Source organism: Triticum aestivum, chromosome 1D, assembly GCF_018294505.1.
Source record: "Triticum aestivum cultivar Chinese Spring chromosome 1D, IWGSC CS RefSeq v2.1, whole genome shotgun sequence".
Lineage (NCBI taxonomy): Eukaryota > Viridiplantae > Streptophyta > Magnoliopsida > Poales > Poaceae > Triticum > Triticum aestivum.
This window is the reverse complement of record NC_057796.1, coordinates 30,471,240-30,543,157: the sequence shown is the minus strand read 5'-3', so window position 1 is coordinate 30,543,157 and position 71,918 is coordinate 30,471,240. Positions and strand designations below refer to the sequence as shown.

The following is a 71,918-nucleotide window of genomic DNA, read 5'->3' as shown; positions in this document are numbered from 1 at the left end:
AGAACACATCAGGGGGAGCTGGCACCTGCCACGAGGGTCCAGGGCGCGCCCACCCCCTGCCTCGTGGGCCCATGGTGGCTCCCCTCCACTTATTCCTGCACCCACACACTTCTTCTTCCTCCCAAAAAAATCACCAACCAGCTCAAGCACGAGTTCTAGCTCATTTTGTTGTGATTTTCGATCTCCTTGCTCAAAGCACCTCTCACAAAACTGCTTTGGGGGATTGTTCCTTGGTATGTGACTCCTCCAATGGTCCAATTAGTTTTTGTTCTAGTACTTTATTCATTGCAATTTTTTGCTGCCTAGGTGACCATGTTCTTGAGCTTGCATGTCAAATTTATATTGTTCCAAGTAGTTCTAATGCATGATATAGTCTCTAGGCACTTGTGGTACTAGTTGCTATCAATTTAATTGAGCTTGGTTCACTTTTATTTGAAGTTACTAAAAGTTTCAGAAATTTTCAGAAAATGATGAAGAGATTTTTGAGGGGCTCATCGAGCCGAAGCTCAAAGGAAAAGCAAAGTGAAGAAGAAGAGAGGCCCAAATATAATCTGCCTCGCACCACGGAGGTTCGGCCGTGTGAATGGCCTTGCGATGATTTCTTAAGAGCAGCCGGGATTTATGATGATTTTTATGAGTTGGCTGAGAATGCATGCCTCACCGACTTCCTCCGCGACCAACGCGAACAGTATCTCTTAGTCACCAATACCTTTGTGCAAATGTTTTCATTTCCATTCTAGGAGGACACCAACTACGGTGGATTTTTATTTATATGATGAGTATAAGGAGATGACCCTTCGTGAATTCTGTGAGGTTTGCAAGTTACCTTTTCCGGGTTTCACAGAGGAACCACATCGCAATGATGTGGAGGGGTTTATTGATACAATTGCTGTAGGGGAAACAAGGAAGGTCTCTGACGCACGAATCACTAGCATACACTTTCTTGTTCTATGTTACTTTGCTATATTTGCTAGTAGGTGCTTAATTGGTCGCGGAAACTGTGGAAACCTGAGTGTCCCTGATATTATTATTTTGTGCCATGCCTTGTTTCGTGATGACACATTTAGTATGGGCGCTATTGTTGCAAAGCAGTTAAATCTTAACCGTACTAAGGGCCCCCATCTTGGGAGGCATCTTCGCCTCGCGCCTCGCTGCATACTATAACATACCTATTAGGCACTATGAGAAAGAAGAAAAATTGCTGCCTACTGTTTTTCTAGATTATAAGAGTATGGTAGCGCATGATTTTGTTGTTAAGAATAGGGAAAGGGCGCTTAAATACAAACTGTTATTTGATAAGAATCATCTTGAGACTATTACCTTGCCTGCTCCTTCCTTGTTTGATTTATCTACAGGCGAGTACCTTGTTCTGTTGAAGGCCATTCACGCCTACCGGAACCCTACATCAGCTACAGAGCTAGAGCCGGAACCACAATTTGATCCTCCACGACAGTCTGATTACCAGTGGGATCCAGAGGTGATTGCACACCAGTGGCAGTCCGACGCTTCTTCACAATACGACCCCAATTATAACTATGGATATCCACCAGGCCAGCCGTGGCAATAGACCAACTTAGGCCAAAAGCCTAAGCTTGGGGGAGTACGTATTTCTCACCGACATTACATTTATGTTCACACACTCATTGCTAGATGTTGGTGCTCATACTCTTTCATTGTACTATCCATGCTAGTTTATTTTCCTTTTTATGCTTTCTTCTTGTGTGTTTGAAAAACCTTAAGAAAACTAAAAAAATAGTTGTAGCTTTTAGCTAGTTTACTTTTCATGCTGTAGTAGTAGTAATTAAAAGAAAACCCAAAAAGATTTCCCGTTCTTCGTTTGCTTGTTGGGAGCTTTCCCGTGTAAATAGTTTTATTTCTTTTCTTTTCTTTGGGGGTCGATAGGAGAAGACCATGATGAAATTGAAGTGGCTCTTATATGCATTGTTGTTGATTTAACAAGGAGCCCATATTGCCTTGTCTTCTCCTATTTATTGAATGCTTGCATATTCCAGCTTAGTCCAATGCACGTGCATTATTATTATTATTATTCACATCGTTCGGTCATGCAAGTGAAAGGCAATTATGACGATATATGATGGACTGATTGAGATGAGAAAAGCTGGTATGAACTCGACCTCTCTTGTTTTTGTAAATATGATTAGTTCATCGTTCCTGATTCAGCCTATTATGAATAAACATGTTTGCAATGACAATTAGAGATTATAGTTGCTTATGCCATGCTTAATTAGCTAGGAGTTTATAATGGTTTATCTTGCGTGCCAACATGCTATTAAAATGGTTGTGATGTGGTATGATAGGGTGGTATCCTCCTTTGAATGATTCGAGTGACTTGACTTGGCACATGTTCACACATGTAGTTGAAACAAAATCAACATAGCCTTCATGATATTTATGTTCATGGTGGATTATATCCTACTCATGCTTGCACTCAATGTTTATTAATTTTAATGCGTGTTCATGACTGTTGTCGCTCTCTAGTTGGTCGCTTCCCAGTCTTTTGCTAGCCTTCACTTGTACTAAGCGGGAATACTGCTTGTGCATCCAATCCCTTAAACCCAAAAGTTATTTCATATGAGTCGACTATACCTTCCTATATGCGGTATCTACCTGCCTTTCCAAGTAAATTTGTATGTGCCAAACTCTAAACCTTCAAATGAAATTATGTTTTGTCTGCTCGAATAGCTCATGTATCAACTAGGGTTGTCCATATCTTCCTAGGCGGGTTACTCTCAAGAGGAGTGGACTCCGCTCCTCACTCACGTGAAAATGGCTGGTCACCGGGATGCCCAGTCCCATGCTTTATGCAAACCAAATCAAAATAATTGCAAACAAAACTCCCCCGGGACTCTCGTTAGTTGGAAGCACTCGTTGTTTCGAGCAAGCCATGGATTGATGCTTGTTGGTGGAGGGGGAGTATAAACTTTACCATTCTGTTTGGGAACCACCTATAATGTGTGTAGCATGGAAGATATCGCCATCTCTCGGTTGTTATGTTGACAATGAAAGTATGCCGCTCAAAATATTATTTATCTCTATTTCAAAATCGAGCTCTGGCACCTCTACAAATCCCTGCTTCCCTCTGCGAAGGGCCTATCTATTTACTTTTATGCTGAGTCATCACCCTCTTATTAAAAAGCACCAGCTGGAGAGCACCGCTGTCATTTGCATTCATTACTGTTAATTTATATTGGGTATGACTATGATCGGATCTCTTTTACCATGAATTACAATGTCTAGTCAGTCCTTGATCTTTAAAGGTGCTCTGCATTTATGTTTTACGGTCTCAGAAAGGGCTAGCAAGATACCATCTTGTTATATCATATCATGATTGTTTTGAGAAAGTGTTGTCATCCGAGATTTATTATTATTGCTCGCTAGTTGATTATGCCATTGACATGAGTAAACATGAGACCTAAGAGTTATTGTGAATATGGTTAGTTCATAATCTTTGCTGAAAACTTGAATGCTGGCTTTACATATTTACAACAACAAGAGCAAACAGAGTTTGTAAAAGTTTTTCTTTATCACTTTCAGTTTATCAACTGAATTGCTTGACGACAAGCAAAGGTTTAATCTTGGGGGAGTTGATACGTCTCCATCGTATCTTTCCAAACACTTTTGCCCTTGTTTTGGACTATAACTTGCATGATTTGAATGGAACTAACCCGGACTGACGCTGTTTTCGGCAGAATTGCCATGGTGTTATTTTTGTGCAGAAACAAAAGTTCTCGGAATGACCTGAAAATCAACGGAGATTATTTTTGGAAAATATAAGAAATACTGGCGAAAGAATCAAGGCCAGAGGGCCCACACCCTTTCCACGAGGGTGGGGGCGCACCCCCTGCCTCGTGGGCCCCCTGGAGCTCCACCGACCTCAACTCCAACTCTATATATTCGTGTTCGGGGAGAAAAAAATCAGAGAGAAAGATTCATCGCGTTTTACGATACGGAGCCGCCGCCAAGCCCTAATCTCTGTCGGGAGGGCTGATCTGGAGTCCGTTTGGGGCCCGGAGAGGGGAATACGTCGCCATCGTCATCATCAACCATCCTCCATCACCAATTTCATGATGCTCACTGCCGTGCGTGAGTAATTCCATTGTAGGCTTGCTGGACGGTGATGGGTTGGATGAGATTTATCATGTAATCGAGTTAGTTTTGTTAGGGTTTGATCCCTAGTATCCACTATGTTCTGAGATTGATGTTGCTATGACTTTGCTATGCTTAATGCTTGTCACTAGGGCCCGAGTGCCATGATTTCAGATCTGAACCTATTATGTTTTCATGAATATATGTGAGTTCTTGATCCTATCTTGCAAGTCTATAGTCACCTGATATGTGTTATGATCCGGCAACCCCGAAGTGACAATAATCGGGACCACTCCCGGTGATGACCGTAGTTTGAGGAGTTCATGTATTCACTATGTGTTAATGCTTTGGTCCGGTACTCTATTAAAAGGAGGCCTTAATATCCCTTATTTTCCAATAGGACCCCGCTGCCACGGGAGGGTAGGACAAAAGATGGCATGCAAGTTCTTTTCCATAAGCACGTATGACTATATTCAGAATACATGCCTACATTACATTGATGAATTGGAGCTAGTTCTGTGTCACCCTATGTTATAACTGTTGCATGAATAATCGCATCCGGCATAATTCTCCATCACCGATCCAATGCCTACGAGCTTTTCACATATTGTTCTTAGCTTATTTACTTTTCCGTTGCTACTGTTACAATCACTACAAAACCCAAAAATATTACTTTTGCTACCGTTACCATTACTTCCATACTACTTTGCTACTAAATACTTTGCTGCAGATACTAAGTTATCCAGGTGTGGTTGAATTGACAACTCAACTGCTAATACTTGAGAATATTCTTTGGCTCCCCTTGTGTCGAATCAATAAATTTGGGTTGAATACTCTACCCTCGAAAACTGTTGTGATCCCCTATACTTGTGGGTTATCAATGTTCCATCTCCTGTAAAAGGATTAGCTTGCAGTTTCTCTATCATACCCGAAGGAATTTCAAAGTAAACATTTTCAGTAGGTTCAGTAGGTTGAGGAGCAACTCTTTGCTCTACTGGTCGGGGTGAAGATACCCCGAACAAGCCCCTCAAAGGATTATGTTCCATAGTAACAAGTGACAGTAAATTTCAGCACACTATATAAATTTTTCCTTACCAAGATCCACCTACCAAAGGTGCTTCACTGCCCGGCAATGGCGCCAGAAAAGAGTCTTGATGACCCACAAGTATAGGGGATCTATCATAGTCCTTTCGATAAGTAAGAGTGTCGAACCCAACGAGGAGCAGAAGGAAATGACAAGCGGTTTTCAGTAAGGTATTCTCTGCAAGCACTGAAATTATCGGTAACAGATAGTTTTGTGGATAATTTGTAACGGGTAACAAGTAATGAAAGTAAATAAGGTGCAGCAAGATGGCCCAATCCTTTTCCTAGCAAAGGACAAGTCTGGACAAACTCTTATATAGAGAAAAGCGCTCCCGAGGACACATGGGAATTATCGTCAAGCTAGATTTCATCACGCTCAAATGATTCGCGTTCGTTACTTTGATAATTTGGTATGTGGGTGGACCGGTGCTTGGGTGCTGCCCTCTCTTGGACAAGCATCCCACTTATGATTAACCCCTATTGCAAGCATCCGCAACTACAAAAGAAGTATTAAGGTAAACCTAACCATAGCATGAAACATATGGATCCAAATCAGCCCCTTACGAAGCAACTCATAAACTAGGTTTAAGTTTCTGTCACTCTAGCAACCCATCATCTACTTATTACTTCCCAATGCCTTCCTCTAGGCCCAAACAATGGTGAAGTGTCATGTAGTCGATGTTCACATAACACCACTAGAGGAAAGACAACATAGATCTCATCAAAATATCGAACGAATACCAAATTCACATGACTAATTATAGCAAGACTTCTCCCATGTCCTCAGGAACAAACGTGACTACTCAAAAATCATATTCATGTTCATAATCAGAGGTATATTAATATGCATAAAGGATCTGAACATATGATTTTCCACCAAATAAACCAACTAGCATCAACTACAAGGAGTAATCAACACTACTAGCAACCCACAGGCACCAATCTGAGGCTTTGGGACAAAGATTGGATACAAGAGATGAACTAGGGTTTTAGAGGAGATGGTGCTGGTGAAGATGTTAATGGAGATTGACCCCCTCCCGATGAGAGGATCGTTGGTGATGACGATGGCGATGATTTCCCCCTCCCGGAGGGAAGTTTCCCCGGCAGAACAGCTCCGCCGGAGCCCTAGATTGATTCCGCCAAGGTTCCGCCTCGTGGCGGTGGTGTTTCTTCCCGAAAGCTTTCTTGTGATTTTTTCCAGGGTAAAAGACTTCATATAGCAGAAGATGGGCATCGGAGGCCTGCCAGGGGGCCCACAAGACAGGGGGCGCGCCCAGGGGGGTAGGGCGCGCCCCCCACCCTCGTGGCTAGGGTGTGGGCCCCCTCGGGTGGATTCTTTCGCGAGTATTTTTTATTAATTCCAAAACGTGTCTCCATGAAGTTTCAGGACTTTTGGAGCTGTGCAGAATAGGTCTCTAATATTTGCTCCTTTTCCAGCCCAGAATTTCCAGCTCCCGGCATTCCCCCTCTTCATGTAAACCTTGTAAAATAAGAGAGAATATGCATAAGTATTGTGACATAATGTGTAATAACAGCCCATAATGCAATAAATATCGATATAAAAGCATGATGCAAAATGGACGTATCAAAGAGCTGGTCAACCACTCGGCGACTTATCAGAATCTTTTGTGATTTCTTCCGTATTACACGAAGGACCGTTATCTAGTCACCTATGTAACGCAAACCGTATTTGGATAACCGCGTACATACCAGGGGCTATTTGTAGACCCACCGTAAAACTCCTATGGCTAAGTGAAGGTGTTAAAGCCCTATAGTCCGATTGCCTAGTTTGCCGCACTGACACCTCCGTTCTGGACCAAGACGTTGTGTCAAGAGTGATTAGGTGCTATTTCGAACACCCCCGTATTATATGCGAGGGGGCTGAAGCCGACGACTAGCAAACTTTCAGGTTATAATAAACGGCCGCACAGGAGGAAATAAATGGCAAAGGTATATAACACAGCCTTAATGTATCATAATATTGTTTTCACAGTTCTGGTACATTTATTCAAATATAATATTCTTCGAGCACTGACCCTCTATCAAGCGGGCGGCCTCTAGGACGTCCTCCAAATAATGCTCCGGCGTGCGATGGTCCTTGCCTCCAGGCGGACCCTTGGTTGCAACATCGATGGCCTTCATCTTTGCCCAATACGTCTTGAGGTGGGCGAAGGCCATCCGAGCACCTTCTATGCACATCGACCGCTTGACGGCGTCAATACGCGACACTGCATCGACAAGCCGCTGCACCAAACTGAAATAGCTGTTCGGAACGGGTTCAGCTGGCCATAGCCGAACCATGACGTCCTTCGTGGCGGCTCCGGACATCTTGTGTAAGTCGGCCCACTGGGCCATCTATTCGTTCAGCAGCGCCGGACGCCTTGCCACGTTGAATTGCGACCAAAAAAGCCTCTCCGCAGCACGTCCTTCCTGTGTTTGGAAGAACTGCGCCGCGTCGGAAACACTCTTAGGCATATCTAAGAACGCGTCTGGAGAACTCCACATTTGGTTAAGCAGAGCATACTTCGGGTTGCCGAACTTAGTCTGTAAAAGAAAGGGCTTACCAGCCACTATCTCCCCAGCCTGTCGGATCTCCTCCCGAGCCACTCTGGATTCGGATCACACTTCTTTCGCCTCTAGTAAGGCCTTGTCGAGTTTGGCTGCCTTGGTTCTATTATCTTCCTCGAGAGATTCGCACCTGGCAGTGGCATCTTTCACCTCCCGCTCCATGGTAGATATTCTCTCCTGGCACCGGTGCTGAGCGGCCTGTTCGGCCTTTAAATCCGCAGCCGCCTTCTTGGCAGCCGCAACGCTCACTCTGGCCTGCTCCTTGGCCCGGGCAAGTTCAGCCCGAAGGGTCTCAACCGCGGCAGGACCATCTACAGTTATGCACGTCACAGTATATGATTTTCAGCCCCGTGCTCATACTAGTATACATGCATAAACAAGCTGCCCCACCACATACCTTGTGCCTCGTCGAGCCGCCTGTTAATAAGAGTGATGTCCTCATCCGCTAACTCAAGTTTTTGCTATAGATCTGCAACTTCCGTAGCTTGGGCGATCGCCATGGACGTAACAGCCTGTGTAAGAAATAATTAGGTTACTCCCTGAGCATATCTTTTTGATCCTCTGATCGCCTCCCTCTGGAAGCCGACCAGAGCCTCAGGGGCTACCATCTGTACACGGGTGCACTATGCATGTGAAAATAGTTAAGCTATTACATTGCGTACCTCGAAGCCTCTCAGCAGGCCCATGAAAGCTTCATTCAATCCGCTTCTCGTAGACAGAACCCTTTCAACTACCGTACCCATTAAGGTACGATGTTCCTCTGGGATGGACACACTTTGTAATGTGCTCATCAGAGTATCTGGCACAGCCGGATTCCTGGAGGCTGCTGCGGGAGTATGCATTCCCTTCAAAGGGATACATCGGCTTGACCTTAGAGTCGTCTTCGGCTGTAAGCCGGATAGTTCGGGGCCCTTATTGCTGGCCCCCGTAGGGGCTGCGCCCCCTGGACCCTTGACGATCGAAGTACCACCCTCGGGCGTTGTTTTCATCGTCCCCCACGCCACTTGATGGTCAGGGAGATTCTCCGAGATGACACCTCGAAGTCGTCTGCCCTGAGAGGTGAGGAAGCATGAGAAGGCGTCTCGCTTTCCATCATCCCCGGAGTTAAGTCCCCTGATGAGGAGGACTGTCGGCGCGGACTGTGGGCCAAACTGCAAGTACACGATCTAAATGTTACCCCTGCAACCCGAAAAGAATGGGATATGTCTAGAGCATCCTTGTGCACTTACGATTCGGCAAGGGGCTTGTCCCTGGAGAGGTGCCTTGCGACGACATCGGCTTCGGAACCCGAACCATATGGTGGGGCTACCTTCCCTCTCTTGGGTGCTTCCACCTCCAAGTCTTCGGATGCAGTCCTTTTCCTCCCATGAAGGGAAGGGATATCACCTTCTCCCTCCCCTTCGTCTGTTGAAGAGGGAGCTTCAGTCTCCCCGGACATAGTGTACGGCCTACCTATAGAGTGGAGGCCGCTTTTGGCCTCTTCACTCTTCTTCTTGTCCTCTGGCGTTGGTACTTGATACGGCGCCGGGACCAACATCCTCGTCAACACAGGATCAGCCGAATCTTCGGGAAGTGGAGCAGAACACCTAATTCGTTCTGCCTTCTTTATCCAACCCTGGCCAATGAAAGAGCTCTTAGCACATTGCTATGGGATAATCAACCGAGTTGCGGTGAGAAATTGGGTGCTTACCGGGGTATCCGGATGGTTGTAGTCGAGACCGATGTTGTCGGATCACGGGTTCCGGCAAAACCCTAAAGGTTCGAACACTGGGGTGCGCGCGAAGATCTCCCCCCTACCGATCCACGTCCTAGCTTCGTTAAGATCTCAAGGACTAACTCAACGAACTCGCAACACAAGGGACACAAGATTTATACTGGTTCGGGCCACCGTTGTGGTGTAATACCCTACTCCGGTGTGGTGGTGGTGGATTGCCTCTTGGGCTGAAGATGAACAGTACAAGGGGAAGAACAGCCTCCTGAGGAGAGGTGTCCTTGTGCTTGGTGGTGGCTCTGTTCGAGATGAGATTCCCATGCCTCCTTTGGTGGTGGCTAGTCCTATTTATATAGGCCCTGGTCCTCTCCCCAAATATTGAGTGGGAAGGGAGCCAACAATGACCAATTTGAAAGGGGACAGCTAGTACAGCTTATCCTGACAAAAGTAGTCTTCGCCTGCAAAAGGCTCTGGTGGTGACGCCGCCTTGGGCTCCATGGTGACCTCCGTCTTGCCGTCCTGCTGGTCTTGGTCTCGTTGCACCGATATGGAAACCTTTGCTTGATGCCTCGGTACTCCACGCCTACGCTTGCCTCCCTACCACCAAAGAGGAAACAAGGACACTGTGCGCGCTGGCGCCCGCCTGGTCTCGACCGTCATGGCTCATGTCACGAGAACCTCGTGAGGTTTGCCTTGCCTTGATCTCTCCGCCCCTCGCGAGCCAATCTGGTGAGGCCGCACCCGAGGAGGTCTTGTGTCGTCCGCCTCGCGAGGCTTGGCCCCTCGCGAGGGTCTTGAGTGCTTGTTGGTGAAGATGGGTCGTACATGCCCGCTCGCCGAGCCACGCTGTGGGCCGCAGGCAGGCAAGTCTAGGGACCCCCGTTCCCAGAACGCCGACAGTAGCCCCCGGGCCCAAGGCACGCTCTGGCTTGGCTTCGAGGCGAAGCCAAAGGTCAAGTGTGGAGCGCCGCGGGCCCCAATAGCCTGCGGCCTTGGTCGACGCGTGGCAGTTGATTGGACGTGGGCGTCTCCGCTTCCCCACGCTGCCTCGGCAACTGCCCGACTTGATAAGTCTCTGCGACATGCAAGGAAAAATCATCATTACCTGTGATCATGGGGGGCGCTGGTTGGCCTTCTCCTGCTATAAATGGGAGGGGGCGGAGCCCCCGTCGCCCATCTCTTCTCATTCCGCTTGCTTCTCCCTCTTTGCTCCATCACCGTCACCAATGGCGCCCATCCGAAGGTTTTCTGCTCCGGAGAAAGGAAAAGCTCCCCTCGACAGGCCAGTGCCGCTCCCGCCGAAGAAGAGGCCGGCCCACCGCCGCGACGAGGCGACGATGCAGGTGGTGACGAGGCCTTGGTGCGAGCGGCCTCCTCCCGGGTATCCGCTACCCCTGTTCGCCCAAGCCGGGGGCTCAGGAGGGAGAGGTGATGAGCGTCGGCGCGCGCGCCGTGGCCATGGTCACCGTGTCGCAGTGGCGCGCGTCGCCGCCCCTGGAGTCCATGCCACGAACTCCTCGCGCGAGCTCGTGCTGTGGGCGGCGATGCCCCCGAGCACTTGGATCCGCTTCCCTTCAATCTTCTCTGCTGAGATGCCGCCGAGGGGGCCCCTTGAGCTTTGGCTGCAGCACGCCGACTGCGACACGCCGGCGACTGGAGTGGAGGTTGAGGCCGTCTCCTCAGGGAAGATCTTCATGACCCGAGGCTGGGGCGAGGTCGCCCGAGTGTGCCGTGCGGAGGGCGCCCTCACGATCCACTTCGTGTAGGACGGCGCCTCCACACTGTTCTTCAAGGCCTTCGACGCGGAAGGCCACCGACTGGAGTGCTGCCCCAAGTGGGGCCAGCAGGCCGGTGCCGCAGCGGGGGCAGGGCCTGCCGCCCGCGTCGCCAGCGGCTCCTCCGGAAGCCGCAGCGACACTTGGGAGTCCAGCGATTCTCCCGAGCTCTATGAGACCCGGAGACGAGCGATGACTGCTACGTGCCCCCAAGTTCTCGCCGAGCCCGGGGCAGGGCTGCAGCATCTGGCCACCGCCGCCAATGATCTGGATGAGGTTGGCGCCGGCCTCTGATGGCCCACTATTGATGATGGTGTCGTCCACAGGGGCACGCGTAGTTAGGAGTCCCTAAGTTCTTGTCTTTTGTTTCCTGCGAGGAATCAAGAAATGCCCCGTGGGTGTGTGTAAAGGTTTTGTAATGTCTCTTGTCAACGGCGTCTTTATTATGAACTGGCGCGAGCGCGAGTCCTGCTTCAGCTCGGTCTCCCTTTCCGACCTCGCGACGACTTGGTGCTCTACGCTGACAGGTCCCGGTCCCCAGGCAGGCTGCAGCCGTTGCTGGTATGCCAGGTCGCGTGTCGTGGTCAAGGCCAAGAGGTGAGCGGCCCGAGGTCCAGTTAAAGTTCCTGAGGCGCGATGCTTAGGAGGTCCCCTTTAGAGCTCAAGCAGCCGTCGAGAGGTAAGAAAGGGGGTGACGTTGCTGCAGCAGGGCTGCGGTTAGTATGGTTCTTAGTCCTTAGCGGTTCAGCCAACCCGGGCTCGGGACTTATCTTGACGGTCCGGAGTCGATTCTTCGTGATGCGCCAGACTCGTGCGTAGGCATTCGAAGCATAGCTAGCCAGGCCCATGCGAGTCTCCCCCTCCTCTACGCTCTCCTTCGTGCTCTACGTCCTTAGGTCCCGGCCCCCGAGCGAGCTCAGCCGCCACTGGTATGTCAGGTCACGTGCCGTGGTCAAGGCCAGGGGTGAGGGCTGGAGAGCCAGTAAGAGCTCCTGAGGCGCGATGCTCAGGAGCCCCCCTTTTAACGCGCAAGCGGATTGCATGGGAGAGGAGGAAGCTCGTGGTCCCGCCTGCAGTCATCTTCAGGAGATTCCTGCAAGCCAGCACAAGGAGAGACACAGTTTGCCATTACGGTTGCTGGCCTGCCGTTGGTTGCTCCGCGAGGGGATAAAGGTACTGAGGGCCTGCTGAGGTGACGTGCGTGGGGCGTGCCACGAGCCAGAGCTCGACCACTCAGGTTTGTCGACGTGCTGGGACGGACCCGAGCACATGCGTCGTGCCAGCGTGAGTAGCCCCCGTGGCGAGTGAGAATCAAGCGGGTGATAGTCATAGGTAGATTAAGTATGAAAAGAAAACTGGCTTAAGTAAATGCAGGGAAGATACATGCCATTGGGTCAGGCCCGAGCGGCTTGGGGATGATGCAGCCCGAGGGGCGCCCCCAGCAAGGTAAGCTAAAGACATGAAAAGGGATACATGCCACAGGGACAGACCCATGTGGCCTGTGAATGATGCAGCCCGGGGGGTGCTCCCAGCTAAATAAACTTGGAAAATGTCACCTGATTCTGTCGATGGAGGAGAGTCGGGGCAGCTGAAGGTACGCGACGAAGGGGTCGCTCCTCATGAGCCACCGGGGCCCTGAGCCCCTGAGCCTCAGGGAGGCTCTGGGGGTCCAGGCGGTTCCTTGAGGACCGTCTCCATCTCCTCCAGGACGGCATGGTGCCTGGCCTCCTGAGTTGCCAGGGCGCACCGCGGGTTGCGCTGGTAGGCAGACGCCACGCTCGGCAGGCCAAAAGGCATGCGAACGTAGCTGTGCGGTCGGCCCTCGCAGCGTCCCACGCGCGAAGGCCAGAAGGGCTCCTGAGACGCGGCTCTGTTGAGCCCTGGGACGTCGAAGCAGACGCGCAGCCCGGCATGCTCGCCTAGATGGGAGGCTGTGCCAGGTGGACGGCGATCGCCGCGCATGGCCCTCGCATCTTGCAGCTCCTGGGTGGTCCTGGTAATGAACTCCTGAGCGCTGGGCGCTCCTCGTCTTGTGTCCTCCTGAGGGTGACGTGCCACAAAGCACGCCTCCAGATGGTGCACGAGCGCCTCTCTCGTGATGTTGGCAAGGTCTGAGGCCCTCCAGAAGAGAGCCCCAGGGCCCTGCCTGAGAAGGGCGCCGGGCGCGCTTTCCTATGCGATGGAGGGAGGCGCCCCAGGCACGGACGCCGATCCGGTCATGGCGCTGCTTGAGGCGCCGCTTGCCTGAGGCCCCGTGCGGAGCAACTGCTTCTTCTTCTTGGGGGTGGCCTCAGGAGGGCGCTCGCCCTTGCTGCCGGGGTCGTTGATTGCAGCAGCTTGGAAGGCACGCTCGAGGGAGCACACCGCATCTCTTTCTTTGCACGGGACCGTGATGATTCCACCACTTCCTGGCATCTTGAGGACATTGTAGCCGTGATGGGTCACCGCCATGAACTTGGGGGCTGGGTACCCAAGGATCGCATTGTATGGCAGACGGATGTGGGCGACGTCGAAGTCGATGAGCTCGGTGCGGTAGTTGTCGCGCTGTCCGAAGGTGACGGGGAGGCGGACCTGCCCGATCGGGGTAGTGGAGCCATCGGTCATTCCTGAGAAAGGCTTGGTGGGCTGAAGCTGATCATACGACACTTGGAGGTTGTCGAACGTGTCGACGGACAGGACGTTGAGCCCTGCGCCGCCATCGATGAGAGTCTTGGTAACTTGCACGTTGCTGATGACTGGTGAACAAAGCATCGGGAGGGCGCCGGCAGTGGCCGCGCACTTGAGCTGATCTGCCGAGCTGAACGTGATGGCGCACTTGGACCATCTGAGCGGGCGCGTGGCCTCGAGTTTGGGGAGGACTGCATTCACTTCGCGAGCAAACTGTTTGAAGATACGCTGTGAGGCTGGGGCTTGAGCTCCGCCCAAGATGCAGGCGATAGCACGCGGCTCCTGAAAGCCCCCAACCCCCTCGTCTTGATGGTGGTCATCATTCCTTCTTGGTGGTGGCGGTAGTGGAGGAAGACCGGCATTTCCCTGAGGACGATCCTCACGAGGCTGATCCCTCCAGGCGCCCTCGCGAGGCTGATCCTGCCAGTGGTCCTCACGAGGCCGGTCGCGCCATTCCTAACGAGGGCCACTGTCATCCCAGCGTCCGCCACCACGTCCTCCTCCTCGGCCGTAGCCCCGGTCGTTGCGCTCGGGGCGTCGACCGAAGCGTCCTTCTCGAATGGCTCTGAGCTCTTGGTAGTCGCTGGTGTTGTGGCTATGCAGGTTATGGAAGGCGCAGAACGGTCGGCCGCTCTTGGATGACTCGGGCTGATCTCTGCCGCGCTTGGTGTCTGGCTCCGCCGTGAGCACGACTGCTCCCTTGCGCTTCACGTCCTTGGCCTTGGCTTTCTTCTCCTCCGGGTCCACAGCCGGGAGCTCGAGGAGGGAGAGACGCCCCTCCTCAGCTCTTGCACACTTGGTCGCCAGGTTAAACAGCTCCAGAGACGTGCACAGCTCCTCGTGGATGGCGAGCTCCTCCTTCATCTTGACGTCGCGGACGCCATCAGAGAACGCGGAGATGATGGCCTCGTCCGTCACCTTGGGGATCTTGAGGCGAACGTTGTTGAAGCGCTGGATGTACTTCTGGAGGGTCTCTCCTGGTTGTTGCTTGACGCGGCGCAGGTCACCCGCGGCCGGCGGGCGGTCGCGAGTGCCCTGGAAGTTGGCGACGAAGCGGTCGCGCATCTCGTTCCAGGAGGAGATCGAGCCTGGAGGCAGGTTCAGGAGCCAGGAGCGGGCACCATCCTTGAGAGCCATGGGGAACCAGTTCGCCATGACTTTCTCGTCGCCGTTGGCCACCTCGATGCTCAGCTCGTAGAGCTGCAGGAACTCCGCAGGGTCGGGGGTGTCGTCGTAGCGAGGAGGCAAATCCGGCTTGAACTTGCCCGACCAGGCGACGCTACGCAGCTCAGGGGTGAAGGCGCGGCAGCCTGCCGTGGTCACCGGGACTTTGCGCTGGTTGGGAACTTGTGCTTGATGGGGTCCGCGCGCCGCCACCGCAGGCGGCGCGCGGTCTTGCCGTGGTGGCGCAGGGAGCGCGGGGGCGTTTTCTCTTGGCCGAGGGACTTCTTGGCAGCTTCTTTCTTCTTGCGCGGGCGCCGGACGCGGCAGGTCGCGCCGTGGGGCAGCGCGCTTGGGCGCCAAGACTCCGTCTTGGGGCAGAGGTGGTGGAGGCGCTCCATGGGCCACGCCGCCCGCGCCTGGCGGAGGGCGAGGCAGCGAGGGGATGGCGCAGGGCAGCCCCTGCGGCACTGACAAGCTCGGCGATGCAGTCGAGCCAGTCCTCGTAGAGGTCGTCGACGGGGCGGTAGCGCAGGAGCTCGCGTGCCATGCACAGCGCGGCCTGCGCGTCCACAGGAGTGCGACGAGCGTGAGATGACGAACCGGCCGGGGTCAGCGATGGAGTGGCGGTGCGGCCATCCCACCGCACCGAGGGGTGCAGCGAGGATGCTTGTTGCTCGTTCCTCGCCGACGGTAGCCGTCTGAGCAACGTGGGTGGCGAGGGCAGCCCGGCGCTCAGCGCGAGCTCGGCGAGCGTCCGCCATGGAGACGATGAAGCAACGGGACGCGGAGCGATGAAAGGGAAGCTTCGGTGCGCCCCTACCTGGCGTGCCAAATGTCGGATCACGGGTTCCGGCAAAACCCTCAAGGTTCGAACACTGTGGTGCACGCAAAGATCTCCACCTACCGATTCACGTCCTAGCTTCGTTAAGATCTCAATGACTAACTCGATGAACTCGCAACACAAGGGACACAAGATTTATACTGGTTCGGGCCACCATTGTGGTGTAATACCCTACTCCAGTGTGGTGGTGGTGGATTGCCTCTTGGGCTGAAAATGAACAGTACAAGGGGAAGAACAGCCTCCTGAGGAGAGGTGTCCTTGTGCTTGGTGGTGGCTCTGTTCGAGATGAGATTCCCATGCCTCCTTTGGTGGTGGCTAGTCCTATTTATATAGGCCCTGGTCCTCTCCCCAAATATTGAGCAGGAAGGGAGCCAACAACGGCCAATTTGAAAGGGGACAGCTAGTACAGCTTATCCTGACAAAAGTAGTCTTCGCCTACAAAAGGCTCTGGTGGTGACGCCGTCTTGGGCTCCATGGTGACCTCCGTCTTGCCGTCCTGCTGGTCTTGGTCTCGTTGCACCGATATGGAAACCTTTGCTTGACGCCTCGGTACTCCGCGCCTGCGCTTGCCTCCCTAGCACCAAAGAGGAAACAAGGACACTGCGCGCGCTGGCGCCCGCCTGGTCTCGAACGTCATGGCTCACGTCACGAGAACCTCGCGAGGTTTGCCTTGCCTTGATCTCTCCGCCCCTCGCGAGCCAACCTGGTGAGGCCACACCCGAGGAGGTCTTGTGTCGTCCGCCTCGCGAGGCTTGGCCCCTCGCGAGGGTCTTGAGTGCTTGTTGGTGAAGATGGGCCATACAGGCCCGCTCGCAGAGCCACGCCGTGGGCCGCAGGCAGGCAAGTCTGGGGACCCCCGTTCCCAGAACACCGACAGATGTCCTCTGATGTGTCAGGCCACTGCTTTCGAGTCTTGAAGAATAGTTTCCACATCCCTTCGTGCGTTGTGCCGAAGAATTGCTGAAGTGTCCGCAGTCCTTCCGGATTGAACTCCCACATATGGAGAGGTCGTCGCTGGCACGGGAGGATCCGGCAGACTAGCATCACTTGGATCACGTTAATAAGGCCAATGTCCCTTTCGAGGATACTCCGGATGCGACTTTGCAGCGTCCGAACTTCATCAGCCGATCCCCAGTCTAGCCCCTTATTTATCCACGATGCGAGCCGCAATGGAGAGCCAGATCGGAACACAGGTGCGGCTGCCCATTTGGTGCCGCGGGGTTCGATGATATAAAACCACTCCTATTGCCATAAGCTGGAGGTTTCTGTGAAGGCGCCTTTTGGCCAGGTAGTGTTGGCAAGCTTGCTCACCATAGCACCGCCGCACTCCGCTTGCTCCCCGTCAACTAGCTTCGGCTTCACGTTGAAAGTCTTGAGCCATAGGCCGAAGTGTGGGGGACGCGGAGAAATGCTTCGCACACGACGACGAACGCCGAGATGTGGAGAAAGGAGTCCGGAGCTAGATCGTGAAAGTCTAGCCCATAATAGAACATGAGGCCGCGAACGAAGGGGTGAAGTGAGAACCCTAGCCCACGGAGTAAGTGGGAGATGAATACAACCCTCTCGCCGGATTTTGGTGTGGGGATGATCTGCCCTTTACTAGGGAGCCTGTGGGGGATTTCCGCAGTCAGGTACCTCACCTTCCGAAGCTTCGCGATATCCTCCTCGGTGACCGAGGAGGCTGCCCACCTACCTTGGGAGATGAATCCGGACATAACTAGAGGGCCTGGTAGCAATGGAAGAAATAGAATCCTGGGCGCTGGAGCCTGAGGTTGGGAAGGTTGAGGAAGAGGTAGGCGTGGGGTAAGAGAGACGGGTCTGTACCCCTTTATAAAGGTGAAGAATATCGAACGCCCCCTCACAGGCCTTAAAGCTCGCCTATTCCCAAGGAATTGCCAACAACACGGTTGGATTACCCACACTCATATTGATGAGGATCCCGTGATAAGGGGACACGATCTCTGCTTCGACAAGACGTGCCGATGGAAACCGCGCCTCGAAACACGGAGCGGGAGGCTAAAAAACGGTTCAAAATAATGACCGGGCGGAGACGTGGCGTCTCACTACAGAAGATGTCAGTAGATGGGACTTGTTAAATATTAGAGTTAAATACACCACGGGTGCTTCAACTTGTCCTTTTTTGCGGGGAAACACAGAGAGCTTTTTATTCATATGAAGGCATTCTCAGGACAATCAGCCAAGAGGCTGGTCACCAAGAAGCTAGGAGTCTCCTCAAGCCAGCTATCGGTCACATTCAGAGTGCAAGCACGCTTTGCACAAAGATGCGCCGGGACGTTAGCTGACCTGTTTACATGCTGAATATCAAACAAAGTAAAATTATTACATAGCTCTCCTATCTCTACTAATAAAGGATCCACAATTGAACGAGAATTGTGGCGAGTGGTCCAGAGCGTCACCATCTCCAAGCAATCAGTTTCCAATATCACATGCGAAAAACCTCGAAGAGAAGCGAACCGAACTCCATCTCGCAGTGATAAACCCTCCATAATCAAGGGATCAGAGATACCCAAATATGGTTTGCACCAAGCTCCCAGGAGCGCCGAAGAGGATCGAGCCACCCCTCCCGCACCGCCCCTGCCATCAGCCAAATTTAAGGCTCCATCCGTGGTGATCTTGACAACACCTTCATCAGGTGGTCTCCAGCCGAAACCAGGCAAAATCATCGCATCTCTCCGTGGTTAATTGAAGAAGGGCGATCGCATCCTTAGTGGCCCTGATCGTAGCCGTAGGATTCCTTCCCTCTTCGCCATGTTTGATCCGGTTCCGGGAGTGCCATATAGACCACATTATCATGGTGATCTTGGCGCGGTCATCGCCTGTAAACCGAGGATCACACATGATATCCCGCGCCCATGAGTCTGGATGAAGACGAGGCAATCTGAGGCCAAACCATGCAGCCGCTTCCTCCCAGAAGCAATTTGCATGTGAACAGTGTATGAATGCATGCTCCAGATTTGCATCCATAGCCAAACAAACTTTGCATCGACGAATCTCTGCAATATGTCGATGGTTAAGAGTGGCTTCATCCCAAAGAATTCCACGAAGAACCCTCCACCAGAACACTCTCACCTTCGGAATGACATTCAATTTCCATAGGGATTTCCACATCTGTGTATCATCCTCTGAGGTCCCGGTAGCCGTCCCTTCCTCTAGAGCAACACGCTCTTTCTGAGTCACGAGAGCACAGTACGCCGACTTCACAGTGTAGTTCCCCGATCTTTCAAATGCCCATGCAAGAAAATCATCTCCACCTCCTTGTCGAATAGGGATGTTCAATATTGCTTCAGCATCAGGCGCAATGAAATTATTCCGAACAAGCTCTTGTCTCCACGACCAGTTAGATGGATCAATAAGCTCAGACACACGCTCAATAGTTGTATGTTGAGGCCGAAACATAGGAGACATAGATATTGTACTTGGGATCCATTTATCGTTCCAGGCTGATATGGAGGAGCCGTCGCCCACTCGAAAGATCAGTCCGGATCGAAGAGCTTCCCTCCCCGCCATCATCGCCCTCCATGTGGCCGACGCTGACTTTGGTAAAGTAGCATTCATGAAGTCAGTGTCGGGGAAGTAACGACCCTTCAGAACTCTTGCACATAGGGAACTCGGGTTGGTGAGGAATCGCCATCCGTGTTTGCCCAGCATAGCAAGATTGAAAAGATGCGGGTCTCTGAACCCCATCCCGCCCTTGCACTTGGGTGTAGCTAGCTCCTTCCAGGACACCCAATGCAATGATTTCTTGTCAAGAGAGCTACTCCAAAAATATTTGGCTATTGGTGAAGTAAGACTCTTACAAACTTTCTTGGTCAGTAGGAATGTACTCATTGGATAAGTAGGAATTGATTGAACGACAGATTTGAGAAGAGTCTCTCGACCTGCACACGCCAATAATTTTTCCGACCAGCCTTGTATTTTCCCGCGAGCTCTTTCGCTGATATGATCAAATGTACCGCTGGTAATCCGACCCACAGCAGTAGGGAGCCCCAGGTATTTCTCACTGAATGCTTGCACGTGGATATTTAATGTTGCTTGCAGAACCTGCCTCAACGAATCAGGAGTGTTAGTACTGAAGTATACTGAACTTTTATCACGATTAACACTTTGGCCCGATGCCTCTCCATAAATCCTGAGAATCTCACTGAGTCTGAGAGCACTTGGATTACTTGCATTGATGAAAATCAAGCTGTCATCCGCAAATAATAAATGTGTGACCCATGGTGATCTATAACTCACCCTCAGACCCCTGTCTATGGTTACTCCATTGTAATATTTTAACAACGAGGAAAATCCTTCCGCACATAGCAGAAAAAGAAATGGTGAAACTGGATCACCTTGTCGGAAACCTCTGGATGGTGTGAAGTATGGTAAAAGTTCACCGTTGACACGCACCGAGAAGCGCACCGCGGAGACGCACTTCATTATCAATCTAACAAAGCTCATACAGAAGCCAAGTCGAGTTAGTATAGCTTCGAGATAATGCCACTCAACGCGGTCATATGCTTTCATCATATCGAGCTTGACCGCGAATGAATAATTCTTGCCCTTCTTCCTCCGCCTCATCGTATGTACACTTTCATATGCAACTAGCACATTGTCAGTAATGAGGCGGCCGGGGACGAAAGCACTTTGCTCTTCACTTATAACCTCATCCATAATGCATCTCAAGCGATTGGTGATTGCCTTAGCAGCAATCTTATACAAAACTGGACACAATGCAATTGGACGGTATTGCGAAATTGATTGGGGGTGTCTAACCTTGGGGATGAGGGTAATAGAAGTGTCATTCAGTCCCGATGGCAGCTCTCCCCCCCCCCCATTGAGAAAATCAAGCACTGCCGCGGTTACGTCATTACCAAGTAGATCCCAATGACGTTGATAAAAACCTGCAGTAAAACCATCAACACCCGGTGCCTTCGAAGGAGCCATTTGGAACAACGCCAGTTTGACTTCCTCCGGGGTGTAGGGTTTGGATAGTTCTATGTTCATCGCTTGTGTCACTTTGACTGGCACAGGTGATAACAACAGCTGGGGATCCGCAAAACCCTATGATTCATAAAGTTGCTGATAGAAGGTCTGTACCTCCACCTTATCCTCGTCTCCACTAGCGCAAACCGTGCCATCAGCTCGGCGAAGATCTGAGATCTTATTCATACGTTGTCGCTGAGCTACTTGCGCCTGGAAATATGATGTGTTGCAATCGCCCTCTCGGAGCCACGGAACTCTCGAACGCTACCGAGTCCAGATCTCCTCTTGATGCAAGGCCTCCTTCAGTTTTTTAAAAATACTTTTCTCCTCATCCGAAGGCCCAGTACCTATAGCCTGACACCGAACACGGTTCAGACGTTGTTAGAGTTGTCTGACAGTACGTGCCAGACAACCAAATTCCTTCAAACTCCACGGCTCTAGGGTTGTCTGCAAAGTACCTAGCGCCGATGCAATGCCTTGGAGGCCCGGAGTCCGTGGTATGCCCCGCCATGTCTCCTCCACTAGGCGGTCATAATCTATATGTGTCTGCCAGACATTTTCATAGCGGAATTGTTTCTTGGCCTGACAGTACCTCTTTGATTTCTGCTATCACAAAACAATGGTCAGACTCAACTGAAGGAAGATGTCGAACCCGTATGTGATGAAAAAGCTACCGAAATTCCTCGTTCGCAAAAGATCGATCTAGCCGTGCCTTGACATTTGCTTCTCCCATCTGATGATTATCCTATGTGTAGGCCGTACCAGACCAGCCTAGATCTTGGAAAGAGATGTCATCCACAACCTCCCTGAATGATGTCATGTGAGTTTCAGACCATGCCGCTCTGCTGAAGTGCTCACATGCATACAAAGTTTCATTAAAATCTCCCATGCACAACCAGGCACTATGGGGTATGTTATGCAAAGTACGCAAGAACCGCCAACTGTGGTGTCTCTCTTCCGCTCGTGGTGCTCCGTAAAAACCAGTAAAACGCCAAACATAAGCGTTCTGATTATTGCTATGAACCAATACATCAATATGATTCTTACTGAAATTTTTCAAATCAACGGTCACATCTCTGGACCAAAAAAGACCTATGCCGCCACTAAGGCCAACACTGTCAACTGCAAAACTGCCTGCAAAACCAAGCGTAAACTTCAGATCCTCAACTCTTTTTGCTTTGATTTTAGTTTCCATTACAAAGAGAAGGGAGGGGCCTTCAAGCTTCACTATACTGCGAAGCTCCCGAACTGCCTCGGGGTTCCCAAGCCCCCGGCAGTTCCAGCTTAAAACACTCATTATGACTGGCAGGACCGCGACGCGGTCTCTGCCGAGTTATCTGGTGTGGGCTTTTTCTTCTTGGGTTCACGAGCAAAGTCATCTCCCTCTGTATCGTTGCTAGCTGTGGTTGGGTCCTTGATGCTTGCACCCGCGTCCCCAACTGGATCGACCAAACTCCCATCTGTAAGCAACAAGGGTTTAGCCACGGGTTTGTAAACTTGATGTGGAGCATCTTTACGCTTCGGTGGCTGCTTGTTCTTCATAGGAGATGTCACTTCCTGCCCAGGTTCCTTGTTAGTACTAGAGTTCTTTGTGGTTGGCTTGCTGTGAGACTTTGGTTCCTTGGAGGAGTTGTCGCTGGCCGGCGACTTCTTTGCATCATCGGACGCACGGAGTTTAGAGCCAAACGGAAGCTCACCCTTGTCATCGCGTGAGCCCGGGTTAGCACAATGGAGCTCTGAATGCCCTAATATACCACAGGAGAAACAAAAATAGGGCAACTGTTCATATTGAATGTCATACAAGTCCGTCTTCTTTCTCCTGGCAGAATCGATCAAAATCCACCTTCTCAAAGGCTTGTCTACCTCAATTGATATCCTTCCTCGCAGAAAACCACCATTATGATCAAACTTGACAAACTGGGCGTTTTTTCCATCTGCTTAGCGATCGGCATCCACCATGCCTCATCCCTTAGGTTATAGGGTAAATCCATAACCCTAGCCCAAATCTGCAGACGATCGAACTGGACCTCATCAGGCCGCATACATTCATCAAACTCAGCCGGCACCACGGCGTTCTTACTGATATGCCATGGCGAACCACCCCACACCCGATCTCTGTCCCTCTGATTCTCAAATTCTGCTATAAACACGTTGACGCCCGCTGATCTAAACTTCAAACCACGCGGGTTGCCCCATGCCGGCCGAAGCGCATTAGTGATGGTCTAGATGTGTAGATGGTTCCGGTGGAGCACCTTCCCGGCCAATAGCCACTTCACCGGCCTCCCCTCGACGCGATCGTCAAGGATCAGAGGAGTAGCCTCTTCCTCGGATATATCAAGTTTCCCCAAGGCCTCCTCGAGTTTCCTTCTGGCGGCGCAGCCCGCCTGGGGATCGCTCCCCTCCCCCGAGCCCGCGGCGCTAGGCGCAGCCATGAGCCCGGAGCACTTCCCTCTTCCTCTCTCTCTTGCATCGGCGACGAGTCGTAGGGCAAAGTCGAGTCCACGTCAAACCCTAATCGCCGCAGCGCCGCCAGGGGTTTTTAGGGTTCGGGGCAATTCGACCGACCGTAGTCATGCTTCAACTTGTTCGACGCGGTCACTTTGGTGCCTAAACTTGTAAAATGCGCAAAAATGATGCTATAACTTATTCGAGTGTTCAAATACAGTGCCTCCATCTGTATCTAGGCGTATGCACTACCCACATGTCGTGCCACCGTGGCATTGGCCCACATGTCAATGGCTGTGAGTGGAGCGTGCCGGTTGTTTTATAGAAAACTCCATGTACTTTAATTGAATTTTGCAAAAGCACCTTGAATTTTATTTAAATATGATGAATTTCATTGATCACACCTTTTAGATCGGGTTCCCACGTGGATAAAATAGTACTAAAAAGAAGAAGAAAAAAGGCGCACCTGCTCGATTCGAAAGAAGTACCTGAGCACACAGTGTGCGCACATGTGCTGATAGTAGTGGTATGTGCAGTATGGAAATAGATTCCTATTTATAAAAAGGAGTGATACTGCGTGAAACAGAAAAAAAAAAAGTTGCCTTGCCGGAATTTGAATCCAGGAGCTCAGAATGGCGTCTTGTGGGCCTGCACAAGGTTTCCTTTCATTTATTTTTCCAATTTCATGATTAGTATTTTTATTATTTTTCAAATTTGTAAAGAAATATAAGAAAATATTACAACCGCCATTAACTTAAAAAAGTGTTAGTGAATTTGAAAATTCAACATACTTTTGGAAATTCTCACATGTATTAAGAAATTGTAAAGGTGTTTTTAAAAAATGTTTGTCATGCATTTCAAAAAATTTGCAACATCTATTTCATAAAATGTTGAACATGTAAAAAAAATTATTGTGTAAAATTATTCTTACATTTATACAAAAACTTTTAACATGTTTTAACATATTTATAGAATTTATTGTTTTTACACAATCATTTTTAATACACGTTGAAGTTTTTTCAAAATACAACATTACATAATAAATAAAAATTTACACAATATTTTATAATATATGTTGAACTGTTTAAATCCACGTGAATTTAGAAAAATTTCATGTTTACCTCTTCGAACTATACAATAATAAAAATAAATAAAGATTTAAGATAACTATTGTATTTTTCTATTGGAAATTTGGCATATCATAGAACCAAACAACAACAGAAAAAAAACATAATGAAAATTGCAGAGCGATACCTAGGCTATATTAGTCCCAACTAACAGTTGTTTAGAAAGTATTCATCGTCCCAGTGGCCAAAATCTGTTAAACCTGCAGAGTGTACATACTGTTAGACCTGCAGGTACCAAAATAGAAACCCTCAATGACCGTATTTTTCCCGCTTACTAGCATAAGCGAGGGCATTTTTATCACATTTAATTAAACCTTAGAGTGTTTATAAAAAATAACTTGCACGCACCTCACCAACGCAAGCGACGCTTACACACACTAACATGTGGGGGCAGTCGCCAGCTGTCACACCACGCGTACAACACATATGGCGGCATACGGGCGAAGGCACCGTATATGCACCATGCGACAAGTTATAGCACCACTTTTGCGTATTTTACAAGTTTAGGCACCAAAGTGACCGCGCCGGATAAGTTGAGGCACCCGTGGTGTATTTAACTCTAAATAGTATGCTCTTTGCGGAGTTTGTTTTGCAGAGCCGGACACGTTCTCTCTGTTCGAGGGCTATTTTGGAGTATTCCGAGGAGGAACCCGCCTTGCAATGCCGAAGACAATCTGCGCGCCGGACACATCGTTATTGAACCCTGGTTCAGGGGCTACTGAGGGAGTCCTGGATTAAGGGCTCCTCGGGCGTCCAGGCTATGTGACGTGGGCCGGACTAATGGGCCATGGAGATACAAGACAGAAGACTTCCTCCCGTGTCCGGATGGGACTCTTCTTTGCGTGGATGGCAAGTTTGGCGTTCGGATATGAAGATTCCTTCCTCTGTAAACCGACTCTGTACAACCCTAGGCCCCTCCGGTGTCTATATAAACCGTAGGGTTTAGTCTGTAGAGGCGATCACAATCATACAGGCTAGACATTTAGAGTTTAGCCATTACGATCTCGTGCTAGATCAACTCTTGTAATCCTCATATTCACCAAGAGTAATCAAGCAGGAAGTAGGGTATTACCTCCATCAAGAGGGCCCGAACCTGGGTAAACATCGTGTCCCCCGTCTCCTGTTACCATCGACCTTAGACGCACAGTTCGGGACCCCCTACCCGAGATCCGTCGGTTTTGACACCGAGAAACATCTTCTCCCATTGAATGCGCATCGCCGGAAATCCTGAAATAATCCAGAAAAAATATGAGCACCAGGACTTGAACCCTGATCGGCTTGGGATACCACAGTCCCTCTAACCATCCAACCACATGTTGGTTCACTCTAGTTTGGTTACCTTGGGACGATGAAATTGAAAAAAATTATATGAAACTAGAAGAAGAGCCTGAGTGTTAAAGATAGCACATGGTCCAAGCATGAGTCAAGCCAATAGGTTCGCGTTCTTTATTTAAACATCCCATCTCATATATGTTGTTGTTCGTCCTCCGTCTCATCCTCGCCTACGATGATCTTACTGTCTGTGGAACCACTATGTATACGTGTTTGTTTGAATGTGGTCAATCCTAAGTCGTCTCTCTCGACATAAGATGATAATATTTTCCCTTGCTAGGTTTGTCAAGGTGTGCATGCATAGTTATCGATGGTTTGTTTCGTCTCCAATTTTGTTTGTCGACGTGTTCATTTGCAATCGAGATCGGGGCTCGTACGAAGGAAAGATGGATCGCGCGCTATTGATTAAACTTTCACTACAAATTGTATTTTAAAAATAGTTAATAGGTAAAAATAACACCATATTCATATTCTACATATTTTTCTAATCAAAATTCACATATATAATATGTTAAAATCGGAGTTATGGTGTGAAAGATATGGATATTTCAAAAAGCATGTATTGTACTTAAAAGTAAACTGCGGATTAATTACGGAAATTGTAGTGGGTATTCTGCAAAAACAAAAAAGATTTGTTTTGTCACTGAAAAGTGAATGCGAGTTACTTCCCAAAACTGCAAGGAGTTTCGTTTTTTTTACATAAAGATGTACTATGTGTTGATTCAACATAATGGGGTTTTATATAAAAATGCCGACGGAAGCAATCTGTACTTTATTAATAGGTATAGATTTTTTGAGGAACAAAAAGAATTATCTTTTCTTTCGGAGAATTTTTAAGCTTTATTAAGTTTTTTTGGACATCGTAACCTTTATTAAGTATCAATGGTCATAGGGACAGTGGCGGATCCAGGACCCAGGCCGGGGGGCATGGGCCTGGGGCGTGAAGATCAATCTCTGTGTTCACTATCGCATCTGGACACTGTACCAACACTGTAGCACGCACTGTAGCAGCTTGGGCCTGGGGCTGGTCAATCTTGGCTCCGCCCCTGCATAGGGATACATATTAAATTGGGCAAGACAGAAAGCCACACATGCTTCCAACTAGAAGAGAAGGAGCCGCCTTCGCGAGAGAATGAGCCTCTCCTCCTGATACATTGGAAGCTATGGGACATTATGACGCTGACGGTAAGGATGTGTGCCGCTCAATCGCCTTTTTTGAGGGGGGAGGGGGGTGAGAAGATATTGTGTGCCGCTATGAACGATGCATGCGCGTGTTGAGCTATCAGTGGGAAATCAGTCGGGTCAGTAGCCGTTTCGTTCCTCCCTTACAGTCCTTGGATAGGTCAACACGCGCATGCATCGTTCTCCCGTCGCAATAACCCGGTGCTTGCTTCGATCTAGGCAACAACGCGCGTCGCCGACCGGCTCACAATCGGCGCTCCGCACCGCAGCAGGAGCCATGCCCTGTCTCTTCTGCAGCACTCGCCGCTGGCCACACAGCCGTCGGCCAAGCATCATCACAGCAGTAGGTCCCGTGGCAACACCGCACAACACCGACGACGCTTCAATGCAACCCCGGCGAGCTCTCACAGCACTTCATTGCAACCCGGCAAAGCATCAACGACCCCCGCCAGCGCAACACTGGTTGCAGCGGCTCGGCCATCGCCGTCAGCTCGCGGGAGCATCGACGCTCGCAGGGATGGGTCCCGATGGTTGAAAAAGCTCGACGAGGACCGGATGGGTAAAAACCTATCCTGGTGCACGGTTTTGGGGAGAGGACGGGCTTGTGTCTCTCCCGTGGGTAATCTAGGCATTCGTCGGGCCAGGCTGGGTTCCGGGCCTGTCAAAGCCCAACTTGCAAAGTCTAGGCCCGAGCCTGGTCCGGCCCAGCTGAGAAAACGCATATACAAGCCTGATCTTGGCCCGAAGGGACAAAATGGAGCAAATTTGGGTCGGGCCAGGTTGGGCCTCCTTGTAAACTGCCTGATTTCCTGGCCCGAGCCTGGCCCGAAATACACAACGGGCTGCATTTTCAGGCCTGAGCCCAGCCTGAAGACAAAGCTCGACCCGTCCCGGGTTTTTTGGGCTGGGTCGTCGGGCCGGGCTGCCCATGCCCAGGTCTGAAGTCGTGGGGGACTGGGATGGGCAAGCAAAACACGACGGTTTCGTCCTCGTTGCCATCTTGACCTCGGTTGCAGCACACTCCAGTCGCCCCGTCGTTTCTAAGGATGGCAATGGATCGGATTCGGCTCGGGTTGAACAATATCATATCCATATCCAAATCCATGAAGACATTATGTGCCCGTCCATGAAAAAATCCATGGGCGAAAAATTATGTCCATGTCCAAACCTGATGAATATCCATCTGGTATGGATATCCATCGGGTTCTCTCAACACATATACATAAGAAGTAGCACAACATTCACATGAGCTCTAAAATTCTCACAAAATGACAAAGCACAAATGCATAACGTCAAATAAGCTCTTAAATTCTCATAAAATGACATAGGACAAGTGAACATCACCAAATAAGCTCTCGGATTCTCATAAAATGACATAACACCAAATAAAGATAAGTACACAATTCTCTGTCGTCGTAGAATGACATAGCAATAACACAACATCATTTCTCGATCTCGATTTCTGACAAAATGGCATAACACAATGTCAAGCAAGCACATGTACGACCATGCATCATCTTCTTGCCTTCTGCTATGTTGAGCTACCAGCATCGTTAACATTTCCAGGGCTAGCTACAACCGGGCTTTGTGCTTCATCATGAGAAGCTATTGAGCTGTATATGCAAAAAGAATCTTCAGTTTCAGTTAAAGTGAGCCAAGGTTCATAATGTCTAAACTGTACAGATTAGGAAATATTGTGATCTCTAAATTGTAGTGAATGGTAACTACCAGCCTAACTTATTTTTCCTATCTTTCTTTTAGGAAATAAGATAGAACTCCCAGATTACAAGTCAGATTCTAATGAATCTTAATCATTCACAACCCTGTAGATTAAAATACACTGATGTGATAAAACCTAATGGCTAATTACCATGCATAGCTACAGATCACGCCATGTATCCAAATATGATATGTGCTCATTTGGTAACCAACGAAAATTAGCTATTTCGTGGAAAAATAATAGTGCATACACAATTATGAAGCTACATGAACAGGTTCCATTGTCAACATGACGGCCTAGGGCATACGAACACAAGTTACTGTATGACGGTACTTTTTAGGATTGCTCAAACACCGGACTCTGGTATAACTCCTGACAACTTCTTGAAATATGTAGTTGTGAGTGTCATTTATCATTTACACTCTTGTTGTTTTCCTCACTTATGTCTGTCGAGGAGTTTAGTTGGTCTGTCTGCACACAGGAATTTCAATGTCGCTGGTATTACAACTTCATGCCATTACAAAATGAGCTAGGAGGGAATACAAGTCTGATGCGTATGCGTCCGCAGATCATCGGTACCTGCGCCATATGCTGGTGGATGGCATAGGAGGTGTTCAAGCGAGTGAATGACATGTACGCCGTGGCAGCACAACCCTGCTCCGAGGAGAATAGGACTGATGCCCTATAGGTAACATTACATCGTCGGACAAGTGAAACACACCTGTTAAAATGCCTTGATGATATATTGCACACCCATTTCATAATACTTTGCCGTAACTATAAACAGCTGCAGGATAAATTGTTCTTGTACAAACAGGGGGTGGCACTAGGAGAAAACGGGCCTTTAGTCCCGGTTCAAAAGGGCCTTTAGTCCCGGTTCTGGAGCCGGGACTAAAGGGTGGGGACTAAAGGCCCCCCCTTTAGTCACGGTTCTGTTACGAATCGGGACTAAAGGCCCTTCACGTGGCCGCTGTCTGGAGCTCCACCTTTAGTCCCGGTTGGTAACAGCAACCGGAGCAAAAATTTTGAAATTGTTTTTTTGAAAAAAAAATGAAACTTTTTCCTGATTTTCAAATTTCTGAATTATTTATAATTTAATCTTTAATCACCCCTCATCATTGCTCAATTTAATTTATAATCTCTATTCTCTAATCACCCCTGTCACTACTCCTGCCTGAGCATGCTTAACTTCTGAGTTCTATTCCCCCTAGTTTCCAAGTCTGCACTTATTGTTTTCCAGACAATAGTAAGATGTCAATCCTATTAACCCTTAGGAGTTTAACTTGAGCATGAAGTCAGACGTTTCACTATTTGAGTTTGAAACTATTATTCTAAAAAACAAAATTATTTAGTAACACTAATATTTCTTGAATAAGTAGTTTGACCATAATTTGACCACAGTTTGACCAAATTTGACCAAAATTCAAAAAAACTAAAATAATTATTCAGTAACACTAATATTCCTGAATAATTATTTTGTAACACTAATAATTCTTGAATAAGTAGTTTGACCACAGTTTGACCAGATTTAACCAAAATTCAAAAAAACTGAAATTTGAGCATAACTTTTTTTCTTTTAGAATTTGAGGATTCTAAAAATTTGCAAAACGGCATACGGCCGTCAAAATCGGATGAGGATTTTCGTGCTGAACATTTTGATATATTATACATTTTTTTCTGACATCGAATGCAAAAGATATATTCGTTCTACTTTTAGTTTTTCATAATTCGTTTTACTTTTAGTTTTTCATAACACTTTTTTGCAAAACATGTCCAAATTTAAGTTTTTTAATTTTCCTAACTAGTAGATGTTGTAACATAACTACATCTCAAAGGATTTTAATTTTTGAAGTTTTTACCATTTTCTTTTTTTTTCAAAACTGAAATGGCGATACACCGGCGGGGGGGGGGGGGGGGGTAGAGTTTCAGACATGAACCCCTTTAGTCCCGGTTCGTGTCTCAAACCGGGACTAATGCCTTCCCGACGCCCTAGCCGCTCGAACCGGGACTAATGTGTACATTGAGCTGTGACCAAAGCCCTGTTTTCTACTAGTGTGGCTATTTCAATACTCCTTGGAGAAGTCCCTTCTCTCCTTCTGCGTGTTAAAAGATTGCGATGGTACAGAGCACTCTAGAAACTTGATACCAGCCGCCAACATAATCAGATTGTCCAGTATATTTGATGCTGCAAAATCTAAAGTTATAAGCGTAATGTTGAACATCCCATTGCAAAGTATTATGTTATGATTCTCTCTCTCTCTCTCTCTCTCTCTCTCTCTCTCTCTCTCTCTCTCTCTCTCTCTCTCTCTCTCTCTCTCTCTCTCTCTCTCTCTCTCTCTCTCTCTCTCTTAACCTGTTCCTTTATCTCTTAATATATGTCGCGGTTGTTTATTTAAGTTGTTTCTTCTAAGTTTATTGACAGCAAGAAACGATAACCATTCTTAATCGCTGGTTGGATTAACTAACTCACCTGGATTCGAGAATCTGTGAACAACCATGTCGAAGCTGCAGAAATGTGAAGGTATCTTGACATGTAAACGTGTAAAGAGAAATATGCTTTAGTTGTGTTGCTAACCAATGCCCTCATATTGGCAAACAACCATTGTATTCTTCAGAGTACAATGCTATGTTTTCTAGTACGTTTATTTGCTATTGAGCCGAACTGAGAAATATAGGAAATTATTTTTTCATGCTAATTGATCTAATTTGACGCTATTTCTTTATGCCCACTTTTAATTAGAGTTTTATTTGCCAACTCGACTGGATTAACATGAAGTTTAATCTCCAAGTCATGAGCAGTTTCGAACTCTTCTTTGATCAATCATGTCTTTTCTAATGAGGTATATGTTGCACATGATTAGTGTTAAACAATGTTGAGTGATTTATTAGTAAGAAAGTGTGGTTGTACATGATTAGTGTTAAACAAGGGAGCGAGGGCGAAAGAAGAAGAAAAAGAAGAGTGATTAAGAGTAAGAAAATCTGACAATGTTGCTTGATGTACATGATGATCCTAAGATATATATGTTGGACATGATTAGTGTTAAACTTCTAAAATATGTATGATCCCGTTGCAACGCACAGATAATTGACTAGTTAGCTGTAAGGTCAGGGGTAAGAGCCTTTTACCAAACCCACATGTTCACAAATGATATGTATGATTTTGGTCACGCATAAGACAGTTGTGCAGCAAATAGCAATGTGGTACTCCCTCTATTCCTAAATGTAGTGCGCATAGGAAAGTTCAAAAGTCAAACTCCCCCTATTTGACTACATTTATAGCTGACAAATATCTACACCTACAGTATTAAGTAAATATCATTAGATACATCATTAAGCATATATTTATATTATATTTGTTTGGTATTATTTTGGTTGATGCTTTTCTCACTAAACTTGGTCAAACTAAACAATGTTTGACTTCTAGAAAATTTTATGCGCACTACATTTAGGAATAGAGGGAGTATTAATTTGAAATATTTAGACGCATAATCAATTACACCGGAAATAACTTGAGCCTAGTAAATGGAAGCTTGTCGATATATAACTTCTAGTATGCCCTCTAATTACTTGATGAACATTTTGCAGCACATCCCAAAAGGTTAGATCGGATCACTTTAGGTAGGTGCCAAAACGGTGGAGGCTGATCTTGTCTCTTCCGCTGGCTTGTGTGCCAGAAACTGGAGCATAATATAATGGGAAGCTCCTCGTTTTGATCAGTTTACAACATTCGAAGCACATAAGCAAATAATTAACTGCATATATACGTACATAATAACTTGACAAAAACGACAGCGAATGAGTTGAGCTCTTGTGTGCGGATGAGACATCCCGATTCTGCGGACAGCATGCCTGGCAAAAGTACACCCTGTTGATCTTTGTACTTTACTTGGGCACTTGGTTATTGATGCTTGCGAATCTCAAAACCCAACAGTTTTATAATGAGTAAAGGACAATACACATGAACCTTTAGCCCGCAGGCAAGGTAGTTCAACATCTCTGGTCTGGCATACTTCACATCCATCGATGCACTCCGTCTTCAGTCGATTCTACAGTAGCTGGGAGGTTGTGCAAGATTATTCCCATTGATCAACCGATCGACCAGCACGGTCGTGCAAGGAGGTAACATGCAGATGCAACAACACCTGTTTTATTTGTTGCGAGAAAAACAATGCATGCATGAAACAATTAATACGATGAGTCTACTGTGTATATGATTTCAGGCGCAAGTATATATGGGTGGAGTTTGGTTGGACCAGGAGAAGGTCGAGCAGATCAATTTATGGCTGACCCGTGTCTTGGTCCTCTTGAGTTTCATCGCGCATCTTGTCCTGGCCCTATTATCCGATATCCGCCGGCGTAATGCCTCCGGCCCTCGGAGGCTCCTGCTGTGGGTGGCGTACCAGGTGACTGAGAAGGCCCCGACAGCCGCACTTGGCAAGCTGTTCCTCGACAGTGCGTCAAGTGAGCAGCGGCTGTTCGCCTTCTGGGTGCCGTTCCTCCTGCTGCACCTTGGTCGCCCGGACAACATCACCGCCTACACCTTGGAGGACAACATGCTATCATGGCGCCTGGTGCTGGATGTGTTTGTAGATCTCGGCGGAGCCCTCTATGGTGCATACAAGCATAGATTTATGGCCGACGACTGGAATTTGTGCGCAGCTTTCAGCATCATGTACTTCTTGGGTTGCTACAAGTACTGGGAGAGGGCAGTTGCGCTAAGGCAAGGTACCTTCTCCCGCATACGCAGTTCAAACGAGAAGAAGCCACTGATGTCATTCACCGCTGATCAGCCTGGACGGCAGAAGCTGGATGATGAGGATGCCCTGTTTGATGCTCACCGCCTGCTTGGTATCGCCATGGGTGCTTTTGCTTATTATCCAGTCAAACGGGATCCCAGGGCCAGGGATAATGGACCGTTGGTATCTTACTATCATTGGGAGGATGTTTGCAAGGTTGTGGAGATGGAGCTCTCGCTCATGTATGATATCATGTACACCAAGGCAACCGTGGTCCACACATGGCGTGGCTACCTCATCCGTATCGCCTCACCGCCCCTAACAGCGACTGCGCTCTTGCTGTTTCTCTTCCACAGTAAAGAGGGGCAGAAAGAATGGGATATAATTATCACTTATATCTTGCTGATTGGTACATTGCTGCTGGATGTGAGATGGCTGCTCAGAGCTCTTGGTTCAGCCTGGACACATTCATTCTTTCGTGATACAACATGGCTCAATCAAACAGTCTGTTGCCGGCGTGGGACATGGTACAGGTTGCGCCGCTTCGTCGCTTCTTTAGATCCTTCCTGGCGCTTCGGCCATGTCAAGGATTCAAATAGCTCGTCGGGCCATGTCAAGGAGCCAAGTAGCTACAGGATGTGGTCTGGCACCACCGGACAGCTCAACTTGTTCCACACCTGCACTCAAGGCCCCGCTAACCTATGGAGGACACTGATGAAGAAGATGACATTGGAGGACAGCTCCAAAGGCCTCGGGGATCAAGATGATATTAAAAAGTCTTCTCTCCAAGATATATCTGAAGCACTATTGTCAGGATGGGCCCCTCCTCTAAATATGGTGGAAGCATTTTACGAGAAGCCTCCGATGTTCGATCAAGCTATGCGGTTTGGTCCTCATTTCCATCAGCTTGTCCTCACATGGCATGTCGCCACGGACATTTACCTATTGTGCAGTAAGGGAGAAACTCCTGCCAGGGAAGAAAAAGGCAAGCATCTGAAGAGCAAGATCAAATATCTATCGGATTACATGATGTTCCTCCTGTTGGAACGCCCCGACATGCTACCAGACCTTAAGATCCGCACCCAGTACGAACAAATCCGCCATGAATTGGAGAACATATGGTCCAAACGCAACATACATAACTCCAGCTTCAGTGGCGATGAAGCAAGAGAGAAGCTTGCCCTCACCATCCTGGACGTGGGTGATGATATCCAAAATGGTATTCTCCAAGATGCTGTCAAATATGCCCATCTGCTGCTGAATAAAATGGCTAGTGCTGGGACTTGGAAAGAAATTTGCAAGGACCTTGCATTAAAGGAAGAAGACGAGAAAAAGCTTATTCTTTTGATTCCCGAATTTGAGGAGTATCTTCAGCCCAGAATGGGCTCACCTCGGCGCTTTCCTGAAAATGACATAGTTTCTAAGAGATATATAGATGTTCTGAAGCTGATTCAAGAATCATGGTTGCGTGTGCTCATTTTTGCCTCCATCCGCTGCAGCAGGGATACCCATGCCAAGCAGCTCAGCCTTGGCGGTGAGCTAACAACCATTGTCTGGATGCTATATGAGCACCGTGACATGGTTGATAGTAGATAACTGTCAAGTATCTCCTCTGCTATTTCTCAGCCTTAATTTGTTCCTACTACTTTTCATTCTGTTGGTTTACGTTGCAAGTCGATCGGCGTATTTGGAGGTCATGGCTTTGTATCTTGTTCAGGCTTTTCAGTAATAAATAATATTTTGTGAACTTAATAGTCTTTACTTTTCTTTCTCTTTAATGTTTTCCTTCCGTGAAGGCCTGAACTGCTCCTCTTAGTGAGCTGATTGTAAGACAAGTTATGGGTGTGGTTTAATTTAATTCGCGTGATGGATCCGGGGAGAGGCCTCCCTTTTCATCTAAGAAAACTGAATAGTCTTGCAGGTACTAGTGCTATAGACACGTGTTAGCTCTCGCGAGTTGCGACTACGACCCCGACACCAGCCCATACCGGCAGCCGCCACTCCGGCGCCTCCGCGCTGACCAAATTGGTGCCTGCCTAGGTGCTCCCTGCCACCCATGTCGTCTGCCCTGTCGTGTGGCTTCCCCCGCTTCCTGTGCCGCGCTGCACGTAGCCAAGCGAGATGGATCTGAATCGGCTTCATGCCACGCCGCCGCCTCCACGTCCTGGAGCTCCACCCAACGAGGTGGACTACGTCTAGGAGAGCTGCTCTCAAGCCAGGCATATAGCTAACCAGGCTGAGCATTCATCGTGCAGCCGTGCACGCCTTCAATCCACGCCACCCAGCTTAAAAATCTATGTTTTTGGTGTCTCAACTCTCAAGCCAGGCATATATATAGCTCACCAGTGCAGAGATCCGGTAACCTACGTCGCTGCTTCAGGTCTGGGCACCGGGCAAGTGGTTCCACCAACCCCGCGGCACCTCACCTCCGGCCTCCACCGCCCCCTAACAAGCCGATGCGCCGTCCTCTCTCGCAGCAGGCCAACCGGAGGTTGTCGTAACTAGGGAAGGGGGCTAGGTTACCGCGCGCGGAAATGAGTGGCAAAATCCTCTGCCACGCAGGCACAAATCACCCAACCAATGCACGCCTGAGACGAGCCCACCGGTTATTGGACAATGAAAAGGATTGCGAGGTGAAAAATTAATTTGACCATGAGGTAAAGAACCAATGAAGCAGGCAAGCCCAAAGAGTCGATCGGACGGCCAGGAATCACCCTTTGCAAGGGAGGGAGCGCTGGTAGTCTGAGTTGCCTAGCCAACTTTGAGGTAACAATGTCAAGGCCACCTCTATGCGACTATTCCCTCACCTCCCCTTACCTAGGTGATCTCGAGATGTAGTGTTCCAACCCCTCTTGTCGGCACCACCCCCAGTCTGCCCCTCCTCTGGTGTCCCTATAATCATCGACAGGAGGGTACCCATCCTTTTTGTAACTAGTTTTAATTTCCTGGTTGGGACGGCGTCCAGGAATTATAATAATGCTTCCTCGTGTCCCCTCCCTATGGAGCACATAGCAGAGGTGGAGGGCGCGTGAAGGTGTATTTCTGGTGGATCTTCTAGGATCCTGACGTTGTTGGTCTCTGGTGGATCTGCGTGGATCACATAGGCATTGTTCTTTGGCGGATCCGTCCAGAGTCGCATTAAGCTCATAGGCGTTGGTGTGTTTGCAGATACAACTCTCCAATCTAATTTTTCATCATTGACGGTTGCTGCTCTGGTGCACTGGCCCTTTTAGGGCCTTAGCATGGTGACTTCCTGGTTGTCCACTGCCACAAAATTTTCCCAGCTCCGATGAGGGTGAGATGATGACGGCGACACGCCTTCGGCTTATCCCTGTGTTTGTAGCAATCGGTAGGTGTTCCATAGACCCGGTTGTCATTATTTTATTTCTAGGGATCTTTGTACTTCTGTTGCATATACTATTAAACTTTTTTTTGAAAAGGAGGATTACCCTCGTCCGCTGCATCAGGACAATGTATGCAGCCATATATTATTAATAGTGCAAAATCCAGCAGCCGGACACCACATATACTATTAATAGATGGGAAATTTTAATTCCTATATTTTCTGAGTTGAGAAAGACAAGAACATAATTTTACAAGTGCAGCCCCACAAATAAAATTTTAGTCCATTTCTTATGTGTTGAAAATACAAATAAATATTAGTGTTCTTTTCTTGGGAGGTGAATATATAACCACTCTTCAAAGCAAAAGCTAGAAGCTACTCCCTTCGTTCCACAATGTAGTGCATATAGATTTTTAAGAAGTCAAACTTTGATTAAGTTTGTACAAAAAAATACATCTAAAATACGAAATACATATTATTAGATACATCATAAGACGTGTTTTCATATATTATATATTTTGTATCATAGATATAAATATATTTTTCTTTAAACTTGATTAAGTTTGACTTTTCAAAAAAATTATCGATCGGTTTGGTTCGTGACGTAACCCCCGTGCCTGGATCGCCACTGCTGCATGGAGTGGATCTGAAATGTAAAATCTTTGTGCCTGACCAGGCTTGTGTGGTGCTGAAGCGTTTGGTTCGTGCCTGGGCCAGGCAAAGCATCAATGTCTCATCAATCAGTCCATGCAGCTCTTTTTTAGTGCAATATCCATCCAGGCTGCTGTTAGCCTCGTGGCCGCACAGCCAGGCTTTCGAATTCGGTCGCCTGGGCCAGTCTAATTGTAGTGCCTCAAGTCCAACCAGGCTAATTACTTTTACGGTACAAAGGAATCCAGGCCAGCCGAGCTTTCTTTTTCACAGGTAGCAACCAAACAAGTATGCATGAAACCAGGCCCGTTGATGAGGAAGGCCAAATTGGCCGACCGCACAGGGCCTCAAAATTTTGAGGGCCCCCAGTCCAGCAAGTAATATATATACATAATATGTGGAAAAAAAGGCCCATCCAAAAACGCAATCTCAGGCAGCCCATTCTAGCCATCCCAGGCACGAACGCACGTAGCTCCTGTAGCCGGTTTTGCTTCCGTTACTCCCGTCCAGATTCGATCGCACGCAGTCGAAAGGGCAGCAGGGGTCGACGGCTGCTGAGTGCCTGGTCGACGGCGGCAGAGCCACAGAGGCATCAAGTAGGTAGGGCGACGCCGTGTACGCGACTACGCGGCCGCCGACCGGCCACGCCCCAGCGCACATCATCCCTTCCCTTGGCATGATAAGTTCTTCTCAGGCCCTGGTTCTTGTAGACAAAGCGTTCAAACCCTACTTTATTTTGCTAGTGTAGGCAGTAGGCAGTAGGCTACTTTGTTGTTAAACGAAAAATTCAAAATCTTACATCTGGTTGAATTCCTTTTTTATTTCTTATAGCTATAATTCCCAGAGTTTGAGTTGATTCAGATTACGTTTATCTTATTAAACAGAAAGAATCATGCATCCGGGAAGGAGGCATGATTCTGGTGCTTCAAAACAAGGAAGAAACAAAAACTAGAAGAAGATGCTCGAACACAAAATGGCGCTCTCGATAAAGACTGAATGGATTGGCAACAATAGCACTTGAAATTGATGTCTTGGAGAAGATTAATTATGAAGATTTGATCGAAGATTTCATATCAAGAAATACTAGAAGAATGCCGCTTTTCGGTAGAAAATGAGGTCAGTTTATAAGTGTATTCCCTTAGTACAATCTTTACTATTTTACTGTTAGTATTTGATATATTTCCTAAATATTGTAACAAATAAGATATATTTGAAGTTAAATAATTAAGTGAGAGTATGCTTTACTTGCATTAGTTCTTCAGTTATATGGTTTTAAAAAATAGGGTCCTATTTTGATTTTCGTCCCGCGCCCCCAAATTTCTGGAGACGGCCCTGCATGAAACCCAGCCACAACTCCAGGCCAGGCAAAAGATGCCGAGGACGCAAGTATACGCACTAAGTTATGGAATGGAGGGAGTATAGGAGCAACCAACGCGCCGATCCAAATGAACGGCGTTGTTTACTTTTCGTCTGTTTGGGTCGGCTGCCCGCTCGGCGTTCGTTCTGTTTGGGATTTGAGTCGGTCTGCACCCAACGCGCCGACCCATTTCGTCCGCACACAATTTTTAGAAAAAGACCCGTGGTTACAGTTCATGCTAGCGGTCATGTCGTCGCCCGAAAGTTCATGTCGGCATCATGCCAGCGCCGGCATACAAATGCCAGCTTCAGAAAACACCGCACAGTTCGGCTGGCGCACTTGCCAGCGGCCGGCACACATGTCAGCACACAAAAAGGGGCAGGAGTTCGACCACGCTATCACGGCCGTGGTCATGCCAGCACACTTGCCGACATACAAAAAAGGATGGCGCTCGCCGCCATTGGTCACTCGTCGTCGAACTTGAGCATTTCGGCCTGCATCTTCTCGAACCACGGCCTCTTCCTTGGCAACACGGTGTTGAGATCCACCTTCATGATCTCCACCCCGGTCATCATGCTTGCAAGAGCCACTTCTTTCGCCTTGGTCTTGGCATTGGCGGCCTCGATCTCTAGCATCTTGGCTTGCTTCCCCGCCTCCATCTCAAGCATCTTGGCTTGCTTCTCCGCATCCATATCAAGCTTCCTCCTTTGGATCTCCATGAAGGCGTTCATTTGTTCTTCTTTGTATCGCCAGCTCTCCTCCTCCCTTGAGTCCTTCTTGCTCATCATGCCTTCCACGCTTGCGATCAAGGCGTTGGACGCCACATCCCGCTTGTTCTCCTTCTTGGAGTTGGTCTCCCCCCGCGGCCGTGCCTTCGCGCCGTCCCCAACCTCCTCCATGGCTTGCTTCCCCCCACACGACTTGGGGGCGACATATTGCACCTTGAACTTCTCCTCGTCTTTGATGACCCTAAAGCAATGGGAGAGGTTGAAGCACTTGCCATTGTGTTGGACCTTGAATGCTTCCAAAGCTTGAAATGCCTACAAATGTATTTCATGCAAGCATATTGGCAAATGGTATGGAAATGGACACACAAGCATAAACGAAATGACACAAAAGAGGGCGGCTTGCTAGATACCATGTCTTGCATGCCGATGCCGCTCACGGGGCGGGCCTTGACGCTCTCAAGAGTGGCACAAAACTTTTTGCACTCTTGTTGGATCACGCTCCACCGTTTCGAAATGGACACCCACCCGCACATGCTTATTATTTGGTACGGCGGAAACTTCTTGCACTCATGGAACTCACGGTGGACACGAATCCAAAAAGGTTGATGCCTTTTGTTCGGCGCCCGTCTTGGGGTCCTACCCAATGTCTCTCCAACACCCACAAAGAAGCTTGTCCTCGGGCGCCGTGTATGCCTTCGTCCGCTTGCTCTTGCGCTTCGGCTTCACCCCGGCGGCTTGGTTGGCGAGCTCGTCCTCGAACAAAGGCTCCCCTTCGATGTCTCACTCGTCCTCTTCCTCTTGCCCCTAGTCCTTCGGAAACTCGTGGTCGAGTGGGAAGCCGTCCAGGTCCAGGCCGACCTGATCATGCATGAAGGCCACCTGATCTTGATCAAAGGTGGACAGCGTGAATGGCCCTCGGCCGTCCTGGCTTTGTGTCTTGCCGGGATCGTAGCCAGCCCCGGAGGCTCCGCCGGCGGTCGGCGCACCACTCTCGAAGATGATGTTTTGCATGTAGTCGTCGTCGCCGGAGGCCGGCATTCCGTCGAACAGGTTGCGCGCGCCCGGTAGCACGTCGGCTGGCATGTGCCGTGCGCGTTTCCTCGCGCCTCCGGATGATGAGCCACCGGCCACCGGTGTGGCGTTGAGGTCAATGGGCACGGGCGCGGGCGTGAAAGGCGCCACCACACTCACCTCGGGTGAGCACTCCCCGGAGAGGCGGGAGGCCTGCGGGTAAACGTGGAAGCCGGGCATCGGGGTGCAAGCCGAAGCGCGGGGCGAGTCGGGCAGCGCCATCCGAGGGAACGCGGATGAGCCGGTGCTGGCTGCGGCCACGGTGGCGTTGATGAGCGCCTCCCTAGTTGCCACCGTGACGCGGGCGTTGGTGACCTCCTGCTACGCAGCAGCGGCGACGGCGGCCGCCACGATGGCTTCGTCCCTTGCATGCCTCCAGCCCTTCCTCTTCGCCGACTCCCTTGCCCGTTGTTCGGGCGTCAGCGTCTTCTTCGGCTTGGACGCGGCGGCGGTCTTGCGGGGGGCGCGTGGCTTGCCTTTGCCGGAGGGGCCGGACGTCATGCCAGACGAGTCGAGGAAGACGAGGCCGGCGGCGGCGTCGAGGTCGTCGTCCATGGCGGACGGCGGGAGCACGCGCGGGCGGGAGGGTTTTTTTAGGGGAGGGGAGAAGGGGAGGATGGAGGAAAATAGTGATGGCTGCCACCGACCAGTGGGCCAGGGGAAGGAGAAGGCGAGCGCGCGCGTCCGTCCCGTGTCCGCGCCGACGAAATGGGTCGCCTCGCTTGAGTTGCTCTTACATAGAATGTGAGAGCCTATCCGATGGAGGAGACGTACGGTGGACGACCAGCTGGGTCAATGTCTGTCGTCAACGGAGAGAGAACGGGTGAACGGCCCGGGTCATTTCTTAACGATACTTTTATTTGGCAGGCCACACTTGCTGCAATGATAAGGTTCCCGCTGCTGAGATAAAAACCTTTATTCTTGTGCAGTACTACTGTTATGCTGAGAGGCACTCCATGTATGCTTGCCTTTATTCGCTCCTCTTTTAGTTGTTAGATGTATGGAATGTGATTCTTTGGACTAAAGTGTGGAGTGTGATTCTTACCTTCGCTTAGGCAAATTGCCGATTGTCCATATCGTCAGATAAAACAAAAAATTGCCATTCACGGTTTCCTTTGAACACACCTGGCTTGTTGTAGGTTACACTCAAGAAGCGACAGCAACGGATGATACTGATCACATGCACTGAGCCATATCTTTCTTTTACAAAAAAGTAAGGGATGAGTGTATGCGTTTATATATGAGTGTATATGTCTGTATTGTGTTCTAGAAAAACTTATATCGGTGTGATGATACCAAATTTAGTTTGCAAGCACAACAATTTTCTTGTCACAAAATAAACTGAGATAGATTTATCATGCTGGTCACTAAACTTATCATTCTTGACGTACATAATTTGTCATGAAAAATGTTTATTTTTCATGGTCAAAATCTGACGTCATTAGTGGAGTCTAAAAAATTGTAAAGATTACATAGGGTGGATGGCAACTACTACGACCACCGGAAAAGGCGACAGCAACGGTGATCACAGCCAACAATGAGCCATGTCATCTAAGCTCTCACCATGTGACATCAGGAGATCACGTATGGTAGCACCACATGATTAACACATGAGACTAGATTTTTAGAACCCGGGTGCCTAGACTCCCTTCTATCAGCACCGTCCATACAAAACAAAGTTTTGAAGATCTATACAAGGCACTCTGATGGTTCTTGTTTTAACAGGCCTACTTGAACAGTTACAGTGAAATCACTCTCTCCTGGAAAACAATTATTTTTCTCTCTCACAACCTCTCTCTTCTGACATTTCTGTCTCTCTCATGGGCTAATAAAAAGTGTGCCGCCACCTTTTTCTCTCTCCGTTCACATCCTCTCTACCTTCATGGAAAACAGTTATTCTCTCTTGTCTCTTCTCTCTCGCACAGGTCACAGCCTCTGTCTCCTTTCATTAGTCCTCTCTCTGGCTCATAAAAAAGGCTCTCTCTCCTCACCTTTCTCCTCTCTGTTCACTCAAAAAAAGAACAGAAGAAAAGATAGATAAGAATGACATGACGGGCCGCTGGAACATCTCGCGCTACAGTAGCCGGGCCTGACAAGCTGGTCGGGAACAGTTGCCATACCTACTCTGCATGCTGCAGCCTAGTACCGTGCCCTGTTCGACTCTGTAAATTGCCTGATTAACTAACATGACAACGCAAGTGGCCTGCTGCTGTCCACACCACATCACGAATCTTGAAAATGTTGAACGCATAGGATAGCGGGGTGTCGGGACTCCCGGGTGCCATCGCACCTTTTCATTAACACATTAGCCATTTAGCCTTTACTCAGTATGGCTCTCTATAAATACACGTAGAGAGGCTGCTTACCGGAAACAACATAAACTATTAGTCCGAGATGGCCTTCTTCCTAGTGTTGATGTCCTCGCTTTTGTTCATGCTCCTCTCTTCCTACGCGTTGCAGCTGCTTACCGACGTCCGGCGCCGCCTTCCACCTGGGCCGACGCCGCTTCCGGTCATCGGCAATCTCCTCGACGTCGTAGGCAAGCTCCCGCACCGCTCCCTCGCGCAGCTCGCCGAACGGTACGGCCCGCTGATGACCCTCCGGCTGGGCACGGTGGTCGTCATCGTCGCCTCCTCCGCCGCCACGGCCCGGGAAGTCCTCCAGACGCACAACACCGTGCTGACCGGCCGCAACCCGCCGGACGCGTGGAACGGCATGGGCCACGCCGCCAACTCCGTGTTCGTCCTGCCGCCGCGCCGCAGGTGGCGCGCTCTGCGCAGGATCGGCGCCGAGCACCTGCTGTCGCCCCGGCGGCTGGACGGGGACGCGCTGCGGCCGCTGCTGCGGGACGCCGTCCTCGGCATGCTCGGTCGCGTGTCGGAGCTGGCCGCGTCCGGCGCGCCCGTGGAGGTCGGCCACGCGGCCTTCGCGTCCATGATGGACCTCCAGTGGCGCGCCATGTTCTCCGCCGGCCTCGACGAGGCCACGTCCGGCGAGCTGCACGGTTTCGCGCGGGAGGCCGTGGCGCACTCCCTCAGGCCCAACGTCTCGGACTTCTTCCCGGCGCTCGCGGCCGCCGACCTCCAGCGCGTGCGGCGCGGCTTCGCCACACACGTGGCAAGGGTTTACCAGCTCATCGACCAACAGATCGAGAAGCGGAGGAACGCCCGGCAAGTCGGCGACGGCGATGCGCGCACGGACGACCTGCTGGACGTGATGCTGGACATGTCGGAGGAGCAAGGAGGCAAGGACGTAGACGACGGCTTGGTTAACCAGGATTTCATGAGGGCCTTCTTCACGGTAAGCAAGCTGCAAAGCACACGTGCAGAATCGAATCGCCCAAGTGAGAGTACTATATATGAAGAGTGGATGTACGTATGTGTGCACGTGACATTTTCCGGATTGATTTACTAATCTTTTGATACAGTACATTTTTTAACTCAGCTAACACAAAACTACCTCCCAAAATTCAAAACACAAATTTAAGCTACTTATTTTGTGTATTGTTAGTTTCTGTTTTGTATTTTACATGATATATATTATTACTTTTGGCACGTTGGACATTTAAATGTTCAATATCGGCAATGAAACATGTAAAGTCATGTGCAGTTTAGATATAATGAATGAATTATCAATAAGCACTTCTGGTCTTAATCAATATTTTTTTTAGTATATAATAATTTTGTATGAGGACATAATTTGCTTTCATATATATAGCCCAAGTAACTTAGTTATAGTCTAGACATTGAAGTAACTCTAGTAAATATTTTATCATTAACTTTATAGGTTAATAGAAAATTCAACTTGACAATTTCATACTACTAACTTTGTGTATTATTAAGTTAATTCTTCCTCTCTTTTTACTTTGACAAAAAGATATTAGTATTGACACGTTAGACGTTTCAAATGTTAATATTCGTAAATGAAACATATAAAGTTCAAATATATAGGTTAAGAATAATGAATGAAATTAAAAGGTTGTACTATAGAATAACTTTGTATAAGGACATAATATTGCTTTCAGCATCACGCAGTGGTCCCTCATTACGATATAGAATAACATAATGGCCACTCATTACATATTTTTTGTGGTAACATAATAAAATCCCACCTTCCGTAACATTTTAGTTTTAGGCAGTATCATAGTTCAAGTAAATATTGTAATCATTATTATTTATTGCAAATTTCAGGACATATTTCTTGCGGCGAATGACACTGTCTCGGGTACAATTGAGTGGGCAATGGCAGAGCTACTACAGGACCCACAGTCCATGACAAAACTACAACAAGAGCTCAAAAGTGTCGTTGGATCAAAGACGCACGTCGAATACTCTGACATCGACCAGCTCCCCTACCTCCAAGCAGTCGTCAAGGAGACGCTTCGTCTACACGCGGTGGTGCCGCTGGTGCCCAACAAGGCCGAGGCCACGGTGAAGATACAGGGCCACACCGTCCCCAAGGGGAGCACCGTGCTGGTAAACGTGTGGGCGGTCCACCACGACGCCGAGGCGTGGCCGGAGCCGAACAAGTTCATCCCGGAGAGGTTCCTGCAGCACGAGCAGGAGGTGAGTTTCCAGGGCGCGGCGGACTTCAGGTTCGTCCCGTTCAGCGCCGGGAGGCGCACCTGCCTCGGCCTGCCGATGGCGACCAGGATGATCCACGCCATGCTCGGCTCGCTGTTGCACTGCTTTGAGTGGACGCTGCCACGCGAGGTGGAGGAAAGTGGTGTGGATATGTCGGAGAGGGTTGGGATCACGATGGCCATGGCTACTCCCCTCCAGGCTATAGCCTGCAGGAGAATCTGAGGGCTACTTGGCTTTGGGTGTAATTTGTTGTTTCTTCCGTGGAATATATGTATGCATGTCTGGTGTGCATATAAACGAATAAATGTAGTGGGAAATAGATAGTATATAATGTTATCTACCTCGATGGAAATTAGATGCTTTCTTAAATTTCGGGGGTGTAAAAAAAATTTACTGTTCGTGTATTGTTCTGCCCGAGTTGTCTTTTTTTCTGAGAGCTACTCATATGTCCAAATGATCTGAAATTTGAAGCGCACCTTATGCACCAAATTATCTACCATGCAAAAAAGGTTTTAAAAAAGATGTATTTTGTGATTTTTTCCTTGACCGGGTGCAGATGAGCCTGGGCTCAGAAATGGATATTCGGGGAAATTGTTGTTTCTTAGAGCACCTCAACTTATGGATCACTCACACGCGCTTGTTTGGCGCAGCCTTGGGAGCTACCACACCTCTTCACAATATATAATGTCCATTTATTTCTATCACCCTAATATAATAACAATCATCAATAAAGCCTAAAAGACAATTGGATCCCTCATATCCGCTCCAAATGCCCGAGCGGCTTGCCCGGTCATTGTCTGGCAAGAAAATAGTCACCCAGCCAGACCTGGCAAATCCGGCCCAAAAGCTCAGGCTGACCGGCACTTCCCCTACCCAAACGCGCGAACGCACCCAAATGTGCCCGCCTTGTAGAACTAACCACAAGAGCCATCACGGACACACGCAGAAACAATCGGTCTGATGGGTGCCTCCTTCGTTTTTCAAGGAGGTGCCGCCCAAGGGACCAAGTCCGACTATTTAATCCATACAGTGCCGGCCCAACCCTAGCCCATCCGCATTTCTACCCTCTTCCTCTCCTCCGCGCTGCCACATTCAATCTAGTCGCCGTCAGCTGCTTGCCATAACCTGGCGTAGGATCACCACCTAATCCATGCTCACTCCGGAGCGGGGGTTGCAGCTGCTGAAGGATATCAGCGCAAAGCCCGGATCGCAGCCAGCATACCTCCGGATTTGCCGGAGCCAGAGGACTTGGAGGAGGAGGAGTAGCCGGACGAGGAGCCAGAGCCGGACGAGGAGGACGCGGCCCTGGAGGATGTGGGGGAGGAGGATGCAGATCCGGCGCCTCCGGCTACGGGCTTCTCCATGGCCGACACGCTGGCGGGGTTCGAGGTGGCCCAAGTGGAGGAGGCGGCAGAGCATCAAGCCAACATCGACTCCATCTAGTCGGAGGCGGAGGTGGAGGCCAACCGCCGCTTCCTCCGCCAGGCGGACACTGATCTTCGCTGACAAGGAGCATGTTGGATATATGCCCTAGAGGAAATCATGCATGATGACATTTACTATGTGTGTATGAATAAAGATAGTCCTTGGACATTATGAATGATGTGTATCAACAAGTACGTGACTTGTTTGTGGGACTATGCATTATATGATGACTGTCCTAAAAAGTCCCTAGTCGAAAGGGTTGTGTGGACGCGCAACCGACTAGATCGGTACTCTAAAAATGCTACTTTCAAAAGCATTTTGGAGCACTAAATTTGTCTTTTTTTGCCACACCTTGCAGGAATGTGATTCCATGACGAATTTTTGCAAGCTCTTGAAACTTGTTCACCGAGCTCAGGAGTAGAAGGTGCATTCGCCGTTGGTTTGACTTTTCAGACTGAAGACATGTTAAACTATAAGACGTCTTACCTCTTCAAGAACGCTAAAACGGATTATAGTGTATACCCAAGAGGCCAGAAATGCATACTGAAGGAAAGATGCCCTAAGGCAATAATAAAGTTGTTATTTTATATATTTTTATTCATGATAAAGGTTTATTATTCATGCTAGAATTGTATTGATCGGAAACCTAAATACATGTGTGAATACATGTCCCTAGTGAGCCTCACTACACCACATCACTACATCCTCGACACACAAGTTGGTCGGAAAAACAACATCTGCCGACAGACAGTCTGTTGGGAAAGACTATTGCCGACCGATGTTGTCTGTTGGGGAAAGTCCAGATGGGAAAGCTTTTTCCCGACCGACATATCTTTCCCGACCGACTGTTTGATGGCTAAGGGGTATTTTTCACGACCGACAGTTTGTTCGGCCTGCCATGGGCCTTTCCCGACCAACAGTCCGTTAGGGTAACCATAGGCCTTTCCCAGCCGACTATCAGATGGGTATTCTTTCCCGACCAACATTTTGTTGGGCCTTGTGTTAGCCTTTCCCGACCGTCTGTTTGATGGGCTTTGTTTTGCCGACCAACAATCTGATGGGTTTTCTTTTCCCGGCCAATAATTCATCAATATTTTGTTTAGCCAACCACAACTTTAATTAGCATATGGTATTGATTGTCACATACATATAGTTCATGAGTTCTAAGCATAATCACAAGACATCATACATCAGGTGCACCAAACCATTTTTATTCCATTAACTAATTGTCACATACATACAGTTCAGTCTGTTCTAAGAACCAAGACAAGACACCATACATCAGGTTTACAGAAGGACAGCAAAAAGACGCAAGTATGAGACATCAGTTGTACAAAATGAAAGCAAAAAACATCCAGTTGACGCGGATCGCCGGCTTCATGGTTCATTTCCTTTATTAGAATGTTCAATTAATTTCTGAAATTGAATACGGGCAGAATTCATATCTGCACTGTGCACACACAAGAGCACAAAATGAGGAATACACTTATCTAATCTATAAAAGTAGCATTTAGGAACATGAAGACCACACATCGACTCCCAGCAGTGGCCATGGATGTGTCATAGAAATGAGTTGTGCGAACGACCAATATTTGTTTTACTGTTCATTCAGGTCATACAAGGAAAAATATATCGGAAATTTAGAATTAGTATCTCAAACGTAGAACCAGGTTACACATTTCTTTTGCAATTTATAAAGGCATAACCAGTATCTGCATGATAACTAAATATGTGTACACTGCTTATTAATCTGTACATACAGATTATAAATACTAGGTTTTTCCTGATACTTACTGATTAATAGCTCATGGGTGGGCGCCTTCTTCATGGCTGGGTAGAATGGAAAAATTACGCATGCTGCCATATTGAAATATAGTTAGTCAAGATCTTTTTTTAGGGATACTTAGTCAAGATCTTGATAAAGATACAATGTACTATATTGGCCTAGAAACAGGATTCAGAAATAGCAACTTTAGAAGCAACTAGCGATGTATTATGCTCTGTTCTGTACTATGGATGTGCTAATTGGAGTGTTCTGTAATGCCAAATTTAACTATTACTATTAAGCAATAAGCAGCTAGCAGTGTAAACAAGATGCAATGTTCTGACAGATTTAACTATTATTAAGAGCAACTAGCAGTGTTCCGTACTAATTGCAGATAGGCTCTGTACCCGTATACCATAAACCATATTGTAGTCTTCAATAAAACACAGGGAAACCAATTAAATGAATCTGAACATTGTTAAAAAATTGACAACGGCTCTGTTTCACTTCTCTTTTTATTGAGCAATTAGTTCTTTTGATGGAGAGAACAAATCAATGCTGACCAAGAACTAAAAGTGTAAAACAATGATAAACTTATTCCAGATTAACTTATGTAATCTGGTCATCATGGGATCTTCATGCACTTTGAGCTAGGATTCCATGATAAATCAATGCTGACCAGATTCCATGCACTCTTCATCATGTTCTTCTTCACCATCATTATCTTCCTCAGCTTCAACTCTTGAGTTCTATCAGACAACAATATGGAAATAGAGTTATCGCATACAAGATGGATTATGATTCAATGAGAAGCTGTGGAAACAGTTTATTACTAGTCGAGAACTGGAACCATGCTACGAGCTAGGACTTATAAAACATTAGACGTTCGTACACAACACTTCTTTCAATATCACTTGCATTAAGAAGTAATCCATCTCTATATGTCCTAGCAGAAAGAGAAGAAAAACATGTGTTCTGATCTTCATAGTTGAGCATTCAGAATATCACTGCCTATCCAACCAAAATGCGCGGGCTAAAGAAAGAAAGAAAGAAAAATATCCTAGCAGAATTCTATTAGAGTAATTGTTTAAGTGAGCAATGGTACTGACTAGTGTGACCCGTCCCCCGGGTATATATAATACTCCTTTGGTTACATAGTACATGCTCACAGAACAGGTAGCAACTTCCTTTGGTTACCACACCACCAGACCTGGCCTGAATGTTATTTGGGAAAGGAAATGGTCTCCCCTAGGATGATTACTAGATGAAATCAAAGAACATGACTATTTTGGCTCGCAGCACGGAAAGAAAATAAATGGAACTCTACCTCCACATTTTAATCCAAGTATTATGAAGGAGAAAAAAACCTTTATCACGATGCATACAACACAAATTTATGATGCATGCAACCCAATATTATTAGTACAATAGATGTACTGATTGGATGGTCAAGCTATTGTGAATTCAAGTGTCGCAAATACTACATGGTAAGTCTACACACTTGCTGGTTCTTTACCATTTGACCAGTGCTAGTTTCAATTCATGAACTTTCTTTGACACGAAACTTCATCAGAATATTAACAAAGAGATAGACTTGTGCTATAGGTTTCGGAAAGTCCAGGACACCATGTGCTATAGGTTTCGGAAAGTCCAGGACACCATGTGCTAGGTTTCGGAAAGTCCATTTCTGCAGCACACGACACACTGATATTGGTAACCTCCTAGCAAACCCTTCAGGTAGATAGGCAAATTCATGTATCATGGTAAGTGCCTACTTTATTACCAATCCTCAAACTTAACAAAGTATGCAGACTCACTTATAAATCAAGGAGTTGGTCATCTTTAGTGGCTAATGTTTATGATGCAAAATTTATTTCAGCTAGTTACCGACCACAAAGACAAAACAATAATGAAATCTAGGTTTCATCACTTGCATGCTCAAAAAAAAATAAGATTTGGCATATCATTCATGACGATATGACCAGATAAGGAAAAACAAGCAACCTGGCATAACCTCAATTACACATCGGAAGTGAGAATAAGAAAAAAGAATGCAAAAAAAACCCAGTCAAATAGTATGACAAAACTCAAGATGTGTCAAAATACTCACCTATCCAAAACAAGTCCGACCTTACATAAGTTGGTTGATAAGTGTTGCCAGCAGATCTTGCAGCTCTGTAAAAAGTAAAGAGCCAAAGGTAAAATTGCAGTTATGTCAAGTCAAAGAATGTAGTACTGCTCTGAAAGAACATATATGGTACAAGTGCAATTTAATAGTTTGGTTTGCAACTACTTCTATTGCATATATAAATAAACTTAAAGAGAAACATGAATGAAAAATATACCACATAGTAACTAAGACTGGAGTTTGAGGCAAGGTGTACATATTCAAGTTTGATATTAGCATAAGTACACTGCAACCTCACTTTGAAAACATAACGGTACTGGTTTAGATGGACAAGTAGTTCAAGTTTATATCATATGCCATCTACATTAATAATACATACCGATCAAACTTAAAAGCAGATGTACAAATAATGATCAGACCACTGCCAAAGTTGTTTGACATATCTTAAAGATATTTATGTTGCTCCAGGGAAAGAAAGCTACTTGATGAAACAATTAAGCCATGAAATTCTAAAGAAAGACTTACTTTTTGTGTGTGGTGTTCCACTGACAAGTGACAACCCATGTGTTTGAAGTGATGGATGCTTGCACTGGGGGAAATCAAGAATCACCAATGTTAGAAGAAATGGGTAAGCGGATCCTCAGTTCTATAGCATTAATGGTTTAACATGTCAACATTTCACCTTTTGAATTCTGAAATTGGATAACTACGTCATCCTTGACAATGCTGACCTCTTCGATGCAAAGAATGGTGTTCGCTCCTACCCTTTTCAAGGTCCTTTGCAGCCTCTTGTCATCAGTGGTCGTGGTCTTGTGAACGGCCTTCTTCTTCCTGTCATCAATGGAAAGCTAAGTACAATAATAAGAGGAGAAACGTTTCATGTATTTGTAATCTTATAAGCTGACACACGTCCACTAAATGGCATTGAATAACAGATCAATCTCGAATTATTCAGAGGATAGCAGCAATGATTCACATGGCACAAATTATTCATTATGAGGAAACATTTTAGGCCTGAAACAAAGGATTCACACAGTTAAAATAGATATTGAATATATAACATGCTGAAAGAAGGAAACACTACTGCTCATAGCAAAACCAATCCATGAATCAAAGCAGAGTTAGTTTTCTTAAGATAAAATTGTTGGGCCAATGTGGTGCCTGGGTCCATCGCTGGGGGTTGAAATTTGTATACCACAGGCAGAGAGGAGAGGAGGGAGACCATATGAGGGAGAAAGATCTAACCCATGTCACTGCCGCCATGGGTGGCTACTCGTGGTCACCGAAAGTAGATGGGAGAGATGGGGCTACCTGCCGCCCTGTTCCTAGTTCGCTGGACGCGGAGGAAGCAGAGGCCGCCTGCCTCGCTTCAGACCACCGGGAGCAAAGGGCCCTTGCCCCCCTCAGATATGCTGCCATGGAAACGTGGGAAGAGGGGGCTGGGCATGGGTTGGGGCAGTGGCGCCATGGGAGGGAGGGGGAGGTGGTCGCTCGCGACTGGGGTGGCTGGTGGAACAAGAAGGGATGGCCCCTGCGATGGCCGTCGGCGGCGGCGTGAGTCGCAACCCTAGGCGGCGCCGTACGAGAGAGGGGTGGATTGAGACGAGGGAGAAAGGGGATTGAGTGAGGCGCCCTGGGCAGTTCTAGGTTTTGAGAGAAAAAGGAAAAAATCGCTTAGAAGTTTCTTCAACTAATTGTCGGTCGGCGAAAATGACTTTTGCCAACACACATCAGTAGGGAATAAAGTGTCGTGGTGTAGTGGCCTCTACTTGACTAGCTCGTTAACCAAAGATGGTTAAGGTTTTCTAATCATGGACATGAGTTGTCATTTAATAACGGGATCACATCATTAGGAGAATGATGTGATGGACAAAACCCATCCGTTAGCTTAGCATAATGATCGTTCAGTTTTATTGCTATTGCTTTCTTCATGTCAAATACATATTCCTTCGACTATGAGATTATGCAACTCCAGAATACCGGAGGAATGCCTTGTGTGCTATCAAAAGTCACAGCATAACTGGTGATCATAAAGATGCTCTACGGGTATCTCCGAAGGTGTTTGTTGGGTTGGCATAAATCGATATTAGAATTTGTCACTCAGAGTATCGGAGAGGTATCTCTGGGCCCTCTCGGTAATGCACATCATAAGAAGCCTTGCAAGCAAAGTGACTAATGTGTTAGTTGCAGGATGATGTATTACGGAACAAGTAAAGAGACTTGCCGGTAACAAGATTGAACTAGGTATAGAGATACCGACGATCGAATCTCGGGCAAGTAACATACCGATGGACAAAGGGGATTACGTACATTGTCATAACGGCTCGACCGATAAAGATCTTCATAGAATATGTAGGAGCGAATATGAGCATCCAGGTTCCGCTGTTGGTTATTGACCGGAGAGGTGTCTCGGTCATGTCTACATAGTTCTCGAACCCGTAGGGTCCGCACGCTTAACGTTCGTTGACGATATAGTATTATATGAGCTATGTGATTTGGTGACTGAATGTTGTTCGGAGTCCCGGATGAGATCACGGACATGACGAGGAGTCTCGGAATGGTCGAGAGGTAAAGATTGATATATAGGACGATAATATTCGGACACCGGAAGTGTTCTGGAGTGTATCGGGTATTTATCGGGGTACCGGAGGGGTTACCGGAATCCCCAGGGGAATACATGGGCCATATGGGCCATGTGAGGGGAGCACACCAGCCCACAAGGGGTGGCGCGCACCCCCCCCTATGGCAGGAGGCCGAATTGGGAGAAGAAAAAAGGGGGTTCGACCCCCCTTTCCTTTCTCTCTTCCCCCTTCCCTTTCTTCTCTGGTGAAATAAGGCAGGGGGGCGCCACTTGGGCAAACTCCAAGTAGGATTCGGATCCTACTTGGGGCGCACCCTGGCTGCCTCCACTCTCTCTCTCTCTCCCATATATATATATATATATATATATATATATATATATATATGTGGGGGGGGGTGGGGGGGTGCGCCCCTAGCACACCCAGACAATTGCCTAGCCGTGTGTGGCGCCCTCCTCCACCGTTTACACCCCCGGTCATATTTTTGTAGTGCTTAGGCGAAGCCTACGAGGATCACTTCACCATCACCGTCACCACGCCGTCGTGCTGACGGAACTCATCCACTACCTCGACGTCTTGCTGGATCAAGAAGGCGAGGGACGTCACCGAGCTGAACGTGTGCAGAACTCGGAGGTGTTGTACGTTCGGTACTTGATCGGTCGGAGCTAGAAGAAGTTCGACTACATCAACCGCGTTGTCAAACGCTTCCGCTTACGGTCTACGAGGGTACGTAGACATACTCTTCCCTCGTTGCTATGCATCTCCATGGATAGATCATTGCGTGTGCATAGAATTTTTTTTTATTTTCCATGCAACGTTTCCCAAGAGTGGCATCATGAGCCAGGACTATGCGTAGATGATATGCACGAGTAGAACACAAAGAGTTGTGGGCGGTGATAGTCATACTGCTTACCACCAACATCTTATTTTGATTCGGCGGTATTGTCGGATGAAGCGGCCCGGACCAACCTTACATGTCCACGCACATGAGACCGGTTCCACCGACAGACATGCAGCTAGTTTTACATAAAGATGGTTGGCGGGTGTCTATTTCTCCTACTTTAGTTTAATCAAATTTGACCGTGGGCGGTCCTTGAAAAAGGTTAAAACAACAAACTTGATGAAACACCGTTGTGGTTTTGATGCATAGGTAAAAACGGTTTTGGTCCACACCATGGAATCCAGAACGAACACAAAGAAGATTAACTGTTCGCTTACCTTTTAATTGGCTGCATCAGGAACTCCATTTCCACCGATAGATCTTTGCTACTTTGTCGAATCGCCTCTCCCAAAGCTTAGCCCACTCTACTCAAAAAATGCAGCAGCGTGAGGTAGGAGACGACTGTACCAAGCCGGTCATTTAATTCGCCGTCCGTAGCGTTAATGAACAACAATTATTAATTAAAAAAAAACAATTATCCTGATCCACGGATCAGGAAAAGGCTCGACGTCATGGGCCACGGCTTGACTAGTTTCCGTCGTCGACCGCTTGTCCGCCCATGGCCCATAGCCCAGAGCGTATTTCTTCATTTGCTTCATTACGGACACTCGTGTACATGGCCCAGATATTAAATGCATCGCATCCGGAGACATGAAACAGCGGCCCAGATAACGAGCACATGTGTGCTCGAGATCAGAACCACCGCGTCCAATAAGGCATCATTGAGGACTTGAGGAGGAACGACAATAGAGGCAAAACCAAGTATGGTGGCATGTCTACGGACCATCGGTGAAATAAAAAGGCACAATGTTTTTATGAGCCATCAATATTTCACTGGGTTCTCATTTGAAATTTATCTAAAAGATAGATAATCCTCATTTGTGATGCTATTTTGTGGTGTATAATTTCTCAAGGGTAGTGTACCAGATTGAGAAGAAAACACGTCAACAAATAACAAATATAGTATAGCAAATATGGTATAACTCAAATTAAACAACATATGGCAAATCTAGCCGCGCAAATGCGCGGGTCACTCGGCTAGTCTAAAATTAATAGAATAAGTTATTTTAGACCCCATAAGAATATTGGGAGGCTATTTATAAATGTTAAAGTGAATTCACCATGTGAAATTCCTCAATTTAAATAGATTCACAACCTAAGCATTTTATTTAAGGTTGGCATGTAATGAATACTTAAGGTTTAATCAACCTCATTTAAAAATTAAGGCACGATGAAATGATAATGCTAAAATAAATTAACAAGCAATTCTAGTTAGGGTAGTGCTAAAATAAATTAACAAGCAATTCTAGTTAGGGTACTACCCTGGGCTGTTACAAGCCATTAGTGTGTTGGTTTAAAGCTTTGCCTGGACATATTATCTGGAATTTGCCACTTGACATGAAACGGAACCTTGGAAGAGAAACTTGATCTAAAAAACTACATATTGTAAGCCCCCCAAAAAGGCATTTTCATGATGAGCAGCAGTGTGTTATCATGTCACTGTCAGGCAACACCTTTTACCAATCTTATGGTAAACATGCATTTGCATTTTCCTTCTCCCGTTTACAGGGAATGATTATTGTGAGCACACCATCTACAAAATTAAAGCTTTCTGACAAGAACAGAATGATGAATGAGGCTCACTCGATAACTGACCATTTACAATGTTCACCTGCCCTACACAATTACACAGTACTGCTCACTCTGAATCAGAAGTTCAGAACCAAAAGAACAATAAAAAAGAGAAAAGGTTCAGATATAGTAGATCTGGCCTACGTTGAGAAGGCTTTCATGAGGAACATTGAAAATCACGCTGTGTTCTCTACAGACCTTCCTGAGGAAGGCATACAGGTGATCCACAACAATCCTCTTGATGATCCCTGAATCCCTGCGTGCACGCACAATGGTGTTGCCGAGGATGTGCACGACGCCCGCATCCTTGCAGCTGTTGAGGAACTCCAGTTCGTCGCCGTATGTTTGGCTGGAATACCTTGTTAGGCTGTTGTTCCCTGTTAGTGGCGACTTGGCCAGCACAATGGAATCATGTGATGATGAGTAGCTCAGGTCACTCCCGGAGCACAATGTGTTGCTTCCAGCCTTTTCGCTCATCAGCAACGCATTAGCGGATCTCTCGACCTTTTGCTCCGACATGGTGAAGTCCTCAGAATCAGAATAGCCATCCATCATGCTCTCAAGTCTGACAAAGATCAGGAGCCGGTCAAGAAGCATCTTCTCAAAGTCGTCGTGCTTCTTGTGGATGTCCTTGTACCCGTACCTCGTGACACAGCGGAACATGTGAAAGTTCTTTGGCCCGATCCTCTTCATGACAAACCGTTCTTCAACTGGGACGGTGTACACCGGAAGGTACTTGACACACACAAAGACAACCACGGAGTGGATGGCAGGGAGGTTGGTGATGAAATGGGAGAAGATATGCGGAACACCACTCGCCAACTCGGTGTACACAAAGCCAATCCCAGGAACCCTAACAAGACCAAGGCTCGGCCCGAGTCCTAGAATCCAGGCCATGGAAACCTTGCTGTGCATCTCAAACTCATACCGCTTCACGGTGCAGAAATGCCACACGTACATGATGATAAAGAAGGTGATTGCAACGGCAAGTGGCACCCAACCACCTTCATCCACCTTATTGATGCAGGCTATGAAGTACGGGAACTCCACCATCAACGAGAGCACAAGAAAGGTGACAACAAGGATCCAGTGGCTCTTCCATACTAGCAGCATTATTGGGACCATGAGGAATGTCGTTACCAGCATAACTATCACAACTGCTGTGCCTGTTCAGATAGCATGACATGCAAATAAGTAGGGCGTAATCTGCAGAATGCAGGGTGCATTACAAAGGTTCAGCTCCACTTGCTTTTAGAAGCTTATTAGTTGCCAATTTACAAAAGGTTCTTAACAAAATTCAGTTTTTTGTTTTGGTTAAGTGCTACTGCTCACTAGTTGATGCTGGCCCACTTCACTTTTCAGAAAAGGAAACCTAATTTATAGACCATAGGGCCATGGCCGGCTTTGTCAATGAGACATAACGATACACCAGGTCAGGCATACCAACCTAACGGAGGGGAGAATAAAAGTTCAAAACATGAAACATTAACAGAGAGAAACATAGAAACCTAATTTAGCTTAGACTAAGCTTGCAATGGAAACATAGTAAATGTTAGGCTAGCCTGAATCAAACATTACAATCCATGGTGATTGAAAGTCCAGTTTGGATTCTCCAGCTATCAGTTCTCATTTCAGTGATTTCTTTTGTTTAATTATTTGTACAAACGAATGCACTGCACATATTGTGTGATAAAGTTCTGGACATATTGTTAAAAGATGCTGATTCTGTTTGTCCAGCGGTCAAATGAAAGATACCCTAGCTATCCTCTGTTTCACAGCAACGTGAAAACTTGATTAACTTACAAACTGAAGTGAGTAGCGTAAAAAAGAGAAACAACAAACCTTAGTTCTCCTATTCAGTTATATGTTCAGAGATGCAAAAGAAGCTGTGAAAAGTAAAGCTCACCGTATGCATTTCCGATCTGGATTTGGTTCTTAAATCCAGCAGTCACAGCAATGCAAAGAATCATAAGTACCCAGTTGATGTCAGGGATGTAAATCTGCCCAAGGAATTTTTTTGAGGTGTGCACAACACTGACACGGGGAAAACAGCCCAGCGCAAGAGCCTGCTTTATAATCGAGTAGGTAGCAGATATGGTGGCTTGACTTGCAACTATTGCTGCGAGAGTTGCAATGACGAAGGCTGGCCAATATATGGCATCTGCAGTGATCAATCATCTTACAATGAGTATATCATAGAATGGTGGGATATGCATTATGTCAATCTGTACATCGTGGACAAGATGCATTGATAATGTTTCTTGACATAAAATGGTAATTTTATATGTAGGGACCTGGAATGGAGCGGTAGAAGGCATCAACTACATGATCCTTGTGGACAATAATATAAGCAGCCTGCCCAGTGTACGCAAGGAGAAGGCAAGGGAACACCACTAACGTGAAAGCAATCTGCACATAGACATTATTACTTTATCAAAGCAATATATCGATCATAATTGATTTAATGAAGGTTCTCACTACCTGAATAGCCAATACAGGGAAATGACATAGATCAGCAAATAATGCTTCGGTCCCTGAAAAGAAAGGTGATACAGGTAATTCTCCTGTTTCTCATGATCACTCCAAAATGTGATTAATCAATGGAACGCATATGAGAATTGCTAATGACCTGTGATGCTAAGCATAACTCCTCCAAGAGAGGTCCAGATCTCAGACTTCGCTCGTCGGAGAAACCGGTAGATATAGACTGGATTATATGCTTTTAGAACTGAACTGTTATACTTGTGTATGTTGAATGCCCCGACGCTCCCAATAAGAATAAACCAAAGGAACACTAAAGGTGCAAAGAGCCACCCAACTTTATCTGTACCATAGTGTTGCATGCTGAATAATCCGATTAATATGGTCACCGCGACGATTACAACCACATCTGTCAGATATTGAAGAAACAAATGTCAAACGGTTTCACAACAATACTAGAACAACGGCTCGTGTTCCTCGCTAGATCACAAAAAAAATGATTGGATCAGTCTAGCTACTGAAATTCGCAATGTTTGCCTATGGATCTTTTTAGATATATGACAGACACTGATTTCTTCCTCTCATTACGCTCAAGTTCACGTTGTTATATAGTATCACCATACAAACACCGCTTAAAGAATTAAGCAGAATTGCCCACACAACACTTGCGCAAAGATAATCATATAAAAGAACAGACTTACCTGTACTCATCTTCGGATTCTGAACTCGTATTCCACCTGTTGCAGAGAGAACTGCAGAACATGAACATAAAAGTTACGATCCAAGTTCCAGTTGTATTACGTGGGCAAAACTATGTTGCCAAATACCTGATATAGCAGGAGTAAGGATCCCATCTCCAATGGCGGTACAGGTACCAATAAGAACAAGAATAAGAAGACAGTTCTTTTTATATGCATGTCCCTCTAGCCATCTCTTCACTTTTGCTGCAAGCGAATTCTCCTCATAAGTTTGTCGGCTATATGTCGTTAGTTCTTCATCAGTCTTATGTTGATTGGGTATAGTGCTGACCTTTGCATGCCGGCAAAGTAGAGAATAAAGAGCAAAAGTGCCACCTGTAAATAAAAATAAAGTTGTTAGCTTAAAGTTGTGCAAACAAACTAAGAAACCCAAGGAGACAGTTAAGAAACTGTTGTCCCAGCAGAAAATAAAATGCGTTCTGTACTTCACCTCTCAAGATATTCATGATTAGTAAAGTGTTGTGCACCGATAATTGTGGTGTACAATGTTTAATCCTTGTTGATAGAAATCTAATCACCATAATGCTGTCATGTAAATAGATTCCAGTATATACAAACCTAATCAATTGATAAAATTGCAGAATCTGTGCTGAGAAATTCTACCATAATTTCTGTTGTGTGACAGTGTATGATTCTACCTTTGCCCATCAAATAAAATGGTAAAGTTACAGAAACTTTGCACTTGCCCATGCTAAACTCCAATTAACTACATGTGCAAATGTTTAAGAACTATCCTTTCTACAATTACACTCATATTCTTGCAAATACCCGAACAATCATAAAAATAGCAAATATGGATAAGCTTGCGAGGATATGACATCTCACCTTGACCATTATCATTTGCCCGTAAGACAACAAAAACATACTTCATCAGAGGAATGAGCGTGAGGGTGTAAATGATCAATGAAAGAGCTCCAATAACATCCTCATCATTGTCAACCCCATGCGGAAATATATTGTAGAAAACATACAATGGCGATGTACCTAAGTCACCAAAGACTACACCAAGGCTCTGAAATGCAAGCCTTAGTAACAAAACTGATGAGAACTTCTGCATAAACAAAAGGAAGAGCCACTTTAGTTTCAGAAAGGGCAAGAACATGACAGAGATGCAGGAAATCACAGTTTACACCAAGTAAGATATGGTCCCTGGTCTTCTTTATATTAAAATAGTGCCAGTTACTATCAATTCAACACTATCATTGATAGTACCAAAGAAGCACTAAACTTTATTTCAGATGGATACAAAAAGACATATGAGATGCTCTGTACTCACGAAAGCAGAGTTCACCGGAATATAATATTAAATTCAGCACGCAAGTAGTAATATCCAAATGTACTTACAGACCTTTTCTATGTACATGTTCTTGAGCCTGCTAGCCTCCTCATCCATGGGCACATCAAGATCCTTATCGAGCTCCCAAATGCTCCCGGGGTTCGTCGTCTCCATATCTGATGTTGACGCCATCAGCCTCCTTGAAGCTCAAAACACCAGGAACTTTCCCAAAGGCCCAAATCGGTCTTTGCAGCAGCACAACTGAATAAAAGCCTTTTCAGCCCCACCGAAAGAACTCCAGAATCAAGCACCGCTGTTCAACCTCTCACTCGCGATTCCACCTCAAATCCTGAAAATAAGAGAGTCCCCTTGCTCTAATCAAACGCCAATCTTTGAAGAATGACCAAGAAAGAGAAAAATCGTCCAGGTCAGAATGCGGCTTCAAATCTCTACGGCAAACTCACCCCTGTCTGATCCCGGAAAGAACCAAAAAATTGGAGGCTTGGTCCACAACACTGTACTCGTATTGGAGGGTCCAATCTGTCACACCTCGCTCTACAGTTGCAAATGGATCACCACCTGCATCTTAGTCATCTCCAGAAGTTGCGTCTTTGCTGGCCGTCGGGAAATTTGTTTAGCGTCGACAATGAAGGGCAGGAGGTAGCACCGTAGCAGGGGAATGGACATACCTCAAACCCTCAGTTCGGTGCTCTGTCTGCGATTGGGGAGAAGCAGCCCCTCCCCTCCCCTCCCCTCCCCCGGGTTAATTGAGCGGCGGCAGCCCGGGTCAGCCGTCCGCCGCCCGCCTGTGCGTCCCCCGTGGACTCGAGCGGCGGCGGTGGTTGGCTGAGGTGAGGAATCGAGCGGCGGCACCGGTGGAGGTCGAGGACTCGAGCGGTGGCGGGAGGCGACGAATCAAGGACGGCGGCCTCCCATGGTGATCTGTGGACTCAGGCGGAGCCGGCACGCGGGCTCGCGGCGGCGGCGCAGGCAATGCTCGGATCAGGTCTCAGGTGGCGGCGGGCATTGGGATTTGGGAGCGAGCACGAGGAGGAGTGGAAATAGAGCGATTCGGAAACCTAGCTCGCGGTGGTTTATTGCAGTAGTACTACTGTAGTAGAGTCAATGAGAGTGCGGCCGTCCTCAACACGGCGACCACCTGGTCTGCTCAATCTCAAGAGTGGCTATTGTTGTGGGATTCGTGCCATAAAATGTTTTGCTCTCTCATTTGAATTGAATTGAATATAATTTTTTGAATTCTATTGAATACAAGCCTCTATGAAGACTGATTTGTATGATTCGACAAATGGTTTAACTGCGGCACGGCTCAGTATGGGGCATATTTTGGCCGGCTTCGGTCCTTTTCACCCATCCGATGCGGACTTTTACCGTGCTGGCCAGTGGTCAAAGGATATGGATTATAGGTGAAACCATAGTGTGTTGCATTGGTCACATGTCCTCGTTTGGCCCTTTTTAAATTGACCAAAGACTTTGGGAGCCAACCCAAATCGATTAAACCATAAAAGCCCTAAAGCCATGCTCAATGCCTAGAAAAAATTAACATTGGAACTGACCTTCTTCATTCTTTGCTATGTTAGCTGTGCAAATTAATTACAAAAAATGTCATTTATCTATTGCTATTGTGAAATTAGAAAGTTTCTATAGCCAACAGAAAAATGAAGAGAAATCCAGTACATACACAACATTTAAAATAAAAGACTGTGCTAATGTCCGGCCGTTCGGAACATTAGCAACAGACCCGACTTTTCCTTTATTCATCCAAAGTAGGTGCATGCATGCATGTGGTTGGTTTTTTGAAAAAAAAAGAGAACGCACACGGATTATTTTTCTCAATTGTTGCATGCATGCATATAAGACGAAAATGATGATGTCAACAGAGATTCCATCGAATTCAAAAAATCAAAATGTTTTGTAGCTCTAACCGTCGCTCCGATTGAAAAACTGTTTTCACATAAAAGATTTGTCGCGACGAGGCCTTCGAAACTAGATCCCATGTTGATATGTTTCGATGACTTTTTTTTCAGGTCAAAGGTTATCAGCCCCACGCTAAGTAAGTTATCAAATCTGAGGTATATAAGTTATCGTCATGTTACATAGAAATTACCAGGGCATAAAAATGGCTCCTCCAACATTCTCTCAACATGCAAATGCAGTAGAGCACGGGAAACCTGATGTCATTGTAAATTCTTGCTATTTCAAAACTGTAAAATGTTTTATAGCTAAAACTGTCGTTTTTGATTGAAAAAATCGTTTTCACATAAAAAATCCATCGCGATGAAAACTTTGAAACTAGATCTCATGTTGGCATGTTTTGATCACTTTTTTGGTCAATAGTTACCATAAAGTTATCAGTTATGTTATATGTGTACTAACATGTTATTTATGCAAAAGTGACCGGAGATGTGTCTCCACGACTTCTTTCCCCTGAGTCAAATTTACCGTGCGATTTTTACCTAAGTTATCAGCTTCAGATGCATACATTACCGTGCTATTTGCACAGAAGTAACCGGGGTATGTTTCAATAACTTTTTATTCGGGTCTTAAGTTATCAGGTCAATGATGTGTGAGTTACCATGCTATTGACAAAAAAGTTACCAGGGGTATATTTGATCAACAACCCTCCCCCACCCATCATCACTGTTGCCAAAAGTTATCAGGACTGGGGCACATAAGTTATTAGGTCTGCAATGTGTGAGTTATCATGTTATTCACACACAAAATTACCAAGGGTATATTGCATCAACCACCCTTCCCCCCTTCCGGTCACCAAAGTTTATCAATACTAGGGTAAATTAGTTATCACGTCTACGATGTGTGAGTTACCGTGATATGCACATAAAAGTTACCGGCGGTATATTTCATCACCCCTCCCTCGCGAAAAGTACCATGACCGGGGTGCATAAGTTATCGGGTCTCCGATGTGTGAGTTACCATACTATTCACACAAAAGTTACCGGGGGATATTTGATGGCCACCCCCCCCCCCCCCCGGCCAAAGTTATCAGGACTCGGGTACATAATATATCAGGTCTGTGATGTGTGAGTTATCATGATATTCCACAACTTATAATGTAGTATGAAATAATGTATTATCTCTGTATAAAGTTAGTACAAAGTCGAGTCACGTATTTTGGAGCGGAGGAAGTACAAGAAAAGGCCAACAAACAACAAAAGAACAGTTTTTTTATTTCCTGCCATGGGGTTTAAAAAGGTCAAATAGATAGTTTCCATTTGTAAGATAATAAGTAGTATTATGTGAGTTGGTCATTGGCATTGTACAACACTCAACGGACCTGGGTTCGAACCCTACTATGTGCACATTATTTTTGCTCCATCGGAATGGAAAAATGAGAAACAGAAAATCAGTAGCGACAGCGACGAAACGGACAGCATCTGAACAGTGCGGATCTGTTGTAAACGATCAGTTGGCAGGAAATTAGCTTTTGCGTAAAATAAAAGACTTGTTTATTCATGTCATCTTGCAAAGTCTTTGCAAGGTAAAGAAAATGTGGTTAATGAGACAAATAAGATAAGCATCACATAAATTCAAAGGCTAGTGCACATTATTTTTGCTCCATCGGAATGGAAAAATGAGAAACAGAAAATCAGTAGCGACAGCGACGAAACGGACAGCATCTGAACAGTGCGGATCTGTTGTAAACGATCAGTTGGCAGGAAATTAGCTTTTGCGTAAAATAAAAGACTTGTTTATTCATGTCATCTTGCAAAGTCTTTGCAAGGTAAAGAAAATGTGGTTAATGAGACAAATAAGATAAGCATCACATAATTTCAAAGGCTAACATGCGTGGCGTCCTAGACTCAACGTTGTTGCATGTTAGTACATTAGACATGTATAATCATGAGTGTGGACCGCATTGGCCACTTACGGCGCAGAAGTCTTCGTGTGCGCTCGTTCCTGCCGCATATGGGCTACGATGTGTAGGGTATGGTCCACCTACTAATGCTCCTGACATTGGTGCTATACACTGAGAAGAAAGCTGATGCACATTGCTATACATGAAGTTATGTCCTATCCAACGCAAATTTTGGCATCAGCGGGTCTGTTGATAGTTGTTATATCTGCCACCGTGTGCAGCGGGTCATTTCTCGGTCAAGTGATGGTTATATCTTGTTGTCATGTCATTTATACCTGACGAGGTTACCTTTTAAGGGTAGGCTCATGAAGGTCCAAGGTATCATGAACCATAGGGTCCATACATGAGATATACTTAGATCAATCTCAATCTTCTAGGAGGTCACTCGGACATTCCTGTTATTCAAACGAACTAGAACTTCATGTACTTAGATAGATGAAGTTAATCGGATATGTAAACTACTCGGGGTAAATGAAGCTGAACAACCAACAGAGGTATATGAGGCGTCAAGATGATAGTGGAACATACATATTAATATTAACTCCATCAGTTACCATTTGTAGTGGGTTTAATCGATGTAACACTTTAATCCCCTCTAACAGCAGAGGCTAAAGGTTCGGCACACTCTATATAAGCCGCTCTCAAGTTCGTACACAGGGGTTCGCATCTCATTGTAATCCCCATCAGACACTGAGAAAGAAAAAGACAAGAGCTCGAGACGTAGGGTTGTTACACTTGTTGTGTCACACTTGCGCCTAGCTAGATCCAGCGTCTCTCGTACTCCTATCTCATTGTTGGAGTCATCCCATGATAATAGCCAACTTAATAGCCAACATGTATAATATTGCCTCTGTAAAATAATATAAGACATTTTAGATCACTAAAGTAGTGATCTAAAAGATCTTATATTAGAGGGAGTAGTTAGTTGCAAATAAGTACTACTTTGTTAATACATGGAACATCTCAACTCTCATGATATTTCTTGGACCTTTGTTGTAGTTGACTCTTAATCTACAACCCACTTTCCTTCACTCCCTATTCTCTCACATTCAACTCAACAAGAATATAATACTGTAGTCCTTATAGTCCCCTTACACCCCCTTGTTATATTTGCTCTTAGGAAAACTCCAACATCGTTCACCAAATCGACCCTAACCGTCCGAACCACGCAGACCAGGCACTTTTTGCCATCCAACGTTGTGCATCAAAGCGTCTGCGGCTCGGTCCGAACATCTAAAATCCCGCAAACCGGAATCAATGATGGGGGAGGTTTGCGGCCGTCTGGATATCTGCCATGTAGGCCTACGTCGCCCGGACCCAAGCAAAACGAAGGCGGAACTGGCACATTTGAACAATTCCACCACTGTCTCCGTGCGAAAGCCCGCATTTTTTCCACTATCCGCTTTGTTCGCCGCCCACCACCATCCTGTTCCCGTCTGTTTTGCCGTTCACTACCGTGATGGAGCCGTTTTTCCTTTTCTTTTCTTCCTTTAGCTATTTTTTTATTTCCAAATTTTTGGTGGGTTTTCTTTTTTTTCTTCTGGTTTTCCCTTTCTTTTTATAGGTTTCATGTACAATAAACATTTTATTAATATATAATGAATGTCTTTAATACATGTTGAATTTTTTTAAAATATACATCAAAAAATTTCTAATGTACTAATTTTTTCTAATATAGGATGAACTTTTGATAAATATTTTATATAAGGTAAAAATAATAATATATTATGATTTTTTTTGAAAAATAACATTTTTAAAATACTTTTCATATTATTCAATAGGTTTTTTTTAGAGAAAATCCGATTATAAAACCATAGAGCAAAAACAAAATAAAAACCCAAGTGAGCTCACCAGAGTGGGCCGGCCCATTGCGCCTTGCTGAGGAGTAGCCTCAACTTTTTTTTTGAATTATCATGAATCCATTCCAATCGAATATTGAATAATCAAATTCTTCAAACGCCAAAGGGCACCAAATAGGAGGTCTCTTGTATCGCATTGGAGGCGCCAGTGCTATATATCGCTAAGTACGAGCCCAAACAAGCACTCGCCTACAACATCCCGTGGTGGGCCAGCCCGCTACTATGGCAGTTCTTTTTATTTTAAGCCCTGGGGACTCCAAGCAGGTTGTTGTTGGGGAAACGTAGTAATTTCAAAAAAATTCCTACGCACACGCAAGATCATGGTGATGCATAGCAACGAGAGGGGAGAGTGTTGTCCACGTACCCTCGTAGACCGACAGCGGAAGCGTTATCACAACGCGGTTGATGTAGTCGTACGTCTTCACGATCCGACCGATCAAGTACCGAACGTACGGCACGTCCGAGTTCTACACACGTTTAGCTCGATGACGTCCCTCGAACTCCGATCCAGCCGAGTGTTGAGGGAGAGTTTCGTCAGCACGACGGCGTGGTGACGATGATGATGTTCCACCAACGCAGGGCTTCGCCTAAGCTCCGCAACGGTATTATCGAGGTGTAATATGGTGGAGGGGGGCACCGCACACGGCTAAGAGATCTCAAGGATCAATTGTTGTGTCTCTGGGGTGCCCCCTGCCCCATATATAAAGGAGCAAGGGGGAGGCAGCCGGCCAAGGGGAGAGGCGCGCCATAGGGGGGAGTCCTACTCCCACCGGGAGTAGGACTCCTCCTTTCCTTGTGGGAGTAGGAGAAGGGAAGGGGGAAGGAGAAAGAAGGAAGGGTGCGCCCCCTTCCCTAGTCCAATTCGGACCAGACCATGGGGAGGGGTGCGGCCACCTTTTGAGGCCTTTCTCTCCTTTCCCGTATGGCCCATTAAGGCCCAATACGAATTCCCGTAACTCTCCGGTACTCCGAAAAATACCCGAATCACTCGGAACCTTTCCGAAGTCCGAATATAGTCGTCCAATATATCGATCTTTACGTCTCGACCATTTCGAGACTCCTCGTCATATCCCCGATCTCATCCGGGACTCCGAACTCCTTCGGTACATCAAAACTCAATAAAACTGTCATCGTAACGTTAAGCGTGCGGACCCTACGGGTTCGAGAACTATGTAGACATGACCGAGACACGTCTCCGGTCAATAACCAATAGCGGGACCTGGATGCCCATATTGGCTCCCACATATTCTACGAAGATCTTTATCGGTCAGACCGCATAACAACATACGTTGTTCCCTTTGTCATCGGTATGTTACTTGCCCGAGATCCGATCGTCGGTATCTCGATACCTAGTTCAATCTCGTTACCGGCAAGTCTCTTTACTCGTTCCGTAATACATCATCCCGCAACTAACTCATTAGTCACAATGCTTGCAAGGCTTATAGTGATGTGCATTACCGAGTAGGCCCAGAGATACCTCTCCGACAATCGGAGTGACAAATCCTAATCTCGAAATACGCCAACCCAACAAGTACCTTTGGAGACACCTGTAGAGCACCTTTATAATCACCCATTTACGTTGTGACGTTTGGTAGCACACAAAGTGTTCCTCCGGTAAACGGGAGTTGCATAATCTCGTAGTCATAGGAACATGTATAAGTCATGAAGAAAGCAATAGCAACATACTAAACGATCGGGTGCTAAGCTAACGGAATGGGTCAAGTCAATCACGTCATTCTCCTAATGAGGTGATCTCGTTAATCAAATGACAACTCATGTCTATGGCTAGGAAACATAACCATCTTTGATTAACGAGCTAGTCAAGTAGAGGCATACTAGTGACACTCTGTTTGTCTATGTATTCACACATGTATTATGTTTCCGGTTAATACAATTCTAGCATGAATAATAAACATTTATCATGATATAAGGAAATATATAATACTTTATTATTGCCTCTAGGGCATATTTCCTTCAGTCTCCCACTTGCACTAGAGTCAATAATCTAGTTCACATCGCCATGTGATTTAACATCAATAATTCACATCACCATGTGATTAACACCCATAGTTCACATCTCTATGTGACCAACACTCAAAGGGTTTTACTAGAGTCAATAATCTAGTTCACATCGCTATGTGATTAACACCCAAAGAGTACTAAGGTGTGATCATGTTTTGATTGTGAGATAATTTTAGTCAACAGGTCTGTCACATTCAGATCCGTAAGTATTTTGCAAATTTCTATGTCTACAATACTCTGCACGGAGCTACTCTAGCTAATTGCTCCCACTTTCAATATGTATCTAGACCGAGACTTAGAGTCATCTAGTTTTAGTGTCAAAACTTGCATCGACGTAACCCTTTACGACGAACCTTTTGTCACTTTCATAATCGAGAAACATATCCTTATTCCACTAAGGATAATTTTGACCGCTGTCCAGTGATCTACTCCTAGATCACTATTGTACTCCCTTGCCAACATCAGTGTAAGGTATACAATAGATCTGGTACACAGCATGGCATGCTTTATAGAACCTATGGCCAAGGTATAGGGAATGACTTTCATTCTCTGTCTATCTTCTGCCGTGGTCGGGCTTTGAGTCTTACTCAATTTCACACCTTGTAACACAGGCAAGAACTCTTTCTTTGACTATTCTATTTTGAACTACTTCAAAATCTTGTTAAGGTATGTACTCATTGAAAAAACTTATCAAGCGTCTTGATCTATCTCTATAGATCTTGATGCTCAATATGTAAGCAGCTTCACCGAGGTCTTTCTTTGAAAAAACTCCTTTCAAACACTCCTTTATGCTTTGCAGAATAATTCTATATTATTTCCGATCAACAATATGTCATTCACATATACTTATCAGAAATGCTGTAGTGCTCCCACTCACTTTCTTGTAAATACAGGCTTCACCGCAAGTCTGTATAACTCTATATCCTTTGATCAACTTATCAAAGTGTATATTCCAACTCCGAGATGCTTGCACCAGTCCATAGATGGATCGCTGGAGCTTGCATATTTTGTTAGCACTTTTAGGATTGACAAAATCTCCTGGTTGCATCATATACAACTCTTCTTTAATAAATCCATTAAGGAATGTAGTTTTGTTTATCCATTTGCCAGATTTCATAAAATGCGGCAATTGCTAACATGATTCAGACAGACTTTAAGCATAGATACGAGTGAGAAACTCTCTCATCGTAGTCAACACCTTGAACTTGTCGAAAACCTTTTGCGACAATTCTAGCTTTGTACATAGTAACACTACTATCAGCGTTTGTCTTCCTCTTGAAGATCCATTAATCTCAATGGCTCGCCGATCATCGGGCAAGTCAACCAAAGTCCATACTTTGTTATTCATACATGGATCTTATCTCAGATTTCATGGCTTCAAGCCATTTCCCGGAATCTGGGCTCATCATCGCTTCCTCATAGTTCGTAGGTTCGTCATGATCAAATAACATGACCTCCAGAACAGGATTACCGTACCACTCTGGTGTGGATCTTACTCTGGTTGACCTACGAGGTTCAGTAATAACTTGATCTGAAGTTCCATGATCATCATCATTAACTTCCTCACTAATTGGTGCAGGAGTCACAGGAACAGATTTCTGTGATGAACTACTTTCCAATAAGGGAGCAGGTACAGTTACCTCATCAAGTTCTACTTTCCTCCCACTCACTTCTTTCGAGAGAAACTCCTTCTCTAGAAAGGATCCATACTAAGCAACGAATGTCTTGCCTTCGGATCTGTGATAGAAGGTGTACCCAACTGTCTCCTTTGGGTATCCTATGAAGACACATTTCTCCGATTTGGGTTTGAGCTTATCAGGATGAAACTTTTTCACATAAGCATCGCAACCCCAAACTTTAACAAACGACAACTTTGGTTTCTTGCCAAACCACAGTTCATAAGGCGTCGTCTCAATAGATTTTGATGGTGCCCTATTTAACGTGAATGTAGCTGTCTCAAATGCATAACCCCAAAACGATAGTGGTAAATTGGTAAGAGACATCATAGATTGCACTATATCCAATAAAGTACGGTTATGACGTTCGGACACACCATTATGCTGTGGTGTTCCAGGTGGCGTGAGTAGTGAAACTATTTCACATTGTTTTAACTGAAGGCCAAACTCGTAACTAAAATACTCTTCTCCACGATCAAATCGTAGAAACTTTATTTTCTTGTTACGATGATTTTCGCTTCACTCTGAAATTATATGAACTTTTCAAATGTTTCAGACTTCTGTTTCATTAAGTAGATATACCCATATCTGCTCAAATCATCTGTGAAGGTCAGAAAATAATGATACCTGCTACGAGCCTCAATATTCATCGGACCACACACACACACACACACACACATTGATGTCTGCCATGTGAAACATTATTTTATAGATGTTTAACACTTGTACAAATATATGTTTTGCTTTCGACTTTTTTCATACACATTGTACATTTTTTTATACATGTTTAACATATTTCTTATACATATTTTTGAATAGTTATTCAAATACATGTTAGACTATGTAAAATACATGTTGAAACATTTTTCTGAATGATAATGTTTAAAATATGCGAGCATTTTAAATACATGTTTAGCATTTTTCATACATGATCAACATTAATTCAAATAAATGCTGAAAAAGATTTTATCAAATATGTGCTACACATATTTCAAATAATTTTGAAGTATTATTTGAATTTTAAGTATTTTTCTTCTAAAGTACAGGAACTTTTTTTACATTTTTATCAATATTCTTAATAATGTCATGAACACAACTTTTGAAATGTGTGAACATTTTTTAAATGAAAAGTAATATTTTTTGAATTCTGCAAAACATGATTTTCGACTTACACAAACACTTATTGACATTATTCAGTCATTTTAGAAAAAGGTCACATACGTTTTTTTCAAAACATGTAATCATTTTTAAATGTTACAAACATTTATTTGAATGCTATCAACATATTTCTAAGTTATGCTAACAACTTTTTACAGTGCGTTAACATTTTGGAAATTCCGTTTTTAATTTAACTAGGACACCGATAAAGCCCACACGTGTGGGCGTTAAGGGGTCTGGCCACATGTTTTGTGTGGTGTCTAAGAGAACCAGCCCACACATTTACGTGTGGGCAAAACAAGTAATGTCCACATACTTCTTTTTTTGCCTCGCGGTCCCTCCCACATGCCTTCGTATGGGCAAAATAGATAACGCCCACACGCTCATACGTCAGGCCTCCTACCTTATGGTCCCGCACGTCCGCATGACAGTCACCACGCGTCCCCGCAGTTGCCATGGTCCGGACCCTCTTCCATGTTCGTTTAACTGCAATTGCCATGTTGCTGAACTACAATTGCCATGGTTGCTCAACTGCAGTTGTCATCTCAGGTCAAGTGCCAGATGCCATTTTTGGACAACTGCAGCTGTTGCCATGTGTGGTTTGGTCTACTACAGTTGCCATGATTTGAAAACTTTAGGAGTTGCCACCTACTAACTCTAGGCAGTTGCCATGTAGCACTACAAAAAAGACATGGCAAAATAACATGTTCGGGTAAAGAGAGAGTTGCCATCTGCTTACAAGCACACTAGGGGCAGTTGCCTTGTACCCTGCAAAACACATGGCATCTGACAGCTTTGGGTGTCGGAGAGGAGACGGGCGTGTGGGCGCGGTGGTATCTTTAGGAGTTGCCATCTACTAAACACTAGGCAGTTGCCATGTAGCACTACAAAAAGACATGGCAAAAAAATATGTTCGGGTAAAGAGAGAGTTGCCATCTGCTTACAAGCATACTAGGGCAGTTGCCATGTACCCTGCAAAAAGCATGGCAACTGATAGCTTTGGGTGTGGGGGAGGAGACGGGCGTGTGGGCGAACTGATAAACGCCCACACACCAGCCCCTCTGCGTGCGTTGAAAACTGGCGTGTGGGCGAACTGCTAAACGCCCACACACCACCACCCCCGCATGTGGAAATGGACGTGTGG

General features: G+C 46.5%; 3 protein-coding genes across 5 annotated transcripts; 1 reads left to right on the top strand and 2 right to left on the bottom strand.

Moving 5' to 3' along the window:
- The first annotated feature begins 37,919 nt into the window (after nucleotides 1–37,919).
- Nucleotides 37,920–45,655, top strand: LOC123164106 (geraniol 8-hydroxylase). Of its 2 annotated transcripts, XM_044581532.1 has the most exons (3): nucleotides 37,920–38,557; nucleotides 43,058–43,897; nucleotides 44,788–45,655. In XM_044581532.1, the coding sequence occupies exons 2-3, from the start codon at nucleotides 43,190–43,192 to the stop codon at nucleotides 45,400–45,402; spliced, it is 1,323 nt and encodes a 440-aa protein (XP_044437467.1). In that variant the 5' UTR covers nucleotides 37,920–38,557; nucleotides 43,058–43,189; the 3' UTR covers nucleotides 45,403–45,655. The 2 variants fall into 2 exon arrangements, with proteins under 2 accessions (XP_044437467.1, XP_044437458.1); XM_044581523.1 differs by lacking the exon at nucleotides 37,920–38,557 and having other exon boundaries at nucleotides 42,847–43,897.
- LOC123157314 (uncharacterized) lies at nucleotides 40,163–40,777 on the bottom strand. Its single transcript, XM_044575570.1, is given in 1 exon segment — nucleotides 40,163–40,777. A coding segment is annotated over 1 exon segment (615 nt).
- Nucleotides 45,656–55,641: 9,986 nt separating the features above from the next.
- On the bottom strand, nucleotides 55,642–61,295 carry LOC123180084 (putative potassium transporter 12). Of its 2 annotated transcripts, XM_044592045.1 has the most exons (11): nucleotides 60,854–61,295; nucleotides 60,629–60,778; nucleotides 60,237–60,513; nucleotides 59,714–59,939; nucleotides 58,958–59,203; nucleotides 58,832–58,882; nucleotides 58,279–58,539; nucleotides 58,131–58,183; nucleotides 57,944–58,058; nucleotides 57,556–57,810; nucleotides 55,642–56,815 (listed from the first exon to the last, which is right to left on the bottom strand). In XM_044592045.1, exons 3-11 carry the CDS (start codon nucleotides 60,354–60,356, stop codon nucleotides 55,770–55,772), a joined length of 2,373 nt encoding a protein of 790 aa, XP_044447980.1. In that variant the 5' UTR covers nucleotides 60,357–60,513; nucleotides 60,629–60,778; nucleotides 60,854–61,295; the 3' UTR covers nucleotides 55,642–55,769. The 2 variants fall into 2 exon arrangements, with proteins under 2 accessions (XP_044447980.1, XP_044447981.1); XM_044592046.1 differs by lacking the exons at nucleotides 60,237–60,513; nucleotides 60,629–60,778; nucleotides 60,854–61,295 and having other exon boundaries at nucleotides 58,958–59,074; nucleotides 59,160–59,203.
- Nucleotides 61,296–71,918: the final 10,623 nt, after the last annotated feature.

Excerpts from the sequence above, each read along its gene's own strand:
- LOC123164106 (XM_044581523.1), top strand. The coding sequence starts at position 42,992 with ATGGCCTTCTTCCTAGTGTTGATGTCCTCGCTTTTGTTCATGCTCCTC. Across the intron at positions 43,898-44,787 it reads TCATGAGGGCCTTCTTCACG|GACATATTTCTTGCGGCGAA; the intron begins GTAAGCAAGCTG and ends TGCAAATTTCAG.
- LOC123180084 (XM_044592045.1), bottom strand. The coding sequence starts at position 60,356 with ATGGCGTCAACATCAGATATGGAGACGACGAACCCCGGGAGCATTTGG. Across the intron at positions 58,540-58,831 it reads GAATCCGAAGATGAGTACAG|ATGTGGTTGTAATCGTCGCG; the intron begins GTAAGTCTGTTC and ends AATATCTGACAG. Across the intron at positions 58,059-58,130 it reads TCCCTGTATTGGCTATTCAG|ATTGCTTTCACGTTAGTGGT; the intron begins GTAGTGAGAACC and ends GTCTATGTGCAG.